At 39.0% G+C, this 72,089-nt stretch overlaps 1 protein-coding gene across 1 annotated transcript; it reads left to right on the top strand.

Moving 5' to 3' along the window:
- The first annotated feature begins 22,092 nt into the window (after positions 1–22,092).
- vipr1b (vasoactive intestinal peptide receptor 1b) lies at positions 22,093–70,682 on the top strand. Its single transcript, XM_085362918.1, has 13 exons — positions 22,093–22,291; positions 32,050–32,140; positions 34,477–34,587; positions 50,280–50,380; positions 52,676–52,773; positions 54,855–54,987; positions 57,755–57,908; positions 58,040–58,100; positions 58,252–58,324; positions 61,983–62,074; positions 62,672–62,801; positions 64,662–64,703; positions 66,567–70,682. The coding sequence occupies exons 1-13, from the start codon at positions 22,241–22,243 to the stop codon at positions 66,756–66,758; spliced, it is 1,329 nt and encodes a 442-aa protein (XP_085219044.1). The 5' UTR covers positions 22,093–22,240; the 3' UTR covers positions 66,759–70,682.
- Positions 70,683–72,089: the final 1,407 nt, after the last annotated feature.

Genomic DNA, 72,089 nt, shown 5'->3' with positions numbered 1-72,089 from the left:
ATACTTTTCCAGCCACCTTTTTACCACTTTAGAGGTTTACTCATTTTCCCTCAGTGCAATTGTCTGACCCTCCCTGTTCGGTGGGCCTTTAATGACTCATGTGCAGTGTGAGTGTGTCAGCATAAAGGCTAATTGACACTCTTAGCAGTAATTCTATGGGAGGTTTCCTCTCGTGGGACCCTCCAAGATGAGTAATATAAGAGCTTGTGTTTGCATTACTTCAGTCTGCTGTGAAGCATGGCCAGACGTAAATGCACATACTTGTGGTTCTTAGTTTGTTGGAAATCACTGGTGTAATGGATGCTGTCAGTGGATGCTCTTTAAAAAATATCAGCTGGAATAAGACAATGCAGAGCAATATATTTGGATTTTACAAACATTTCTGGTTGCCAGTCTTTGTGCAGGACTTGTGCAGGACTTAATGGTTTTTGATCTCTCACCTCTGTGGTTGATATTAACTGACTTTCCTTTTATTTGAGAGCATTTACAGAGCATCTTGAAGGCAACAACACTCCACAACAATACAGTTCAGTGTGGGCTAGACTTTCCGCCGCTTGAGAATTTAAATGTAATATTCTCTCTCATTTGTTCTGTTTTCAATCAGCTCTCATGGGAAATATCTGGCTATTTAGCTGCTAAGCGCTCTACTTTAGGGACACGTAGAGAGGACAGGTATTAAATGGGCACCGCTTCCAGATCAAAGTATTGATAAGTACCTAGACAAGCAGCGCCAAATTTAGCTGACGTTTTCAAACTGCCAGTAAGTAGCTGCATGAAAAATATGCAACACAAGCAAACTCAGGAACTTTACAAAAAACAAAAAATCCATCATGCATAATGACTGAAGCTGTGACACATCTCGGCCTCTTCAGTGCAGCTTCCTGCCTCGGATGCAAGTCAACATCACACTCAGTTATTTAACTGAGATTGATTTGTTTAAGACACACTTTTAAGACTGTTTTTGTTTGTTTGTTTGTTTTAAGAACTGCTTTAAATGTGCTGAAGTAGTGCTTAAATACAGAGGTGGAAAAACGTGGTTCCTCTTTTGGCCACTTGAGGCTGGTAATAAAAATGGAGTCAATCCCTATAGACTCCTATCTTATGTATTTAAATTTAAAATATTCACAGATGAGGTTTGGGGCTCGATGGATAGTTTACTCCTTCATAGTTCTGAAGGGTGTGAATTGTTGGGCGATCGTAGCTCAAGAGTTGGCAGTTCGTCTTGTAATCGGAAGGTTGCCGGTTTAAGCCCCGGTTTGGACAGTCTCGGTCGTTGTGTCCTTGGGCAAGACACTTCACCTACTGGTGATGGCCAGAGAGGCCGATGGCGCGATATGGCAGCCTCGCTTCTGTCAGTCTGCCCCAGGGCAGCTGTGGCTACAACTGTAGCTTGCCTCCACCAGTGTGTGAATGTGAGAGTGAATGAATAGTGGAATTGTAAAGCGCTTTGAGGGTCTTGAAAAGCGCTATATAAGATGCAATCCATTATTATTATTATAATTCAGGGGAGTGGCCTCTTGATTGACATCGTCCTGTGACCAGCTAGGGCCAGGTAGTGCCTGCTACCCTTAATCCAGTATTTCAAGTGATCAAAGTGGCCTTTTAGAGCGTTTTTAATGTTATAGTGTTAATAATATTATGGCTGGCTCTGTGGTACAGATCATCATAGATTTTCAGTTAGCGAAGTTGGTGTTAGATTTACAAAATACTAATCAGTTAGCATACATGTCTGTACTTTGTACTCCTAGGGATTTGCATTTGTATTTGAAACAAAAATATGAATACATACCACACAATGCACCACACAAATACACTGTGGACAGCTTTTTAGGTTCACCTTTCTAGTTTTGGGTTGGACCCTCTTTTGTCCTCAGATCTGCTTTAATTCTTCATGGCACAGATTCAATAAGTTGCTGGAAACATTTTTCAGAGATTTTGTTCAATTTTGGCATGATAGCATGACACAGTTGCTGCAGATACATGATGTGAATCTCCTGTCCACCACACACCAAAGATGCTTTATTTAATTGAGCTCACCATTACACCAGCAGCAGTCTGAACTGGTGGTGAACAGAAGACTGTAAAAACGTTTTTGTTTTTTGTTTAAAACACATAAATCTTCATAGCAAAAGATGAAATGAGGTGGACATCAAGTTTAATTAAGCCGTGTTAAAGATCAGATTTTCATATAGTGAATCATATAAGGCTCATATGATTTACTCATGAAAGTGGCCACTTTCTCATTACTTTCATATATTGTTTTAGTAAGTATCCAAAACATACAAGTTTCATTTAAATAATTTTTCAAGGGATCTTATATCTGTTTTCACTCTTGTATGCTTTTCAAACCAGTCTCGCACAAGACAGATACAAACTTTATAAGATTTATATATATCTTTTCCATATGGGACATCGCCCCACAAATATACGTTGGTGTTCTGCTTGGCTGTCAGTAAAGCAGCACCTCTGAATTAACTGAGCTCACAGAGGGTTTTGTTGTATTAAAATTCAGCTGAAATTGTCCTACCCTGGCATTTTTAGCCACGTTTAACACGTAATGATATGAAATTCAACATAATGAATGAGTATGACGCATGCAGGAGAAAGAAAATGAATGACCTAAAAGTAGCACACTAATTGTCCTAACGTGTGACAGAAGGACAACATTACTGTAGGGCTGTTTTCTGAGTTTTTTCAGGGCAATATTCAGCTGTGTCGTAATCAGGCTAATCAAATGGGTTGGAAGATGAACGAGCACTCTGCAGCTGCACTACACTATATGATGTCCTTCCATTAGTGAGGATATTGGTGGAGAGGCAGTGGATATCCTAATTCTTAGCTTTCTGCACAAACCTGCTCTCAAACTGTCTGGAAAGCACATAAATGTCAAAAAGTCGGTAAATTGAGCCAAGTGCTCTAATCATGTAATTGATTTTCTTTAAAAAAAAAAACATTGATTTTCTCTTTTCAAATAAGGGCAGAGGGTGCAGTTTTTGGGTCTTCTTTTGTTCCTTTTTGGTTATTCTAGAGGAGTTCAGAGGTGAGTTTGTTCACTGGATCATTCAAATCCTTGAATCCAGTCTCTGTATGTAAGTTAACACTCTGTCAAGGAATCACCGAGTCATTAACACAATAAATGACCAACATATGTGAGATGAAATCTTGACCAGTGCCAAGCATGAATGAGCTAAAAACAGCGATCCAGTTTCCCCCCCAAAAATTGAGTCTGCAGTTAAAGACTGAATTGGTGCAGTGAAGGTCGTGCACTGCATATGATGCACAGTAAACACCAAATACTGTAGCTCGCTGGCATGGACCATGGAGATGACCACAGTGCAGCTTCTGAAACACCTGCACTGCAGTTACAGAAATGTGAAGTGTTATGAGCGGATGATTATGGATTCAGACAAAAAAAATAAATGTAACATTTTAAAGAACAACACAAAATGTCATCGATGTCGGTGACAAATTTGAAACACCATATTGACTTGAGTCCTGGGAATATCTGATGAGAGAGCTTAACAAGAAATCGTTAATCATTAATATGAAGCAAAGGCCACAAAGTTCCAATAGAGATGAATTATATGCTTTCTTGCTTCATGACTCACTGAGTGATGAAACGCATACTTGTACTGCTTTTTCCTCCCCTTTAAAAGCAATCTGTCTGTGATTGTAATGTATTAATAATTGATTCATTTAGTCTGGGCAGTGGCAATGGCTGGGGACTGCATAGATTGTAGGAAGTATGTCGATCCATTTTCTTCCACTTAACTGAAGTTTGGGCACATCGACAGCAGGATAAGCCGGGTATTCCAGACATCTTTCTCCAATGCAGAGCTTTCCAGTTCCTCCTGGGGGATCCTGAGTTATTCCCTGGCTAGAGGGGATATCTAATCTCTCCAGTGGGTTCTGGGTGCATCCTAATTAGATGCACCAACCACCTCACCCGACTCCTTTTTAACAGGAATGAAAAGCAGTTCTTCTCAGAGTTCCCTCCAGGAGAAATGAACATGAACTCATTTATTCTCAGACTGTGAACTGTAACATTTTCCTCGTCAGACGAGGGAGGTTTACGTGCTCCAAACTCTATATTTTGGGAGTTTGAAGCAACACAAAACAAAAAATCAACACATGGGTCACACAGCTGTACTTCACATTTTCTCAATAGTTGTAAATCTTTTTCTAAACAATCAAGTGCCTGTGAACACCAAGCAAACACAGGCCAAGTTTATTTTTTGTTTCAGAGTATGATTGTGTGGTTGTTTGTGTCCTGGACTTTACATCCCTGCAGTCAAAACTGTTTCTCTGAACAGACAGCCTGCAATGCCCCCTGCTTCTAGCAGTGACATAATTACCTCAGACAAGTCTCAAAAGCAAGCTGTGAAATCTCTATTCATAACAAAAAACATTGGACTTCATATTTAGGGAATATCATGAGGTATGATGTAACATGTCATGCTATTCATGCTGCTCTCATGCAATCTCAGATACACAGCACTGGAGGTAGTATCTAACAGTAGATAGGCAGCAAGGCAGCAGCAAACTGAGTCACAAACATGTCCTGTGGTGCAAATTTAAGCTAACCACACACAAAAATAGAGGTTCTACTTCTGACCACCATACAGTACCTTCTGTTAGGACACCGGACTGTTATGATATCATCATTTCACGAAGAAAAACATGAGTCCGATTTGCTTCTGGAGGCTGTGCACGACCGATGAAAGGCCTATTGAGAGAAAGAGGAAAACACTTCTTTGGATATATTAGAATTCATTGCTTTTCATCACGTCTTGAAGCAAAATGTGATGCTGTATTGCTGCAGCAGGTAATTGGGTGAATCAAAGGCTGATTCTGTAGGTTATTAAAATGTAGGGGATCATCACAATAGAACAAAAGATGGGTAGGTGGATGAATTCGAAGATCCCATCTTTATCCCGCTGGGACCATAAAGACGTGCACCAAATTACATTGCAATCCATCACAGGTTCATTATATTGCCACCTCGTGATAACACTGAAGGTGATTGCCAGTCATGCATAGGAAGGGCAAGATTTGGCTTCTTTGCCCTGCTAGTGATGCAATAGGAAAATTCAGGATATTAAAGTCATAAGGATGAGACCATGAAATAAGTGGCCTGACTGAGACATCGAGAGAAACACTTTATCCAGCCTGGTGGTGGATCTTGTGGCGGTATGTATTCCAGGCAGCATGCTGAGCACACCCAATTAAGAGAGGAAAAGCTTGGGGGGGGGAACAACTTTGTGATTCTTCTGGAGTGGAGGAGGACGTGTTTTTCCATACACCCAACACAGCCGAACCAGAACACGACCAGAAAAGTTGGTGTGTAAAATATCACCACTGGATGTCAGTATCCCAGAAGGTTGATCCTTTTCATCTACATGTTGTGCAGAAAGTGGGAGGAATGTTATGTCACTCACTTTGCAAATTGTAACGCCCATCAATCAACAATGCTGTCATTTCGTTGTTTACCTCATGTGTCAACATCTGTTCACTCTGGAGGAGGCTAAAACTTTGTGACTTTGTGTGAGCTTCAACATGTTCTCCGACTTTCCTTTGGCCTCCCACTCCTACATTCATATGACTCCTGAGCAGGCTGAGTGGTTGCTGTTGTTTACCATTGTGAGACAACATTGTTTTTGCCTGAATCTCACTTGCTTTGTCTTGTTTGCCAGTTTTATTAAGTATGTTTAATTAGACGCTTTGTAGAGGTCAGATTCCTCTGATTCTGTGGCTCAATAAGAAGCTTATCATTTTTATTTTTAATTTCATGATTGATTCAGCTTTTAATTTCCAGGCAGTGTTGGGATCATTGTTTACAACTTGAAATCCATGATCCTTATCTGCTTCCTTTTCATTTTGTAAAATATTAATTGGTTCAAGTCTGTTAATTATTAGACTCCAAATAGAAGCCCCCCCCCCCCCCATCATGTTTGTTTGGAGTCATTTTGCAAAGGGCTACAGTAAACTTGTTATGATGCTCCTTGTGTGGTATGAGAGGCCAATAAAAGTAAAAAAAAAATACAGAATAGGTTCTGAGGTTTACTGCACTTTGTAGCCAGTTGTATTCAACAGCATATATGAAAATGTTACAGTAGCCATCATGGCTGTCCAAACCCTAGCCAATATGAAAATGTTACTTTAATTGGGAAAAACAAACAAACAAAAAAAAAACTTAAATTTAAGCAACCTGTTATTCAGCAGCCACACTAAAGTGCTTCAGTGGCCAAACAGGTACAAAAAGTACACAGGATATCAGATGAACGTTGATTTTTCTCTCTTCCAAAAAACAAAATAAAAAAATCTTCCTGCCCTTCCATCTCTCCAAGTTTTCATTTCTGAAGTATTAAAAAAAAAAAAAAAGAAACTCGTGGGATTTTTTTCTTTCTGAAAAACACATAACAGTTCTTTAGTGCCAGTCTACAGAGAAACTGTGTGTTTGCTGATATTTGTTGAGCTTTTCCAAATACCTCCCACTGCTCTCCTCTTCTCTAGCACTAGCAAGACACTTAAATTGCAACCCCAACTTTATTGGCATCTGCACCATTAATCCAGGACAGGGATGAGAAGGAAAAACAACCAAAAACACCACCTGGCTGCAGCACATGAAAAGTTAGCTTGATGGTAAGCTACCAGATTTAATTACTCATCAAATAAAGGTGCTGCAGTGAACTGTCCAAGCCTGCTTAAGCCATTTTCATACTTTATAAGAGGCCAATTCTTTCAATTATACCGTGGAGGCAGCGTCAAGAGAACTGGAAGGAAGAAGAAGAACACAACACACCTGGGGAATTGGACACGATGAAATATAACTCTAATGAAATATATACGTACCTCCAGTTAGTGGAGGTACGTATTCGGTTTAGTTTAAACTCCAAAACCCCACAAAATACATTATTTTATTATAATCTGCCTACCTAAAAGGAAAAGCTAAAAATCAAGCAATAATTAAAATAGATTAATAACTAAAAAATAAAAAATAAACCAAACAACACAGGATACAATACTATTTAAAATAAAGATGCTTGTGTGGTTAATACATTGAATATACAATTATGCTAAAATACAATAAGAAGGCTTAAACAAGACAGCAGCAGGGTAGTAATATAAACAGGGGGAAAAAACACTGAAGGCTTAATGGTGTGAAACTTACCATCATCATTGGACAGCCAAACAATCACCAACAGAACTAACAACCATCAGGATCAGACTGTAACAGAAAGACAGTCATTAAATGTGCTCTAACAGTTAGTATAAACGCACTAAATCCCCTTGCCACACAACTGCAACTAGAATGACAACAACAAATGTCAAGAGAAATACACTGAATGATGGGCTGCAGGTGCCCCTCATAATCAAGCCCTGATTGGAGAGCTGGAGGAGGAATCAGAGTTAATGCTGCATTTAAAATCACTACTCAGATGAGGAAAAAGTGTCACTAGGAATTCCCCACTACGTATACAGTGTGTCTGGAGGTTATAACCATTTTACTCTCTTGAAGCAATACATTTGGGATAAAAATAAGAATGCAGTGTAAGTTTATAGCTTACCGCTGATGTAATTTCCTCTCTGGGAGCTGTGATTGAGGAGCAGCTCTCTGACACACATGATCACACCTCTTCTCTGCCACAGCTTTGTAATACACAGGCAGTGTCCAGAAAGAAGACAATACTCTGTGCTTTGTGCAGTCACATTGCTCCCACTATCTAAGCACCATTTCAAACACCTTCATCCAAGTGGCAGTCACTATCCCACAACCTGCATCTTGTACTGATTACCGCTCAATTGCATACTCGCTTTCTATTGGCTCAACTGTCAACAGCTTTCTCTGCAGCATCAGCACACTGTTTATTATAACAGTGTCATAATTGCCAAGTGCATAATTGTGTGCTCTCAGAGTGCAAGCTACAGGTGAGATGCACTTTAATGGTTGTCCTTGGAAGAAATGCTGCAGTCATGCCCATTGAGGATCAGATTAGACTCTCACTGCTGATTGTTTGTGAGGTGATTGTACGACTGTGCCGGTCATGCAAAATAAAAGAAGGACGCTCTGACGAGAGTGGAAGCATTCAGATTATTCAGTATTCAAATAGTTTTATAGTTTTTAGAGTTCATTGTAGAGCAGGGCGATATGGCCAAAAATATTTATCACAATATATATTTGAAAATTTGCGATAACGATATAACTGACGATATAATGGATGCGAGACAAAATACAACTCCACAACATTACTAGCGCAAAAAGACAACCTTCCATTTATTTTCACTTAAACAAGAAGCTGGTTTTTATGTACATTAAAGCTTTATAAAAATGTAACAGTGCAAATGCAAATTCCTTGCTGAAAGTTTAACCAAAAGGCATTTCCAGTACAAATGGGCTGACATATCCTGAGCATAACCATGTATAATATCCACTGAAGTTAAAAAGAGGTGCTTTGCAACATTAAACTGCAGTGTGCAGTACGTATGTTTCGGACCATAAGGTGCACAGGATTATAAGGCACATTAAGCGAAACAAAGCAGTCAGATAAATCAAACTTTATTAAACTCATTCTTCTTGCTTCCTCCACTTCTGTATGGAACGCCAGGACTGCCATAATGAATTAATTAAATACACCATTAAATAATTAATTAAATGTGTCAATAATTAATTAAAATTGGAATTAATTAATTAAATAAATAGTTATGACACATGTAATTAATTAATTATTGACACATTTAATTAATTATTTATGTATTTCACATTTTAATTAATTATTGACACATTTAATTAATTAATTATTGACACATTTAATTAATTATTTATGTATTTCACATTTTAATTAATTATTGACACATTTAATTAATTATTGACACATTTAATTAATTATTTAATGATATATTTATTTATTTCATTTTGGCAGTCCTGACGCCTGGCTCTCGTCATGAAATAATTTTATCTGTCAGCCTCACCCATCAAACTCAGGGGGCGGGGTTAACGCTGCCCATGCAGCTTCTCTAACATTTGATTGGTTGCCGTGCAAAGTAAGTCAAAACAGGTCGATCCTAGATAATCGATTGCTTGTGTAGACTTGGGGCAGCCAGTTATCCCAGAATGCAGATCAAATCACAGGCAGCAATGGTGGTGGTGTAGTTTTAAAATACCCCGTTTTTCTGTCACCAGCTACACTTTTAACAGTGTTTTAGCCGCGAATGTCGCGCCGTATGTCTGGTCAGGTTGTCAACATAGAACATGCTTGCAAAAGTGCTCAGATGTTTTCAGAGATTTCACTAGCTCTGCTAACAGTTAGCATGCAGAGTGCACCGAGGGGGTTACGTTAACCGGTTTGTTTACATATTCCACTCTCCGTGTTCCACATGTTGCATTCGCAGATTCTCATTTTCACCGAACGATCGTCTCTTTCCGCCTGGTCTTGTGTCTCTGTGCTTCTGTAACATAAAGAACGAGCTGACATTTTTCTCACGAAACCAGCGATCAGCTCAACAGACCCTCAGTTTACCTGCATGCATCCTCCTCCTCCTCATCTGTCAGCTGTTTAACACCTGCTGCTAATTCAAGAAACACGCCTATGTTACCTGGTGATAGTCACAGTTTAACTGGGCAGCCGGTGCTCGATATAACGCAATGTCAGCGCATTTTTCTGCACAAGATAAGTAAATATAGTATTTTCCCCGAGCGCAGAGCTGCTGGAGCTTGTTTCCTTACAGAGCACTTTATAGGCGAACAGCTTTATCAGCGGCTGATGTCCAATCACCGGCACACAGCTTTCAAACCTCAGCTGAGTTTTAGCTCTCAGTGGTTAAACGCTGGACTTCATTCACTCAGGTTCTGTCTGTCGGGTCACGTTTACTTCGCTGTTTTATTTACAACTGAGCAAATCGGTTTGGCTGAGGTTAAAGTTACGTTTCATAACTGCATAGTTTCACAGACGTTTAATGGTTCACTGGCACATGTGTTAGACTGAACTATCATCTAAATATCATCTGTTTTTTAATAGTTATTCAACTGTATTCTAAGCACCAGCTGTCTGTTAGAATGTGATTTTTTTCTCTCTCTGTTGGCAGAGGTATAAAAATGCGCAGGAAAATCTGACATGCATGGCGAACTTCACCGACGATATTTAGGGAGGAATAAACACACATCAAACATAAATGAACCATTTGCCTGTCTCCATAATTGAGAGCATTTTCTCTTCTTATGTCAACTCTCTCTCTCTCTCTCTCTCTTTTTTTTTTTTTTTTTTTTGCTTTTTCGGTCATGTTATGTTTACCTGTCAAAGGCTTGTTACAAACTATGAAACACATTGTGCAGACTTCTGGATGTTAGAAGAAAACGAATACTGCTCATGAATGAGACTAAAGGCAGGAAGGTGTCCTTTAAAACTAAAAATGTTAATAGGACCTCCCTATTTATATCATAGTTTATGATATAGCACGTGTATTTCAGTAATAGCCTGCTGAGGCCACTATACGTGCTGGCCTCATATCAAATGTGAAGGCAGACTGAGTCTATGTTTGACGTTTGTTTATATCTAATCTTCCTTTTCAAACATTTAAACAGCAGCGAGTCTGCAGCTGAGGGAATACAAATTCAAATTGTCGGAACAGGTTTGCTCGTTTCTTGGATTCATTTGGTGATTTATTAAATGTATAACTGTTATTCTAATCTGCTGCTGAGTCTCTTACACTTTTCTTTATGCTGTATATTTTCACGTCTCTGGAATAGTTGGCAGTTAGATAGTCAGCTGGGAAACTTTGTGTTAACTCATGGAGCTGAGGATATCGTGGATATGCTGACCTCGCTGCGTGGTGTACAGAGCGAGGTCAGCATGATTAATATTCACAATAAAAATATTAGCCGAACATCATGAAGTCTGTATGTGTTTCATAGTGTCGAACAACCTTTGTACAGTTAAAGCCAGCAGTTACTACATGACGGAAACACCAACGTTATCTCTTTTATGTGTTTATACAGGTCACGCTGATTACTGAACAAAAACCCAAAGATCAGATGTTAAACAGATTTATTTGCTCTCTCTCCTCCTTAAACATGTTTTTAATGTTAGTTATAATTCAGAATTGGCGACTGAAACACGTAGGACACATAAGAACATCAGGAAATAAAACACCGATAAATATAACCTCAGTAAAAGAAGTCAGCGGGGGTTACTACAGCTGTGTACCGGGGCCTGCGCTTTGTCGGTGGGATTGCTTGCGAGGCGAGCGGGTCTATCCCACGCTTTGCCGTGAGACTGGGACGACATCTCCGAAATCATCGAAACACTTTTGCAAAGAGGCTGTATCTTGACAAACCGACCAGACACATGAAGATTAAACCACTACATTCTCGGCTAAAAAAATATTAAAACGGTATTTGGTAACACACAAACAGGGTTTTTCAAAGCTCAGTTCTGTTAGCTTCCACATGCCGGTTGTTGTGTGCTAGAAACAATGGCCACCAGGCCAAAGCAATGGTTTTGACTCGATCAGCGTTAACCCCGCCCCCTGAGTTTGATGGGTGAGGCTGACAGATAAAATTATTTCATGATGAGAGCCAGGCGTCAGGACTGCCAAAATGAAATAAATAAATATATCATTAAATAATTAATTAAATGTGTCAATAATTAATTAAATGTGTCAATAATTAATTAAAATGTGAAATACATAAATAATTAATTAAATATGTCAATAATTAATTAATTAAATGTGTCAATAATTAATTAAAACGTGAAATACATAAATAATTAATTAAATGTGTCAATAATTAATTAATTACATATATCATAACTATTTATTTAATTAATTAATTCCAATTTTAATTAATTATTGCCACATTTAATTAATTATTTAATGGTGTATTTAATTAATTCATTATGGCAGTCCTGGCGTTCCATACTTCTGTACCATTGATTCATTAATGTTGAATTCTCTGGCAGCTGCTCTATTCCCATGTTGTTGCAGTATATTAATGACTAACCTGGTATTGTGGATGGATTATCTCAGTTGTTCTCCTGACTGAAGTTTGGTCCGTTTACAGCATCCTGCCATGCGATTGCATTTGTCTCTAACCATGAGGAACCTTCACGTTAACTTTTATAAGTGGAAAAGTGTTAGTGTTGGTCCTCCAGCTTCACTGTTTATGTTATGCTAACATAGCTGTGTCGCTAGCGATCACGTAGCACATCATTATATACCAGCTAGCCCAACTTCAGTAACCCTACAAACGTCACTGCTGTTTAGTTTCCTGTCTTCATTTATGTTGGAAGTGATAGCAGAGCTGTACGTTTGAATTTTTTCAGAAATCTCTCAGTCAGAACATGCAATATCATGCTTAGGTAACTAGCGAAACTAGCGAGCTAACTTCCGCTAGCTTCCTGCTAACTTCTAACTCCGTTAAATGTAATAACTTTTGTTTTCATGGATGCCTGGAAGTTAAACTTTATAGTTACACCTGGTAAAGCAGCAATGCTGATCGTTTTATTAAAGATGAAAGAATTTAGACAGGTTTTAACTCTCAGTGATGCTGCAGTGTTGTTTGACCTGAAGCATACAGAGTTTAGGACCCAGATTACTCCCAGATTTAAGAGCATCTTAGTCCGACAAATATGACAATAACAACGGCTGCTTGCATGTTCTGCAAAAAAATGTGCTTTGTTGTGTATCTGACGGACAAACACCAAACCAGTTCCACACCACTGAAGTTGCACCATTTTTACAAACCAATTCTGGTTCATCTGTTTCACTCAACAATCGGCCATGTGCGTATGAAAACAAAGGCACTGCGCATGCGCGTTTTACTCCCATTCTATCGCGATATTTCATTTTCCTATCGTTGCCTAACATTATACCGGTATTACCGTGAACGGTATAATATGGCCCAGCCCTAGTTCATTGTCTTGTGCAGGTTTGTGTGGAAGCATGTAGTTGTATAGAAAATATAAAAGATAAAAATCCAAGTATATCCAGCAAAAATAATAAGCTTCCAAGGTTAAGACAGTAAAGCAACCGACTTCACATAATCTTGGAATATACAAGTTGCAGAAAGCTTCTTTAGCAGGCATTGATGTAGCCGGCCTGGTTGCGCTTGCTGACGTGAATGTGCGGCTGCAGAGGATTAAAGACGACGGCTGAGTGGCACTGCAGGTGGCAGGCTGTTCTTGCCGACCTCACCAGAGAGAGAAAATCAAGTTGGCTGTCAGTATGATTGCTGTCACTGCGATGTACCTCCATTATGATGCACCATGTGTATCACGTTTTCACCTTTCACTTTCACTGCCAGCAGCAGCATTTAGCACACCTCTGTTCTACATTTTTGAGGCATGAGAAGCCTTTAAACAACAAGAGCTCTTAAACCGTCTGACCATGGGGAACACTGGTAACTGAAGTCTGGCACAAATAGCCATAAATAGATGCTTCTGTTACTGACATGAAAAACCTTCTGCTCTAACCAAAAGGCTAGTTCAAGTGAAAGGAAATCTATCTTTGAACCTTTTAAAGTTAATCAAATTAAGCAATTGATTAATTTGTGTCACATTACAGAAAGTACAGTTTTATCACTGATCTGTTCAATATACAGTCGTGAGACTGTATGAATGCAGTCCTGTGAAAAACTAACTACACCCATTAGAATTAAGAGGGTAAGTAGCAGCCAGGTGCTGTTAACAAATGCACTTGATTAATTGATAATCTGCAAGTGTGAGCACCTCTATACTAAAACAGACATTTTGGCAGTTTGTGGGTCTAAAGCATTCAGGTGTGTTAAGACAATACCAAAGGGGAAAGATATAAACAATGATATTATAAAAAAAAAATCAATTGTGGCTGCCCATTAATCTGGGAAGGGTTATAAGGCCATTTTCATACAATCTGAAGTCCATCATTCTACAGTGTAAAAGACAGCTGCCAATGCTCCCTGGAGTCGACACACAAGTTAATTAAATCTGAGGTGAGACTGTGAAATGCTCAGAAAAACTGCAAAAATCTAAGAGCTGCATATCTGTACAGGCCTGAGTTAGCATGTTAAATGTTAATGCTCATAAGAGTACAATTAGAAAAACACTGAATAAGTATGGTTTCCTCAGAAGTTTTTTTTTTTTTACTGAAAAAAGGTCATAGCAACATAGTTTAGGTTTGCAAAGTCTGAATCTGAACAAATCGAAGACTTGTGGAACAACGACAAAGAAGCCAAAGTGGAGATATCTGCCCATAATCTATAGCACCACAGTTGGTAACAACCCACCATGCTGTGGTACTGTCAAGCATGGTGAGGGAGGGGTGATGATTTGGGCTTGTTTTGCAACTTTGTACTCGTCTGAGTATCAAAGTATTCCAGAGTCAACTGTGAGGACGTCTGTGCAACAGCCAAAGGTTGGCACAAGCTGGGGGATGCAGCATGACGAGGAGTCCAAACACAGCAGCAGATCTGCAACAGGATCACTGCAAAGGAAAAACATCAAGGTGTTGCGGTGGCTGCACCTCAACCCGACTCAATGCTGTAATTAGACCCTAAGAGAGCTGTGCATAAACAAATGGTCAGATGCCTCAATGAGATGAAACAATATTCATTGTAAAGAGGACTGAGCAGAAATGCCTCCCCAATGAGAGACTGATAAGCTCATACCAAAAGGATTTTCTTTGAATTATTGCTGCCAAAGGTGATCCTACAAACTTGAATCATGGAGTGTACTTAGTTTTTCACACACTGCTTCCACACTTTGGCTCAGTTTTTGTAAAATAAATAATGACACTGTGTCACATCACATGTGTTTTTGTTCTTCTGACATGTTGCTTATGTAATTTTAAAACCTGATGATTTTTTTTTATTATGTTCTGATAGGTAAAACCAAAGAATTAACAGAAGATGTATTTGCTTTTACCATAACTGTATAAAACCTGATAGATATAACAATTGGCCTGAAACTGTGAGCAACACTTTCCTGATGCTTGAATTGATAGCCTGTGAGCTCCACATGAATCTTTTTCCTCAATATTTTCCTTGCCTACAGGAAGCTTTTAGCTTCTCAGGAAGAGACAACGCCTGCAGTCTCTATCGGACGTCAGTCAGATGAAAAGGGATGTGACTGCAATATTTACAATTTATCACAATGCAGAGACAGCACATAATGGAACAAAAAAACCTCAATGAAAGATTCCTGAGATATAGCTCCTATCTCAAGCATGTTATTGAGAATATTTCTGATTTCCTCCCACTTTGTTTTATATCATTGAAACTCATTTGAACCCATTATACTTCAGACTCAGAATTAATTGCTGTGCACTTGATTTGAATAAACAAGGACATACTTATTATTTTTCCCGTGTCCACAATTAACAAAGAGATGTTCCAAATTGTAAAATGTCTTTGTGTTTAACAAAAAAAAAACAACCCCCCAAAGACACAGGTATACAAACTATCTTCCAATTTCCTCTTGTTCTATTCACTCATAACAGGCTCAGCTGGCTGAAGTCCTGCATGCTGTGTGCTTGAATCACAGGCTGACAATGACACTCACAGACACTAATGGTCTCACCTTCACCTTGGGTTAAGGCTCTTTTTTAGAAAATGCAGGCAGGAAAGAAATGCTTGGTGCTTTGATGAACAGCAGCTGCAGCAATGGAAGAATGAATAGGAAAAATGCTGTGTGGGATTATAATGATGGTGCTTGAATTTACCGTGTTTATTGTTTCCCATGCAAACAAATGAAATGTGGACCGACTTGGGGGCAAAACTGTACATGCATTTATTAGCGTGACTGACTTGCTAAACACTCTGCATTAATATTTAAAAACAAGCTCACTGAGCATTAATTAAAACTGAAAGAGATTATCATAAAAGCATTCTAGATATATCCCATTTATTAAGTTTTACAGTTTTAGAGAGAGAACCCCCAAAATTTGATGATTTCCGGTGATTGAGTGCTTGGCAACTGTGGGGAGAGAGAACTCCTTTTTAACAGGAAGTCTATGTAGGTCACAGGTGTCGAACTCCAGGCCTCGAGGGCCGGTGTCCTGCAGGTTTTAGATGTGTTCTTAAAGGCTAAATTACCTCCTCAACATGTCTTGAAGTTCTCTAGAGGCCTGGTAATGAACTAATCATTTGATTTAGGTGTGCTGACCCAGGGTGAGATCTAAAACCTGCAGGACACCGGCCCTTGAGGCCTGGAGTTCAACACCCCTGGCGTAGGTCCTCAATCATCCACATCATTGTGGTCTTAATCACTTTAGTTGAAAGAAACCGTTTCACCTCTCATCCAAGAGCCTTTTTCAGGTCAAAAACTGATGGATTAAAGATTTAACCCCTAGTGAGACTATCACCTTGGAGGTGGTGCCACGAGTCATTGGCCCCACCTTGTTACCATGTCAGTCAACCACAATTCATAAGACAGATGTGAGTGGGGGTTGAATTGACTGGAAGGGTTCTCCAGATTGAGTTGTAGGGGGCTGATAGTTGGTGTCGTATGTTGTAAAAGAGGGCACCACCTTTGTTTTCACTCCTCACTCAAACCATTTTGGTCAAAAAATGTGAACATTCACACTCATAAAATCGTCTTTTCTTCATTAATTGCGGATGCACAGCTTAGTCCTGTTCACTTGTGTCTTACATTTGTGGTGCATGCACTTGGCCTCTCCTATGTTCTGTATGTCCAAACTCTACTCACTGCATTGCGCAGCTTACACAACACTGTCCATCTAGTGTTCAGGTGTTTTTGTCCTCTGGGATGAACTGGGATGGAGTTTCTCTGACAAACCCGCTAAATAAAAAGTATTACTCTACCTGTTGTTCTGTTTCCTCTGGTTAATGTCTCAGATTTTTGTCATGCTTAATAAAGACCCAGTTGGGATAATAGCATGCTTTGAGCACTCTCTTAATGATTGTGCTAATTTTCTTTCCGTTCTGCCTTGCAGGGAACGTTTTCTGCCAAATGGCATAAGGTCCTGATAACCTCAAGTCTGTGTTCAAGTTAGTGGTGGGAGTCAAAGAGCAGGTGCTGGCCTGTATTTGGGTTTCTGGCAAACTTCAAAGTCCAGGCTATCGTCCTCCCCAAAGTACACAGCACAGTCCAGGAGTGATAACCTGTTTTCTTTGGTATCCTCCCTGGTGAGCACATTAACTCAGTGAACAGAAACAAGTTCTGCAGGGAGGATACCGAAGAATCATGATTAGGGAACAAGAAGTCCGCTAAGCTACTGAAACTCAGGATTTAGGTGAGGACAAAGGCAAAAGCTTTGACACTGAGCTCACAGCTTTGACAAAACCCAACCACACTCACTCTGACTTATTCTGTGTTAAATGTGACTCAGTACAATATCTGCCACAAACTTTAATAAACCTCTTTCTGAGATTCTGCAGTATGAATAGTAAATTCCTATAAATGCGAAAGGCCAGCTGCAAAATTAACTGGATAGTAAATATCGGCTGTAGGCACAAGAGGGAATTGTCTGGAACCAACTATTAGTAAATCTGGGACTTTGAATAATAACATAAAACCCATTTTATGTCGCATTCATTTTGTTTAACTTAAAATCACATTAAGTCTGAGTAACCCTTGGATGCAGGGTAAAGCACCACCTACCTATAAAGCATTTCCCTTGTTAGCTTTGTAGCTGACAGATAGTAATGGGTATTATCGGCTCTGGTAACCCTCTTGTATACTTCCTACCCCTGCTGTATACCAGTCGGCTGTAGCCTTCGCTCCCACTGACAGCTCCGTTAAAATCTCCTCTCACAATCAGTTCAACACACCCTGTTATTTTATCCGTCACTGCAACATTTTATTGACAATTCACAGATGTAGTTGCCACATCGCCGTGAATCTCTTCGCATATGCATGGCCCATCAGGCATAGAAAAACTAGAGAAGCTGCTAAAATCACAGGTAATGTAACTTACTTAAACCTGCAAATTGAACCCAACAGAATTCACCTTACTTCTTACTGAAAATGTGCTGAAGCATTTGAGATGATTAAAGGAAATGTCAAAATTAGAGTCTATCTACCTAATCCTTAATATTTTCGGAGGCTTCAAGGAGCAATTTATCCTACTTGAGCTATAATTTGGAGAATTTATTTTTTGCCATCCTTTGCCTGTTCATTGTGAAACCATCCCTACACATGGAGGTGGCCTAAGATGAATTCGGTAGCCTGAAAGACTCTTGACTTTACCCACAGAGAAGTCTGTTAATTTTCCATGGTCTGGTGGTCTAATATATCACTCTCTGGATCTAAAGGTCAGATGTGATTCAAATCCAACCAAATAAGAGAAACTATATTTTAACCTAATGACTTAAAAAATTGTCTCTTTCAGCACAAAGGCTGCTCTTTGTTACCCATTTGAAGGGAACGCAAAGAGGTTTGTGCAGTCATATATACTTTGTAACAGCATCAGCTCTTTTCAGTAACTCAAAAAATAAGTTTTATAAAACCATGCCTACTGTATATAAGAAAAAGATTTATCCACCTGACAGGGATCACAGCTTTTCAGTACAGTAGCAGCAAAATGTAAGCCCTGATTCATAAACATTTGCCTGACAGTGGTGCTAAAAATGTTTTAACTCGATGAAAACTGCATTTATATTTTATCTTTGCATACGATCCTACGTTTATTTGCATATTCATTAGTGGTTATATGGCAAATATACTGCAGTGTGCTTTAAAACTACCAAGGCAGCATGCTTAAATGAAACACAAACCAGGGAGTGATGCCATAAGATAGAAATAACCTGTGATGTCACACAAAGCAAGGATTAAGTAAAACAAGAACGCTCTATGTGTTGGTATGTGTTCTGTTGTGTTACGATGGCCTGAGCCAACCACACTATCTATCAATATTCATGGGAGAGCTCAGGCAGAGAAGTCCTTACTGTGCTGTGAGGTCTAGTCAGCTGTGAGTGGAGCCACCGTGACACAGACGGCATGTGGGTACCGCTGTGACTTAAGAAGATGGAGGGGTCGCCCGATGCTGCAGCCAGGATGGATGATGAGTGTATTTGTGTGACTGCAGGGGGACGAGACAATTTTAGAGGCTCTGCGAGAACTTATAGGCAATTTTATGTCTCTCACTTGGTGCGGCATGTTATTTTTAATCACATTGTGCTCATCTTTGTGAATTAGCAATTACAAAGGGATTGCCCACTTCAATTTGGGTAATGGACTTTTTGTCATTGAAGGAAGTAGCTGTTCAGTGCATCCCTCTTTATAGATTTCTTACCCTTGTGTCAGATCAGGCTTTTACCCCAACATTAGGGTAACGAGCTGCTGGCCACCTGCACTAGACGCGTCTCCTCCTTCCTGCCGCCACAACCACAGAGTGCATCTTCAACCTCATAACTTTTGTTTTCAGAAAACTTTCAGAAACCTTTATCTTATTATCATGCCTTCAAGGATTATTGTATTCATTTATACTGTTGTAAGAGTGGATATACAGTAATGGTTTCCAAACAAAGATGCCTTCAGGCAGCTTTTTTTTTGTATTTGCAGGTACATTAAATTACTGTGAGTGATTATTCAAGTTACCTTTGTGCTATTTTATGTGTCAGATGTCAGTAATTTTTTGCAGGAGTTTGATTCAGTCTTGCCTAAGTTCAGAGATATAAGTGCGATCCCCACGCAGGGAACAGGGAAGCTGGGTTCCCTGTTCCTAGCTCCCAGCTAAAATGTCCAGGCTTAGTGGCTTAAAGTTACATGGTCACTTTATTTGGTAGGCTGATGTTAACACAGGCTGCTAGACATTTGCTAGGTCTAACATCACCTAATTCAAGCATTTCATCTCTGTTTTTGGAGCGTTTTCAGTGCAATTACCCAGCAAACGATACGTCTTCTTGTAGTTAATTGTTAACAGAGTACATTCAAGAAGTCTGCACTGATTTTTGTGTGAGTGAAATTCCATCCATCCATTTTTTTTCATCTAAATCAGGAGGGCGGACTGGAGCCTGTCTCAACTATCATTGGCAGTTACTTGCAGGGTACACCCTGGACAGGTCCAATCCATCACAGAGCTATCACATTAAGTGTGCCCTAAGCATCCTTCGAAGGACGTGGCCTATCACGAGGAGCCGAAGTGAGCGGTTAAATGGGATGGTCTAGCCTACGATGCGCCGCTTCTGTTGCCTAGCAGCTACAGACCTTATCATTGCTCAACTTAGATATAGGAGAAAATCTTCATTTTGCCTCATTTGTTTTTACTTTTACGAGAGGAAATTAAGATGTCTGTGATCTGTCTGAGGCTGAGAGACTATAGTCACATAAAAACAAGACTGTTAGCCAAATGTAAAACGTTAGCTTGTAAACAACAGCTAGCTAATGTCATTTATGCGACTGGTGTCATTACAATATAATTTGAATAATATAAAGGGGCCTACATTGACAATGTTATATATATTTTTAATCAAAAATGACAAGTGGTGCAGTTTAACTCAGATGACTCATACTGAGCTTCAGTAAAAGTTTAAGATACATTTCCATTTCATATCATTGAATATCATCACTGCTCTATCTCAGCGATAAAAAATATTGTTAATATAGCGCAACCTACATTTGTCTGAAAGCTTTACTTATTTATATCTTCTGTCTTTCCCCAGGCTGTCGGACTACTTTACTACGCCCCCTTACTTCGATCACTACTCGATTAATGTGTTACAATAAGGCACTTACCTATACAGGCTATAATAGCTTTGCACACTGGACTGAATATAAGCATTTTGCACATCATGATCCACCTACATATTGCATTTGCTCCCTTCTTGCTCATAACATTTACATATTTTTCAAATTCTGATTTGTATCCTAATAATATCTGTAGGCAGTTGGTATATATTCCTATTGTGTGCACTTATACTAATATTTATATGGCTATGTATGTATTGCATATACTATTCTATATTTTATTTCTGTGTCACTATTTTATTACACTGTGACACCGAAACAAATTCCTCCTGGTTTACATTTAAGCGCAGTATCCCGTAATTTTAGCAAAAGTTAGAAAAAGAACTAACAAGATGTGACCATTTTATGTTTCTCATAAAGTGAAGGACAAATTGATGCTCTTAATATTTCTTTACTGAGTTATAAAATAATTTCATAACTACCATGACAGGGACAGCAAACCATTCACACCAACAGACAGTTAATAGACAAGTAAGCACATGTTATTTCTATATTTAAAAGCTAAATGCTAATTACCTTAAAAATCAAACTCACAAACTTACCCAACATGCATAGCGGTTCCAGCCCAGGACCTTATTGCTGTAAATCAACAGTGCTAGCTACACAAAGTGAAAGTCTAGCAATATTTTATTTAAAAGTTAGCAGAGTTAGCAGGTGTTGTCTGAATGCTACAGCAATACAGATGGATGGGCTCTGATAACCAAGCTAGCTTTTCTTAGCTTATAACTCAACACTTCACTGCTCCTGTCCAAACATCCAGCTGCAAAAGATGAAAGTGCTTAAACCAGGCGTCAGAACCTCTAATCTACAAACCAATGGATGTCTTCGCAGTGACTTTCTCTGTGTCGTACTGTATACAAGCATCCATCCATCCATGCTTCCTTGCAGTTAGTTTCACAGCCCCCTCTTGATATACATTTGATGGTAGTGAAATGCAAAGTAGTGACGCACTCGAAGAAGAAAACACTAAGCACGAAAACAATACGCACGACAAATATTTAGTGAGTCAGCTTGGTAAATATTTCATGTTTCTGGAAGAAACATATAAAATTGTATGTCATGTTTATTTCGGATTGTAATATTCTCAGTCTCTCCATAATCAATGTTTTGACTCTTTGAATAATGCAATCATCTATGGTTCTAACACATGCAACACAATACTTCAGAAAATCTGCAGGAAAACACCAACCCACACTTGCAGGGTTTATTCCGCAGTGTGTGTTGCCACTAGCCCCGCTGTGGAGAATCGGCGTGTTTGTCTACAAAAGCATGCATTGTGTTCACAATTAACCAGCCTGACAGACTTGTCAGCAGTCTTCAGGGACGTGACAGGCGGCGTGGAGTTGTGAATGGGAGAGGGGGCGGGTACAGGGAAGCAGACGCAGCTCTCCTGCCGGAGGAGCGCACACAGAAAAGCGCAATCCGATGGAGCGTAGGCGGTTTACCTCACACACCTAAACACGCGTAAACATACGCACTCACTTCTCCTCAAACACCTAAACCAGTCTCCAAAGGAGGTTGTTTTTTTTACCCAAAGAGAATAAAAAAAATCTAAGGACAGGATGGATTCTGCACAGCTGCTCCTTCTGGTGTTGTGCGGATACCTGCCAAAAGTAAGTCTCTGTCTCTCTTCATACTGAAACCATTAATTTATACTTTTACTACAGGCATATTAGATTAAATCCGCTGTTGGACTCTTAAAAAACATTTTCGAGTGTGTTTAATGTAATAAAACAAAAACCCTTTTACTTCTATTTTACTTTTCCTGCTCTATGATATTTCCTGTTCATCTCCTCGTAAGACATCTGGCTTTAGAAACATAAACTAGGCTGCTTTCACCCAGCAATATATGTGTGGTTGGGTAATTTCAGTAGCTGGCAACGTGAACAGTTGGCTTTAAAAAAAAAAAAAAAAAAACCGTGAGTGTAGTAAAATAAAAAGTCCTCTAAATTCTTAAAGATCGCACATGATAGTGGTTCAGATCAGAAACCTTTGTGTGTGAAATCCACCAGCCTGGCTGCTTTTTACTTTGTTCCTCCGCCTGTTTGATTTATTGTATACAAGTGGACACCTCATACAGGGCTCCCCACTATTTTCATCCATTCTCCCAGGTGGATGAGTGGAGTAATTTACCTAGGCTCTATTTTTACTACTCTAGTAAATAGTTGTAGTCTCTCTAGGTTTATATAATTACATAGAAAGCCTTTGAGCATTGCCACCTGGCAATAAGTCACCTTTTAGTGGCACTCAGTGTTTCTGCAGGGAGTTTTTCTAAGCCTGCACTGTGAGTGATGGATGCATAGGCTTTCCCGCATCTCCTTAAAATTACACTCACTGTAGACGTAAGCAGGAGTGAGGCATGAGTCTCTGCTGGTCTGCTCGGTTGTACCTTTCGGTCCTTTTGTGAGCAACAAACCGAAGCGCCGTCAGGTTTTGCCTCATTTTTCAGAAATGTTATGTCAATTTCACTTCAGTTTTATTTTTTTTACTACACAATAGCACTGGTTCACAACAGTCAATATTTGAGAATATTTGGAATGTGAAGAGGGCTCTCACTGCATTTCAGTAACTGAGGGCAGAGGTTTGCTCGTTATTCATCTAATCTCTGTCAGGAACCTGTAGTTTCAGCGAACTGAAGAGGCTTTTTGTTACAATTTTCAGACATGTGGGAGAGAAAAGAAATAGACAAATATCTACTAATAGTTATAATTTTGTGCTGATCTGAGTCATCTGTCCCTGAAGCACGGCTTCCTCAATGCTTTCCACAGAAGCTCTTATCAGGCAGACTACACTGTGAACATCTACTGTATTTGCCTGTGTGAGAATTTCTCCCCGCTCACCTCTCATGACTCTTTGATATCAGGCTCAGCCTGACGTTTTAGCTTAGCCAGATGTGTGATTAGTTGACATACTTTATTGGCTCATATGCCGTATATTTGTCTCTTTTTTCCCCCCTAAGTCCTTAGATGGCTGCTTTATAATAACACACCGTGACATGTTTCATCAATATGAATATGTCCAATAAGGAGTTGTGGTGCTGAGTGAAGTGAAGAAAGTGGTTAAAAAGGGTATGTTAGTGGCTGGATGTTGCTGTTATTGATTTAACCGAATGCAGATGGGAGAAGGAGAAGAGCAGGGACAGGGATGAGAGGTGGTGGTGGGAGGTGAGGATGGGGGCAATAATGATTTCTCTTCCTCGTCTCTCTCTGAATATGAAACCAGTCGAGAAAAACCTTAAGGAACTTTTCTTCCAAATAATCACAGAAACCCATTTACGCTGTGGGGTGGTGTGGGAGGTGCAGCACAAACGTATTTTATTTCTTCAAACAGTTTCCGTTCCGATGCGTGAAAATGACTTTTCTGTTTTGGTTCAAGTGTGTAAAAAAAAAGCAAATATATTCTCTGCCTTAATATCCTTATGTGTCTGTACCAGTGGCTGAATGTAACTAAGTACATTTACTCAGGTGCTGTTTTGAATTTTATGATAATTTAAATCTCTACTCCATCTCAGAGACAAATATTAATATTATGTATTTGTCCATAAGCTTTAGTGGCATATTAAAACTATCATATTCCTCCTCTCACGTCGAGGCAAACCGCAAATCGCCAAATTTGGAGATTTTAAAATTAAATCAGGCTGAAGGATATAGTGTTCCTTTGTTGGCTGACAATTCTTTTTAAATATTAGCAGGTTATAAATGTAAAATAAAGCTAGAAAATGCAGAAAACAGGACTTTGAGATGCATAGTTCTCACAGGGCTCTGATCCTACAAACACATGGTGCAGATTAAACCGTCCGACAGTTTATGAAGTTCAAAATAGCTCAACCTTAAATTTCTGCAGCAGTAAAATTCAGCAAACGCATTAATGAATCAGTTATATTACCCCTAAAACATCATGGAAGATAGTAAAACACTTTTACTCGTGGAGTATTTCAACAGTAGTATCATATTGCTTCTTAAAGTAAGCAAGTGAAGGCACTGAATACTTCTTCCACCACGGGCTCTTAAAGTTTAGAGATGTTTCCACTCTCTCTGCAGTCACACAGTAAGTCAGCATTTCCAAACTTTGACTGCGTAAAAATAGAAATGAAAATATCTGTAGCATTATAGGATTACTTTCAAAGGATAAGCATAAAGAATGCTTCAGAAATAACGGTGTGCAAACAAAAACAGTTGTCTAAGGAAGCAGAAGGCCACAAGAATGCAGTTCAAAGCAGGCCTATATTTCTAAACGTGCATGTAATATGATCTTTTTTAAATACTAGCACGTGCAGATATTACGGTATTGTTTGGTCTCTTCATGCTGTTGGCAAACTGTAATACTTAATCACATTGAAAAAACAGGGGTTGTAAATCTTATTTATATAAATAAGTAAAAGATAAATATGAGGCCTATTGTATAAAAATTAATCCCTGCAACACTCAAAGCCTGCTCTATTATATAAATCTGGCTGTAGTCTACTATTGTGTTGTCCATTATGTAGCCTCTTATGGCAACACAGTGGCATCATAATATGTCATGTCATAGTTTTGTGCATATAAATTAGATGTTGCTGTGCTGGATGTAAAATAAAACAATGATTTTTCGGGATGTTATAGGTGCACGGACATTAAAAGTTATTCATTTGAGCCCATTGGTAGGTGGTTGCTAGGCAACAGGATTACATCATATATGTAATATTGATAAGAACCTTCTGTGGCCGGAGAGGTACCTGTGTGTCAAGTTTGGTTGTTCAGCTCCTGATTGTGTTGGAGGAGTTTGTGGACCAACAAACAAACAAACAGACAAACAGACGTTTGGCCCATTAGGATGTACATGGAGAAAACTGCGCTGTGAAAGACTGATGTGAAATATTCCAAAATTTTAGCTTTATTTATCAAAGATTGTATTTCACAAATACCGCACAATTGATGAAAGCTCACTCTGAACCGATCATAGAGCAACAAGTTGTGTTAAAGCAGAGCTGCTTTGGGTTATTGGTTACAGATATGTGGCAGCAGCTACTCCGTCAGCTAATTTTGGCACTTGTACTGGCAACTGGAAACGGCACTGCATAATTGGAACCACATAAATCCACAGCCTGATGTTTGATCATTCAGAAACAACATGATAATCACTCAAGCTCTTTGAAGACCATGCATAAGCACATTGTTCTCAGTAACTGAGAGCAATTCAAAATACTGCTCAAGTCGTGTCAGACGTGTCCTGTGCTTTTGTTTGTTTGGCTTGCACGGTGTTCAAGCCTTTTGTCAGATTTTTAACAACAGGCAACCATTATGTAGATGCTGCTTGTTTTTGTTTTGTTCAGTGAAGTGTAGAATTGGGAAAAACATATTAGTCCACAATGTCAGACACGAGTTTCACCTTTCATTCTTCTGTCAGCTCTTCCTCCTTTTTAGAATTTGATTGTTATCTCAAACAATGCCAGACTGGGAGCCACTTTGAATAACAACAATCACTAAATACTTCCTTGCACTGCTCACGATGAGGTCTACGCAACCAAAACTTTAAATCCTGCAGGTATTTATTCAACGTTTTCCACCCTGAGACAACGTGCATACGTGTTCTGTGTGTATATGTGCTTGTAGCTAAGTCTTTGATGAGGTCCACTTATCATCTGTACAATTTTGCGTAGTTTGGCGCTGACATTTTGATTCATTCCTCAATACAGTCATCTCCATAGGTGGCTGTCTAAGTGCTTGGTATTAGTAGGTTTCCAGTATCTCAAGCGGCAAGCACTTAGTTTTTGTCTCCTCCTTTTTGAGCCCAGTTATAGATCACTGTCGCATCTCCTCCCCTCCTGTATCACTCCAGCTGTATGAATCCCTTGCTGTGAACTCTGATGACTGTTTTATCATTGGTCTACCTCTTTGTGTGCTCTGGCTCTATTCACAATATACAGGATTATGTGAACTAATAAACTACCTCCATGCAATAGAGAAAGCTTGATCCCAGCAGCCTACAGTAGAAAGCCATGCTCACATTCCACTGCTATGTCTGTTTTCTTCCCTGATGAGGGACTTTGTTTCAGTTTTTCTTCTGTTTATGCAGCATTAGTGGCTTTTGGGAAACGTCACATTCAAAATGAGTTACATTTTGCAAAAGCTGCAAGACACGAAGCAACTTTAATTATCATTGACATTTTTAAAATTGTTGGCTGTTACCCAGATCTTTTTATTATTATTATTATTGTTTTTAGAAAATGCAATTTATTCAAATAAACATAAAAAAAAGAATTTAAATGCAGATTTGTCATTGTAAAGATAATGAGAGTGTTAATGAGATTCAGGATGGCCCTGTTATACTGTGGGGAGTCAGCATGCATAATCACTAGAGTTGAAAACACAAACAGATAAAGTTTAATTATTTAAACTTATTGAGTCTCTTGCTTTAAGTCCTTTGGTTAAACCCTGCCAGTAGGGGGCAGCAGAACAAACGTGAAATACAAAATATAAGTACATTAATCTCTATAAGCAAATATTTGCATGTTAATAGAGTCTGTATGAAAGGGACACAATTTATTGTCCTGTTTTTTACATTTTATTTCGTAGTCTGATTTCTATTGACCAATCACAGTTGACAGACATCGACCCGAAGTCCTGAAACAGTGGCCATACAAAAGACACCAGACGCCAAGTAATCAGAAAACACCTGACAGTAGATTACAAGTCAAAGAAATTTAGATTTTCACACATAGTTAATTACTCGGAGGGATTTTTCTAAGACATTAGGACATAAAACTGCTTTTTGCTCTCTATTTTTGGTCCCCACGATGAAGTACCTGATAGGACAGCTGGGACTCCGGAGGTAGAGCTGGTCACTTTCTATACAGAAGGTTGGTGGCTTGATCTTCAGGTCCTCCAAAATTTCAAAGTGCCCTTGGGCAAGACACTGAATTTCACTTGACTCTTGATGGATCCATTAGACAGTGTGAGATCCATGTGACTGAAGTGCTTAAAGGCATAGAATACAGTGCTGTATGAATGGGTGAATGAATCTTTTGGTAAAAACATCTTCTGCAGACTCAGAGTAGAAAGGCACTCTATAAGTACCAGACAATTTACTATTTGTTTGGCTGCTAAATTCTGCAGTAGGTTAGCTGCTTAACACACTAAATAACCAATCACAAGGCAGCAACTCAAACCATTTAGGCTTGTAGGGATGCTCAGAATGACCTGCTGAGGTTCAAGCTGAGTATCAGAATGTGCAAGAAAGGTGATTTAAGTCACTTTGGCATGGTTGTTGGTGTCGGTCTGAGTATTGCAGAAACTGCTGATCTACTCGAATTCTCTCACACAACCATCTCTAGGGTTTACAGAGATCTGTACAACTATCAAACATCAAACACCCAGTTCTATGGGTGAAAATGCCAAGTTGAGGAGAATTTGAGCTGATAGGAAGGCAACAGTAACTTAAATTATCACATGTTAAAACTAAGGTATGCAGAAGAGCATATCTGAATGCACAACATGGTAAACCTTGAAGCAGATGGGCTCTGGGAACAGAAGACCACACCAAGGTCTACTCCTGTCAGCTACAAACTCAAAACAGTGGCTCAAACGGTTAGTTCGTGGTGCTAAAATTGCTCAAATCTGCAGCAACTGCATGACACTATCATGTCACTGTGAACCTAATCTCTGATGTTTCTGTCACATATTCAGTCAGCCATGAAGTAGCCCAACACAATACAAGTAAGGTATAACTAAAGTGGCCAGTGAGTGAATATTTGACGCTGGGTAATCAGACTGCTGTGGGGTTGTCCAACATTTGGCGACTACAGATGCAAATCAGCTTTAATCTGCATCTGCCAAAGTAAATATAATGTTTTTATCAGTACATTTAGTGCATTGGTGAACCCTATTACAGTGATATCATTACTACACCATTTTGCACACATTTAATAACACTATACTGATAGCAAACAAATATTCTCAATGGTGTAATGATTTTTTTTAAAGGAGCTTTTAGTGACTAATGTAACCGTCACTGTACTTGACATTATAATTGCAGTGGAGATGTTAAATCACTCGTGCACATAATAAAACTTTCTGTCACGGACTGGAGGAACTTGTAGTCTGCAATGTAAACTCACTATGAGGATAGCATTTTCCACTCAGAGAGGTTTCTGGACCCAGATCATCTCTAAAGTGCTTCATTTTTACATTGTCTTACAATCAACATCATTCTAATGAAAAACAGGGTTACTGAAAGGTCTGCCCAACATGAGAGTTAGCAGTTTTCTTTCTTTTCAAGCAGTGCTGCTACCATTTCCTGAGGATATGTTGGACTTTCTGCTGTAATCAGTCACAGGCAAAGACTCTCATCCCAAAGCTGTGTGGATTATGAGAGTGTCAGGATGACCTTCAAGAGAGCAAGCGAGGCAATGAGTAACACTCAGGGAAGGCAGTGCAGTGTAGACAGGCAAATTACAGCGAGATTTTACATGGTTCGTACCGTGCACTGAACTTCATCATTAAAATTGTTTATTTTGCTAACTTTTTAAAGGAAAGCCATCTTATTATACTTTACAATGTTTGAATTATCAATATCCAAGAAGGAAGGACTCAGTCTGGAACCATAGCCCTGGCAGAACAAAAAGCAATCCCAAGTAATTTTTTAAATGTCATTCTTCTGATTGCCGACCGTTAAACAGTTTGATCTTGGGGAATGACTGGAAGGGTAACTGGTGTACAAACTACCATGTCAAACAAAATCAAACCCACTGTGGTGATTCCACAGCATATGGGAGCAACCAGAAGTAGCTTCTTCTGACAGCTTTTCTTGTGTTTGATCAATCATTGTTTGCAGGTCAGTCACTGGGGGCATCTTTTAATTATCTTTATGTTAGGTTAGCAAAGCTGTGACAACAAAGGTGGGTTCCTAGATTCACAGACATCCTCATCAGTTATATATAGTTTTCATCAAAGTGTCAAAGGTGGGGCCGAAGGGAGGCCCCTGGAACAAAATGCAACAATGGGTGGAAGCTACACAGGGGATAAAGAGGTCTCGCTAGTCCTACCACTCTGTTAAAATTTAATATATTTACTGTTGAAAACAGATTATTTCTTATCCGGTTAAATCGCTGTTAGATCTTGTGCATCAGGGCACCTGCTATTAATTACTGCTCTCCTAATGTATGGAGGCAGGAGGTCTGTGCTCGTTACCATCATTGTAACTCAGCGAATGGTCAGCTGGTCAACATCTGGTAGAAACAACCCCCCACCCCCTTACTCATTGCTGGATCCCCCTGTGCCACCCGAATCTAAAAAAAAAAATCCTGTAAGTGCTCCTGTAAGCGTTATTTATGCATGAATAAAAACAGAGTTGTGAAGTAAAGCACTCCAGCCTTCCTGATCTCATTCAAGAATAATTTACTGCTCTTCATAATATTTTAATCTAAGTCTAATATAATGAGTGGGGAGTTGTTTTTGAACTAACTCTGTTGCTGCCAGAAGCATTGAGGCTGCACTAATTTGTTGTTCCCAAAGCTGGATCCCACTTGGATTCTACTATTTGAACTTTAACTAAAAGTAAAAGTAGGTGTCGCTTAAACGTTAAACTTGAATAGATTTTTACTACTAAAAAAGGCTGATGGGGTATTGTTGTTACCCTGTCGGGCAGCTGGACAACTCGATTTCATAGATATACCTGCTAAAAATCTCAGCCGAACTCGAATCTCAGTGACCTCGACCTCAAGGTCAAGGTGAGAGGTCAGGTTTTCTGAACATTTTGTGAATGCAATAACTGTAGGCGTGTCTACTAGGACACAGGGGTAGCACTGGGGGGCTCCCTGTTGATGTTATGGTCCTGAGTGCATGTGATACTGCTTGTTTTTGATACTGCTTACTGAGTAACCTCAGTTTTAAACAGGAATATAACACTGGCAACCAGTTAGGTCAAGTCTCCTATCGCAAAGAAACACGTTGCAGACAAGTTGCACTGATCACAGCAGACACACTCAGACTGATTGTAATGTCATAGAAATCTATGTTTATAAATTAGATGGCAATTGTTTGCAAAGCTTCACTAATGAAGAGTGATTGCAGTCAGTCCAAGTCAGACGATGATTGTTTGGAGACAGGTTGCTTCCCACCAGGTGTCTTGAGCAATCACCTTGACATCGAAAGTGATCATCTAGAGGTTGAGGGTATTGCATGCTTAACCTATGAGCGACCAGTTAATCACCCCATCTCCTTGTAGTTCAATTAGGTCACTGGAAAGCCGTCAATTTTCACTAATCACGCGGGTTAGTGTTCTATTTTTAATCTAGTGTGACTGTGCTTTTGTGCTTCTGTTTTTGTTTTGTGTCTCCCACCTGCCTCTGTGTTCTGCTTGTAGGTCCTCTCATCACTGTTTTATGACAGCTGATAAAGCGGGACATTAATAGCATGTGTAAATGTCACCTCATTTGGTGTTTGACCTGTGGCAGTTAAGACGAATATTGGGCTCATATCAGCGTATGATAATGTAACACTGATATATCAGTGTTCGTGCTGCGAGAGGATCCCTTGTTTAACAGATGAACCTCTGACTATCCCATGCCTCATTAAACTACTAACATGAGACGTGTCCTTTTTCATTTGTGATGGTTTGAGGTGTTTCTCTCGCCCGGGGTGCGCATTGCATCGCTGACTGCTGTTTACAGCAGCGTAATATCATTTGGGAACTCAACCCTGCACTAAGTAGGACATTTCTGGATGATTGATGAGGATCATTTGATGTTTGACAGCTCAAAGGTGGCCGGGACTCATGAAGAACCACTTATAGAGAGGATGAGTCGAACAAGCGTAAATGCATCTTTGTGCTTTAGCCCTCCTCACTGTGACCTTTGCTGCTTTGAGCGTTGCCGCTTGGTTAGCAAGGTGCACACTGAAGCTCTTCACTAGGAGTTCATGAATACGCTCTGCTTCACGCCGACTTTTCTCTCCTCATCTCCAGTGACCTTCTCAAGCTCCTCACTGCTCGTCTTACACATTTTCATTGACCCACCGGCTCTCCACTAGCAGCCGTCATCCTGCATTTTTCAGCGTGTGTTGACACAGATGAACAGTCACAGCAGATTACTCAGTGGCTCCCTTCTCCTCTCCCTAATTTATTTGCACAAGAAAATCTATTTCCCTGGAAAAAAGGCTCAGTTTGAGAACATTTCTTTCTACTTAGCGTATTATTAGTCATTAGTTCAGTCTAATAAAATATAGCATGAAAAGCTGGTGACGGTGACGAGAAAATGTTTACTAATATAACTGCAAACTCATATTTTCTGGTGTTCTTGTGTGCGCCTTGCTAAATAGAAGTTCTTTCTGTTGCAGGACAATAGAGGCATTTTTTCACTCCTGAAACTTAAATGTGCTTTCTGTTTCATCCGTAGGTGCTGTCAGTGCAGATGTGCGACGTGGTGAACGAGATCCAGCTGGAGAAAGAGCGCTGTGAAAATAGCACCTCTGGGAACGTCACTTCAGGTCATTATGGAAAACATATGTAGTCTCTCCAGCTCTTTAGGGTGTGCAAAAGGCTACTTAAAGAAAAAGGGAGGCATAGTTGGTAAATATATAGTAAGGTGAGGTCAGACAGTGTGTGAATGTATATTTCAGAAATACATTTCTTCAGGACATAACAGCCACATTCAGACACGAGAGGGAAAATAACTTTCAAAATAAAACAGGAAGAGACTGAAATAGAAACATGTAACACAATGACAGACAAACAGCAGGAGACACAAACAAGGAGGCACAGCAGTAAGCCACATGCATAACAGTAGTACACTTTTATCCTGTTAAAGTAGCTAAAACTACACCAATGCCTTTTAACTCAGACACCAATTTAGATTCAAAATGTAATGTATGCTTCTCTTTTTGGCCCACTGAGATATCTGCTTGGCCGTCCTTCCTGTGACTTTAGGAACGCAGTGAAATATTGATGTTAAACGTTGTTGGCACTATCTCCATTTCCTTTCATTTTAATAAAAAATCACTACACGTGCTGTACATACGGCATGCTGCGTTAAGGTAACAGTGGAAACAGCGTTCTTTATTGCTGTAATGGCCCTTATTTTTCTACTTTCTTATCTACTTCCTCAACCAGAACATAGTTGAAGTGGCAGTCAGGGGTCACATCCTGAGTAACTGAGTTAACATGAGTGTTTGTGGGGAACCATAAGCTTACAGACTATGGCGGTGCAACATAATACATCAAGGGATCCTTCAGCAGTTCCTTGGTTTTCTTATAATATTTTGGACATTAAAACATTTTGATCGAAAGTAGATTTTAGCTTGTAGCATTAATCAAGTATAAACATTTTATTAAAGGACAATATGGTGATTGCACAATATGTCATAATGAAGCTGTTTGTTTGCTTTGCATTGCTCACGTCATCATTTCCTGGGGTTAACTCGGGTGTTGTCAAGTAAGTCATGTATTTGAAAGGTGCAGCTGAATAACACTTTCAGACTGCTAGGTTTTCACTTTTGTTTTTCAAAATTATTATTTAGAAATATGTATTTTTTATTAGATTTTATTAGATTAATAAAAAAATAATAACTAATTATAAATAAAATAATAAAAATGAATTAAGAATTTAAAATACTTAAAATAAAAACAATTAAAAATATGTTCAAAATAATAATAGATCAAAGAAAAACAATGGTGTGCTTGGTTTCAACGTAACTTTATTCTTTCATGAGTTATTTACAAGTTTCTGACCACTTATAAAATGTGTTCAATGTGCTGCCCATTGTGTTGGATTGTCAATGCAACCCTCTTCTCTCACTCTTCACACACTGACAGCAACACCGCAGGAGAAATGCCAGCACAGGCATCCAGTATCCGTAGTTTCAGGTGCTGCACATCTCGTATCTTCACATCATAGACAATTGCCTTCAGATGACCCCAAAGATAAAAGTCTAAGGGGGTCACCATTGTTTTTCTTGTGACATTACCAATAAGTTTGGTGTGTCACATGGCCCTCTTCCTATTGAAAAAACAAAAGTTGTATCCAAGATGGCCGACTTCTAAATGGCCACCATGGTCACCACCCATCTTGAGGAGTTTGCCCCCTCACATATACTAATGTGCCACAAACAGGACTTTAATATCACCAACCATTCCCATTTTATTGCGGTGTATCCATATAAATGGCCCACCCTGTAGAGTCAGAATTTGATGTAAACAACATGAAAGCATGGGTCCATTTTACCACGTATCACCATCTCACAAAGCTCGAATCATCTTAAACTCAGTATCATTTCTTATATATGACAGTGAGTTCACTGGACTCAAACGGCATCCACAGTCACCAGATCTCAGCAAACCTGCAGCAACTGTGGATGAAAATCTCCATCTTTCCCCCCAAAATTGTTTCATCTGTAGAATAATTATTATTAAGGTAGGGGCCTAACTCCATATTAGTGTCTCTGATAAACTTTCCACTGAGACTCTCAGGCAGTCCATTATCTCAGATAAATGTCAAGCTGATTAAATATTGATTGTGACAAATCAATATGTTTAAAAATAAAAATTCATCTGTTGCTTGAAGACTGGAGGCATAGAAGATGAAACCACCATGAATGAGTTTTTCTTTAACCCATATTATGACATTTACAAAACTCTAAACCTGTAACTAAGTCCCTAAAGTGAAACTGAGTGATAACACGCAGCTGCTGCTTGCCATTAATTACTTATTCAATTTGGCTTTAGTGTTGGACATGATTTCATTTTGTCATCGTGGTGTTGGTGTTTGCACGTGTGTCTCTTACAATATGAGCGATGCCATGTTGATGTTATTATGTTCACCTGGCAGGGTGCCAAGGCATGTGGGACATCATCGCCTGCTGGCCTTCAGCTCGGGTCGGAGAGGTGGTTACAATAACCTGCCCGCCTTATTTCAGCTACTTCAGTGACCATCAGAAAGGTAAATCGATTACATTCAGTGCAAGTGCACAAAAGAAGGAATAACAGATGTTCTCTATGTGCTCTTCCGTAAAATAACAAGCTCAAGAAGAAGAAAACTAACCGTCATTTAAATGTATGTAATTTTCTTTATGAAGGAAATAACTGCTTTGTGGCCAAAAAGCCTAAAGATGCCATAGCAGGACTTCGCTCAGCAGTGCTGTCACGGGCTAACACATTTATTTATTCTTTTATAACTGTGAGTATTTTCATATTTAAAAGGTTATTTGCATACAGTTGAGCCTTTGGGTAGACACTGAAGATAAAATTTTCTCCTTGCATACAAATGGACTTTTAAAATATCAAGGACAGTCACTGGATGCCCAACAGAAAGCCTGCAGCAAACATCTCAGGGGAGATTGGATTGGATATTGATTCATGAGGCCCATAAAAAGCTTCATTTCATCATTTTTGACACGACAAATCCATAAAATATCAAAAGGTTTTGCATGTATCCATTTTATTAAAATGCAAAAAGAATTTAACCGTGTCAGCCTAAAATCAACCAAAGCACATGATTATCAACTTTAATGTTAAAACAGTCCTATTTATGTAATAGTGGAGTGGGGAACACAGACAGGATAGTGGGGAGAGAGAGAGAGAGAGAACGGGAGGACATGCAGGTTGAATCAAAGCCAGGCCTCTAGACATGCGGCATACTGTCGTCTGCTCACCCACTGAGCTAAACTGATGCCCACTAGCAGAGATTTTAAAAGTTGACTACTGTTAGTGAAGCTTACCGATTAGCTGTAGAGGTTTGGTGCTTGGAAGTGTTCAGCTGACTCAAGCTTCTGATAAGCGGAATAAAACCATAAATATCAAACATCTCAGGGGCAAGCCGATGCAAGCAATTACAAGGGTTTTAAAATGAATCCTAAGCTGTACAGGTAGCCAGTTTAACGATACCAAGGTAAGTTTAATAGGTTCATCTTTTCATTTACGAGTATCAGCATTTTGGACTAACTGCAATCGTCATAAACGTGCCTGGCACGCTCTGGCATATAAAGAACTGCAGTAATCGAGTGTGGCTGTGGTAAAATCACGGATCACATTCTGAAAGTTATTAAAAAAATAAAAGGTCTCATTTTGGCTTTCACTGAGAAAAGCTTAAAAAAATCTAATCTGCAAATCTCATTTCAGACTCTGTTCAAATTTGTCTTTTTCTACCACATTTTCCCTGATTCCTGATCACGTGCTGTGAGGGTTTTCTGAAGGAATCGATTTTGCAACTTATTAAGTTGTGCTTAATACCTCAAAGGAAGTCGTGGAGTGAAGTTTTACTGTACAGAATTTACCTGCATTCAGTTGGTTATGCAGATGTATAAATGCATAAATTCTTTTACATTTGATTGTAATTTACCACCAAGTCTATTTTATGCTGCTGGAACTGCAGGTAAAAGAGTAAAGATGAGAAAACTAAATTAAAGAATAATTAAATTTAACTTGGATGTGACCACAAATTACATTGCTTTCAACATCTCTCTCTCTCACGAGGATATGCACTCATGTATAAATATAAATATGTTGTCAGAACTATAAGGTAGCAGCTGTCAAAGAGTGACGGTTAAGAAATAAATGTCAAGCACACGAGGGTTAAAATAAATATATTACATCTCTAAATATATTACCTCTCTTGACTCATTTGCAGGATCTGTGTTGCCTTTTGCGATTATATTTTCACATCCCATTCTTTATCTGTCCCTATCACCGTTTTTTCTGATAGTGTCTTTGACAAAAATAGGCAGCCTTCAATTGGTCCATTTTGTGCAGAAGGAGAGCCAAATGACACCTTTTATGTGAGCGTGCACACAGCCTGAAGCAGAGAGAGCTGATAAGCACTGTCATAATACCCGTCATGTCTGATTGAGGTTTTAAGCTGATGTGTTGTCAACCTAATGCACAGAAAGCCTATAGCTATGCTGAGCTTGCTGCACAGTGAACTGCACTGTTAAACAACTACGTCATCGTGCTGTGTGGAAGGACATTGTTCTGATTGAAGTGTCTCCACATAATACTAGTGTTCTGTGTTGAACCTGCAATGTGTATGTATGGTGCATATAGAATTTGAAAAAGCGCTTGATGTTAACGTTAAAACTTCACTGAGGTTACTGTAGATGTAATGAATGGACAAAGCTGAGGACTAGATGTAAAGTCTGGACAGACTCGATCACAGTCTGGAAGAAAACTGCTCAGACCCCTGCTTAACCTTTATTCTGGACGACGTACAGACACAAAGTGTTATGTGACAGCTGTGTGCAGACTCCGGAGACAGAAAGTAACTCAAAACAGCTTTAATGCTGAACTCAAAAGGGTAACAAAAACTAAGAATACAAAATACACCTACACAGACTAAACACACAGCAAGATAAAGGCAGATCGCAACAATGACAAACTGAAACACAGGGCTTAAATACACAGAGGGAGCAATCAGGGAATGGACAACAGGAGGGAAACACAGCTGGGGCAAATCAGGACTAACGAGACAAAGAAGCGTAATCTGAACACACTGAGATAAGACAGAGACCTTCAAAGTAAAACAGGAAACACATAACACAGACTGAACAAAAGACACACACTCACATGCAGGCAGAGGGAACAGAGACGTGTGACCAGGGCAGACACAGACACTGACTGGACACGGGGATATAGCGGACAGGGGAGACAGCAACTAAGGATTTCACAGAGACAAACCATAAGACATGACTCTAACAAAAACCCAAAGACTAGAAATGATAAATAATATAATAAACTCAAAACCCAGGCATCCTAACACAAAGGAGAGGAAGGGGCTGCTGCTGTTTCAATGAACTAAGACAAGAAAAATAAGCAATAAAACTTTTTTAATATCATCTACAAAGTCCAAAAAGGTTATATATAAATCACACTTTTGCAATTGAGCCAAGTTTCTTTCCACCCCAGCTCCCTTCTTACAGTAAATTAACACTTTTTACTTCACCAAGAATGTTTGATCTTGTCAATGGCTCTACATAAGAAAAAAAGCTGAACAGTCATTTATCTTTTTGCAATTACATATTGCCTGTCTTGGATTTTTTTTTTTTTTTTGTTAGCTTTACTTTCTTTTTAAACTCGTGTCCTTCAGATTTACTCTCAATGCCTTTACAGCCGAAGCTTCACATCTGTGACTAAACAAAGAAATCTCTTTCTTCTTTCAGTTGAGGAAAAGAGAAAGAAGATAGATATTGTCACAGATGGTCTGCTTGAATGGACAGACTATAGTGAATCACTTCAGCGTCTGTGCTGCATTGATGTCTTTGTTTTCGAAAGAGAAACGGATGTTTTGTTTTGTGTGTTTTAGGGGTTAAAGTAGGATTTGACAGACCGGAGAAAAGAATTACGTCAAGGCCGGGTAAGGCTGTGATCAGCTGACCTGTGCTGCTCCTCACTATTCACTACTATTTTACTATTTACTGCTCTTTGTGGATTTAACTAAATTCAAAAAGATACACTCTGAAAAAAATAAATGAAATTTTCACTCTCAATATACAAAAAGCAATAATTCAGAGTAAAATGAAACAGAAATGTATAAAAGCAAAGGTTTATTTATTTGAATACCTAATCTGTAAGGAAAATGTGCTTGGTATAAACTGAACGTGTACAAATCAACATTTTACACTGTAGTTGTGTAACAAAATTAGGTGGAAATTTACATGTAACTAAACTAAATAAAGTCATCAGTTTGAGCAGAAATCTTTTCTTTTCACTCCTTATACGTTGTTGTTTTATGAGCTGTATTCTAACTCATAGACCATATAAAGCTAGTATAAAACATAAACAATGGCATAAACACCTTAAAGCTGCAATGTGTAAAATCTCAATACTAGATATAAGTAGATTGCAGATTGCAGTCGAGTGAGTTTTGTTTTGTAAGCCTCCCAGTTCAAGTGCATAATCCTAGCTAAGTTCACAGCTAAGTTCACATGAACTAAGTTCAAAGCTGTCAGTCAACGTCTGTTTACTCTGCAAGAGGCTGAAAACTTTGTGAAAGAAGTCATATATGAGTCAGTGAAGCTCTCTTCTGTTCGATAACAGCAAAACTGAAGTGAGTTGTTGAGCTGAACTTTTACTGTCAGTAAGTGCTGCTGTTAGCTGCTGTTAGCCTATGTTAGCTGCTGTTAGTTAACATTAGTGAAACTGTTTTTGAAGTGGATCTAACGTCGTTGTACTGTGGAGGACCCTATTTAAGATGTATAAAAACACAAGTTCTCTTTTCCTCCGCCTTTGAGATGCTACATATTGAGCCGGTCTTTAGCTACATACATAACTAGGTTAGGCAGAACTCAAGATAGCGGGGCAACATGGTGGCATCAAACTGGTACCTTATGCACTTTTAATGGCTTGATTAATTCAGTTCAATCCAGTTTTATATATATATAATACCAAATCACAACAGCAGTTGTCTCAAGGCAATTAATTAGAAGTTCATTTCAATGTGGCAGTTTGTTGGAAGACATAATTACACAGTGTTAATGTCCGCTACCTTGATGTACCCTAGTAACAATACCCTAGATGCAGCCAGTCTAACATAGTGCATTGCTGTAAACTTTGATGCAGTACTCCAAACTAACCCACCTTTGAATAACACTGATTCAGTTGGTTTCCCAAGATATTTCACAAAAATGTAATCCAGCAATACATCACGTAGATCCAATATCTGAGTTAAAAACTCTAAAATGATTAAGGATATTACTTGCAAATATCCTTAAATTTCCAGTTCATAACTTGCAGGGAAGTCCTTACCTTTGAAAATAATCTCTCATCTTCCTCTGTTTTCCTGTCTTTCTTACATCTTTCTCCATCTATCAATGCCGCACATTAACATTTTTCTTTCTTCTCCCTGTGAAATATAGCAGCTGTAATTTAGCTCATTTTGTAACAAGTAGCACACAAACAATTTGTGTGTTTGCTGGTATTTGTTGTGCTGTTTGAAAAGTTGCATTTGACATTTTCTGCCACTTAAAAAAAAACGTTATTCCGTTTATGCACGCTTCTCTTCAGTACCACTAGCTGTCCGCTAAAGTACCACCAGAAAATGGTGAAAGCAGCGACAACATTATTTTCTCATCACTGAGCAAACATCTCCATGCTGTCACTGGATGTAACACCAGGCACATGAAAAATCAACTCGTTTAATAGTAATATGCATTAATCTGCCTACTGGATTTAATCACTCATCAATGGAAGTGCCAGTCCACTTTAACCCCTGGTTATATGCATGCTATTGCTAGATAATTGATAAACAGAAATCAGTATTTCACGTTAACAAACGTTGGATGGATGGACTGCCTCTGACGGTTTTCATTTTTGCTACACCAAGTACATTTATGCTTTCCAGATGTTATTTCGAATAACAAAATACAAAAAATGTTTTTAATTAAAGTACCAGGAGTATATAAAATATTGTTGACAATGTTTTTATTTGTTTCCTATTTTTAAAAAAAAGGCATCTTGTATACTTTTTATTTGTATGTACTGCCAGGACTTGTGGGTAAATGTAGAGCAGTGACTTGGTAGTCAACATATCGTTAGCTTCATAGCATAATTGCCTAAGTCATTGACTTAGGCAATTATGCTATGAAGCTAACGATATGTGCAGTATTAAAAACTATCATCTCTAATTAACCTTTTCAACCAATGCATTTGTTGGCTAAAGTTATCATCAAGGGTCTGGATGTGACCCTGGTTGAGCTTTACAAGCTCAGGTGTTGTACTAATTCACTAAATATTTTCTGGGGTGCCTGTAAGCTAGAAAGAATGGGCATTACAACAGGTTGGTAATACGTTTGAAGTTTAAACTAAGAGAATTGCCTGTTAAATTGTATACCTTTATGATATTAGTAAAATGACTCATTTTAATTACCATATGACTTGTGAGGAATGAACAAATGATCTTTGAGTTTCTGGGGGCCTTAGGTGCTGAGGTTGTAGTGGTGTGTCGTTACAGTATATCTACTATGCTGTAAATGTTACTGTAATACACAAAATCTGTGTGTGTGTGTGTGTGTGTGTGTGTGTGTGTGTGTGTGTGTGTGTGTGTGTGTGTGTGAACTCATACATTGTCAGTAGTATATCAGATATAATGATGTTTTCATGTTACCTAGCAAACACCTAGCAATGAATTAAAATGACCCAATTGACCTAACTGCACGATAGTCTCAAGGCTCATTTCTTTATCATTTGTTTCCAATGGGTCAGACTTTCTTGTAATTTTATAAAGTGGTTTAAAGTGGTTTCAAAGTTTTTCTTTGGCTGATTTTTCACTCATTTTCAGTCCAGTCCAGCTTTCCTGACAGACATGAGATTGTATTTCTGCATCATCAAAGCAATTCCCAAAGAGGTATTAACGAAGGAAAATGAAGGAACTAACACACTGACAAAAGGTGAAGAGGAGGAAAAAGATGAGACTTTTAACAACACAAGAAAGGAAATCAGTTAAATCCCAAAAAAGGAAATATTCAATAAGAAACCAGAACCATGGCACAGTACTCCTTATCCTGCTGATGCTCATATTGGTTCTCTTTTATTACTAAATAATGGTTTTAATATTATTATATGAAAAAATATAAAAGGATGTAGTTTCCCAACCATCAACAGTAATGACTACAGCAGTTATGAAGTCATGAAATTAACTCAGTATTTCATGGGAGTGTAAAATAAACTGTCAGTGAACAGGAAGTAATATTTCATGAAAATGGAGAGAGAAGTTTAAAAAAGGAGGAGAGTCGTCCTCCTTTCTCTGCTCCTGGCGAGTTGGGTGTCAGTCACTCAGACGTCATATAGTCTTCAAAAGCATGCTGTGATTAACAGGTAATGCAATAAATTAATCTTGCTGTGATTGTTTTGATTCGTTTTGCAGTAATGAGTGAAATCAAGCAAAGCATTATCTCTCACTTGAGTTTAAACCATTCATTTGTCTCACGTGCTGTGAGAGTCTTCGAATGTAGAGGGAACGTGATGATTAATCAGGTGTTAGCACCAGCTTAAAGAGTAGTTATTAAGGTGATAGATGTGGATGCATGGTGCATGTAAATAAAATGATTTCTCTTGGTTTTTGTGGGTTAGGCAGAATGTGGTGGTTACACTTCATACTTAGGTGATGAGGAAAATACGATTGAACGACACTGATCATCTTCCCAAAAGATGATTAACTTGAAACTTTACTGAAGTCTTCAGTGAAAATTTTCCGTGACTCCCACCTTTCTCAGATCAACATAGATTGTAAATATTAGGCGATATTATGTTGCGCAGCCTACTGACAGGGATCGGGGACCTGCTACTGTGAATTTGCTTGCGTTAATCTTGTGCTGTTGAAGGTTAGTGTCAGCGTGTTGGACTGATGCGTTTGACTGTGACCCTGGGCTGTATTGAGACGGATCGTTAAACTCTAGTTTGTCAATTCAAGCATTATTACTGGCATTCAAGCTGTTTAGGTTGTGAAAAACCTGCAGCAGGTGACTGCATTTTTCTGTTTTCATTGCATTTGCATGTACAGTAAACAAGCTAGAAACATGAATAGAAAAGTTGGGCAGCACTTTATAATAATCTGTGTGTTAGATATAGGTATCATTATTAGGTATAAGACTAGTAAGGTAATAGCAAGCACTTCATCATTTAGATATCATTACTCCTCCTTATCATGCCATTTATAAATACAGATATGCTTATCCATCTGTTACTATTATACCATATACAGCTGTCAATGTTGCTACATCACTGCTTGTAATAATCATAGTCCTAATAACATATCTGTATTTATAAATGGCCTACTAAGGAGGAGTAATGCTGTATAAATGATATATAATACCTTACTAATACCTTAATCTTGCTCAATAGTGTGCTATTATTATAAAGTTCTGCAAAAAATTGACTTGTGAGTAGGGCTGGGCCATATTATATTGTTAGGCAACGATAGGAAAATGAAATATCGCGATAGAATGGGAGTAAAACGCGCATGCGCAGTGCCTTTGTTTTCATACACACATGGCCGATTGTTGAGTGAAACAGATGAACCAGAATTGGTTTGTAAAAATGGTGCAACTTCCGTGATGTGGAACTGGTTTGGTGTTTGTCCGTCAGATACACAACAAAGCACATTTTTTTGCAGAACATGCAAGCGGCCGTTGTTATTGTCATATTTGTCGGACTAAGATGCTCTTAAATCTGGGAGTAATCTGGGTCCTAAACTCCGTATGCTTCAGGTCAAACAACACTGCAGCATCACTTAGAGTTAAAAACTGTCTAAATTCTTTCATCTTTAATAAAACGATCAGCATTGCTGCTTTACCAGGTGTAACTATAAAGTTTAACTTCCAGGCATCCATGAAAACAAAAGTTATTACATTTAACGGAGTTAGAAGTTAGCAGGAAGCTAGCGGAAGTTAGCTCGCTAGTTTCGCTAGTTACCTAAGCATGATATTGCATGTTCTGACTGAGAGATTTCTGAAAAAAAATCACACGTACAGCTCTGCTATCACTTCCAACATAAATGAAGACAGGAAACTAAACAGCAGTGACGTTTGTAGGGTTACTGAAGTTGGGCTAGCTGGTATATAATGATGTGCTACGTGATCGCTAGCGACACAGCTATGTTAGCATAACATAAACAGTGAAGCTGGAGGACCAACACTAACACTTTTCCACTTATAAAAGTTAACGTGAAGGTTCTTCATGGTTAGAGACAAATGCAATCGCATGGCAGGATGCTGTAAACGGACCAAACTTCAGTCAGGAGAACAACTGAGATAATCCATCCACAATACGAGGTTAGTCATTAATATACTGCAACAACATGGGAATAGAGCAGCTGCCAGAGAATTCAACATTAATGAATCAATGGTACAGAAGTGGAGGAAGCAAGAAGAATGAGTTTAATAAAGTTTGATTTATCTGACTGCTTTGTTTCGCTTAATGTGCCTTATAATCCCGTGCACCTTATGGTCCGAAAAATACGTACTGCACACTGCAGTTTAATGTTGCAAAGCACCTCTTTTTAACTTCAGTGGATATTATACATGGTTATGCTCAGGATATGTCAGCCCATTTCTACTGGAAATGCCTTTTGGTTAAACTTTCAGCAAGGAATTTGCATTTGCACTGTTGCATTTTTATAAAGCTTTAATGTACATAAAAACCAGCTTCTTGTTTAAGTGAAAATAAATGGAAGGTTGTCTTTTTGCGCTAGTAATGTTGTGGAGTTGTATTTTGTCTCGCATCAATTATATCGTCGGTTATATCGTTATCGCAAATTTTCAAATATATATCGTGATAAATATTTTTGGCCATATCGCCCTGCTCTACTTGTGAGTGCTAATAAATGTTTACCCCAACAGGAAACAGGAAGCCACACGATGGCTCTACAGCCTAACGGTGACGTTTCATCACCTGGGATGTCTAGCAGAGTCCCTGCACCACGTTTGTATCTACATCTTAAATAGATATGCAACTTTTATCACTCAGAAACAAACACAATGTGCAGCTTGAACACAGTCAGTTTCATGTGCTCGCGCATGCATTTGGCACAAAACATGAAGAAGGATCTTAGAGTAGTTTCGGTAAATGAAAAGAGTTTATTTAATTTATTTATTTTAATCAACTTTATTGTAGCACTAAAGGTGTAATATAATACTGTTTTGTCAAGCTGCGGGGACACACTGGTTCACTATAAAGATAGTTTTTGCTATAATCTCGTAACACATGGATTCATATTCCCAATTGCTTCTGATTACATTTAACTGTGCCCTTAAAATCTTTAGACCCATTTTTACCATCTCATATTCAGACGTGTTCCTCCTCTGTGTAACCTCTCTGGCTTCAGTTATTGGACATGCAGCTTTTAATAGTTTGAGAAGTATATTAATTCACTGACGTTCTTTACAGTTCTTTTTTATCTGCCTCTGATGAAATGTTTGGATATTAAATTAAGCATGGCAGGTGAACAGTGAAGCACGGGATCAAATAACATTTCCTGACACAAACCTCTCAGTCGTTTCCATTCCTCGCTGAGAGCCATTTTTAAATTGGTGCTGATAGATAGCCATTACTTCTTTGCAACACCTGCAGGCTTTCTCCCTGCTCCTGGCTCTGTGACCCAGCAAGTTAATGTTACCCTGACTGATATGTGCTAATATCCAATCACTGTCAGCTCCACTGGAGCAAAGTATGGCTGATGGGGCTTTTACTGTTACAAATCCATTTACACTAACTGATGTTCCTCACAGACAGACAGACAGAGAGATAGACAGATAGATTTGATTTAACCATTAACATAACATAGAGTCATAAAATGGTATGTATAAGGATGTAGCTTCTGGGTTTGAGGCCTTAAACCTACATCATCTGGTTATAAAATAATTGGTTAATTATTAGAGACAAAAAGGATGTAAAGCAGACTTTAAACAGTTTTTTAAAATTTTGTTTTTAGGATATAAATAGCGTGACAAAATAGCTCAGGGAAGACTGTAAACATCTCAAAATGTCACCGTTGTTCTTTGAGGGCTGCTTCTGTCTTATTAAGATGTTTTTAAACTCGCCTGTGGTTTGGCTTTAGGTTAAAACCTGGCCTGTTGTTCTGATTATTTGTATAATGTACACCTGTTTTATCTACACAAATGAATCAAAATATGGTAACAAATTATTAAAAACACGGGAATTATTTTATCTTCTCCACTTTTCTTGTCAGATTTTGCACTCTGTGTAGTAAAATGTGACCTCGAAATATCTTTATGTTTCATCTACACCCACTCCTGAGCGTCACAGCTAAGCAAAGAGAGACTTGAGCTTTGTGCAGTGGTTAAAAAATGTAATTTAAAACCTCTAAAGGTGAGTAATTAAAAGGTTAAAATTCCTTTATTTAACCTGTAGCAAAAGCAAAATGGAAAAACACCAGCTTCTGTTTGTCAGGGATTTAGAGACGCTTGTTTTTTTTGACTTAGCCCAACAGCTGATTTGTCTTTTCCAGTTTTAAGGCTAAACTAAGTTGACAGGCTTTGTATTTAGCACCTAACTATTGGAAAGTGAATCAGCATCTTAAAAAAAATTTATCACTCCTTTAAATTGTGTTGAACTTGTGTGTTATTTATTTCTGGAAAACACTTCACTCCACAAACTGTGCCTTTTCTTACTTTTCTTACTCTTAAACTTTTTCACAAAGTTTCCAAACTTAGCACCTCTCTGTATATTTTCCCGGCTTGTATCCAAAAAGCAGATGTGGCTTTTTCAACGCTGCATATTTTTTGGGTGTGATGAAAGCCAATCCATCACCTTTTAAAAAGCCAGTCAAAATTCCCCTGAGCTTTTTCTGCAAGCTGATCTCTTCTTTTTTTTTCCCCCTCTGGAAGTGAAGATGCACTCATACCTGCATTAGCCCCTCAGAGAGTCAAACAGCAAATTAGAGTCCTGGGGAAATTTAACACTTCATAGATGGTAGATGGATTTTCAGCACTACATGTACAGATGCCTACGTGAAAGAGGGTGAATTCAAAGCTAAAAATCTTGGATTGGTTTAAATGGACCTGTGAGTTTAAAATCACCACAGGCAGTATTGCATGTTGGCCAAATGTTGGCAAAAGAACAACCAGTAAAAAAATTCAGTTTATTCATTTTTTACCTTAATATATATGTATTCTTTTTGTTTTGTTTTTTTTAATTTAAATAGTGTTTTCCTTAAATATGTAATATATTAGCTAGGGGTGGGCGATATATCGATAGAAACGATATAAATTTGGCCAACGATAGAGATTTTGACTATATCGCTAAAAAAACAAAAAAAAACAAAAACAAAACTATATCGCTCTATCGCGATAGCGCATGTTGATGATGTTATCAAGCTGCGCCTGTTTTGGTCGAAAGCATTGCGGCGGCTAAAACCATTATCATCTGCAAATTATGGCGGGCGACAGTCATAGCAAAGAGATGAAGCACTTTTGAAATATGGGGAAAGCCAAAAACTGCGCTTCCTCCACTTCCGTAACATTGATTCATTAATGTTGAAAGTATATATGTAACAGGCAGGGAGGTCGGTGGCTGCAGTCATTGAATATATGAATATCTGGAAACCTATTACAAAGACAAACAGCTAGAGAGAAAAAATGTGTACATGAAATAGAAAGCTTGATGGTATTACCCGCTGATAACAACGACAAAGAGTGAATGCAAATAGGCAAATAAAGAGAGAGGGAAATAGTTTGAGGTAAAGTCCTCTCGAGGGATACAAAGACCGCAACTGCATGTCTGGAATAAATCTCTTTAATCTTCAAACTCTAAGCGTATTGTAAATATTATTTACAATAGTCACATATTACATACGGTAAATATTATAGATGTTGCGCATGTCAGCATCTGGATGTGCTGCGTCATGCTGGGCATCATGATTAGCTAGCGTGACTTTAACCAAAAAAGACAACCAGGACTGAGCCGCATCATTTTCCATCTAAATATCAATCTGACGTCAAAAGCAACACCAAATGCCAAAATGCATCAATTAGTGCTGAGAAGCAGTCCGAAATATCCCAGCACTTAAATTTGTAACAATCTACTGGCTCGTCAAAAATTCGATTAGAGAAAATTGCGAGCTACTAGACTGTGGCTATTAGAGATCAAATGAGTAGGAGATTTCTTTGTGTCCCAGCGCTTATTGAGTTTGCAGTTTGACAAAGACAAATACCCAATAAAGAAAAATCAATATCAAAGAGACGAAAATAATTTAATAAATAAATCTTTGCCCTTACTTGAGTCATAATTGATTCGAGGGCATCTGTAGCCTTTGTGTGAGCTTTATTAAATACGCTCATGTAAATGTACTCTTTTTTTTTTTATGGAAATGACAGAGGACAAAAAGGAAATTAAACAAATTAGCATCAGAAATGATGATAAATTCGATATTATCCTTCATACTTGAGGGACGAGTGAGATAAGTTCATTCATAAATGGCATTTGAAGATGCTCCTCATAGAGACATGACCATTGTGGTGACTATGCTCCAGCTCTCAGAGGGCTCTCCGTTTCTCTGCAAATGGCTCAACCATGTGACCAGACAGCAGATCTCCACTTATGCAGCCTGACAGCATCCTGACAAAACATTAGTCCTGCATGAGAATTCACAGATTAAGCTGTTAGTCAGCGTAATGGGACTCTCAGAGTCCGCCGGTATCGCCTCTTATTATTATTGTGAATTGTGTCCATGCAATGAAAAAACAAACAGCAATCATGGGTGACTTTACTGGTGTGTTTCTGCTGAAACTGTTAACATGCTAAATAAAGTGAAGAGTCCTTTGAAATCAATTTTCTAGCTTTTGTTTCTGTACTTGAAGGTGGTTGAATTAAAATTTTGCTTTTTCTCCCCCTCTTTTCTTTTAGAGTGGGATTTGTTTGGATTATTGTCAATTTCTTTTACCATATTTAGCACTTTTTGTTAAACCATATTCGAAAACATCTCTTATCAAGTAGTGGGTGCTGACAGACAGCCTATTTTCCAACTCTTTTGGGACATTGGTATATAGATTTCTTTCTGTAATCTAAGCGATCCATATAAACACAACATTTGTTCAACGGCTCTATGCTTCAAAGTTTTATTTGTGAAATGGTCTCGAGTATAGGTCAGGTCACGCTGCTTCTTGGCGATTTTCTGCTTTGCCGTTCAGCAATACCCTGGAGTAAATCTTGTGGAAAGACCGAATCCCTTCCACCCAGACTATAAATGAACATGAGTCCATGTGCCTATACGATTACTTCAAGTCAGCTTTAGTCAGTGTATTCATTCAGGATTCTCTGGAGGATTTAGCTCGTGCCGTTCGCTTCAAAAATTGTCTGAAAAGTTGTGTGGTGACAGATGAGGAATGTGGAAGATGTTGATTTAATGAGCCTGATGTTGTGTGTGTGTGTTTACTTACGCATCCATGAAGGTGTGTTTGGCAAATTGGGAAATTGATTTATGGTAAAATAAGACTCGAGCATCTGAGCATGATGCGTAAATGCAGTCACAGAAGAGGTATTCAGTCACATGACCGCTCTTATGCTGTAGAAACAACCTCCTGCTGCACATTCTTTCATTAGCAGCTCACTGCCTGATATCATTTGGTTATAAGCGGCTTTGTTTATATGCACAGAGCAGCTTGTCTGTCGGTCACATTAAAATTAAGGTCTTTTAGTGGTTAAGCTGTTTACATGAACAGTTGATGCCCCATGAATGAATAAACCATGAACAAATTTCACAAATAAACCAAATGACAGAGTTTCTGCTGCAGAGTGAGAGAAATAGTAACTAAACATCCTTAAAATAACGTGGCTCAATATTTTTTGTGACCATCTAAAGAAGTCTCTATAGGAAATCCACAAAAAAGAAGAAAAAATAAACTCAATCAGAAATATTAGAAGTGAAAGTTCAGTTCCATACAAATCAATAGAAATCAGGTTATGGAAAGCAGATAATATCGGTCACAGATTTGTGTGATTCTCTTTTATTGCATACTTCATTTCAAAGTCAGGAGGTTTAAAAAACAAAAGAAAAGCTATAATGAAAAAAAAAGAAATAGAAAAGAACAGAAAACTCAAAATATCACCCTGTGACAGACTGCGACCTGGCCAGTGTGTACCCTGCTTTTCGCTCTATGGTAGCTGGGATTTCTCAAGAAATTGTGTTTTTTCTAGGAGTGATTTATACCAGTTTTGAAAGAAAGTCTCACACCATCCAGTCAACGCTCTCTGTCAATATATTATGGAATTATGTTGTAATTAAATTAATCTGGTGAGGTGCAAAATGTTGAGACGTGCAGTATGAATCACTCAGAAGGTTCCAGCAGAATCATTCATTTATTGTTTTTTGCCTACGTATATCATCTTACAATAGAGCCAACCTGATATATCAGCATGGTCAATATCGGGCAATATATCAGTACCAGCATTTACAACAGAATTAAAAACATCAAGAAGAAATAGAAACATCCTTCAACCATATTATGAGTCCTGAGTGCTGTTTCATAGTTTACCCACCAGAGGGCACTCTGCAACCTTACTGTCACCAACACCAACAACCAGCTGATTTTAGCTGACAGATGGTACACAAGTAATATATACAATTTGTAACAATTTTTTGCAAAAAGATTATTATTATTATTAAAATGTAATCTGATATTATTATAACTCATAATTAACAAATCAGGAAAATCTGAAAGAAAACATAACCCTCAATCTATATATAATATCTATAGTAGACCTATCATGATTAACATTTTTAATTATTTTTATTCATATTATCATCAGATGTTAAACAATAGGCTGTTAGAGTAAATTTTAAGCAGTATGTTGTGGGCATGGTAGTATTATCTGGTGCATGCATTCTTGCCTGGATCATTATGTGGGGTTAGATGAATGGCAAGATACGGATCAGTCAATATCTGTAACAGCAGAGTGCCTTTCTGCAGGCTCAGGTAAAGTACAAGTCAATAGCGGCTCACATTAGCAGGAAAGACTTTTTGTGGCACTTTGCAGAGTTTGGTTTTTTTGCCGTTGTTTGCTGTTTGCAGTGACCTGTTGGGTCACTGACAATGTCACAACGTGTCCAATTTGAACCTAATGGGTGGCAGGCAGAGGAAATGTAACGCTTGGGTGGCTGTGACCTCTTTGGTTCTTCTCCGTCTCCAGGTAACCTTTCGAAAACCTGCACAGAAGATGGCTGGACCGAGATGCATCCTATTGACATTGCTGTGAGCTGTGGATACAATCTCAACAGCACTAGCGATGATGTGAGTAGACTGACACAGTCTCATAGTGAATGACCAGAGCTGCACAGCGGGAAATGGTGTCCAGAGCCAGCGGTCAGGAAGAATTGAATGAGAAGCTCTTTTCTTTGCTCTGTGGGTGGGTGTTATTGGCTGTATTGGGGAAATTACTGTATTGATTGGTTGCCACTGTGTACCTCATATACGCTTTTGTTCACTCCTATGTATTGAGTTGTCTCAAGTGACTGAGTCTACAGAATATATAGAATGAAGCTGTCAAAGAATACTGTTTATATTTTCATGTACAGGCTTTTTATTATTGTTGGACTAAATGTCAATATAATATAGAAATGTACAGAAATGTCAGGAAACAGCAAGATGAGGAAATTAATGAACAGCTGTTTGTTAGACTGCATTTTAAGAAATTTTCTTATAAAGCAAAAGTTAGCAGGAACACAGCAACATGCCCAACTAACTTAACAGCTTAATGCAGTATGTTCCTTAGTATACCGGTAGCTTGTCAATATACAGAGGAAGGTGCATTAAATTCACTGATTCATAACTGTGAAGTGCTGAGTTAGAACCCGAGATACTTTGACTAGTTCAATATAAAGTGTGGAAGTAGATAACCTGCTAGTCTTTACAACGCTAAAGATAGCATTACTTAGCATTACTGCATTGCTAAAGCGTACTTATTTCTACATACTGTATTTACATAGTCGCTAACTTAAAATTGTAATCTGATGCATGCAGGTTACGCAGTTCTGCAAAAAAAGTTTTCCAGCTGCATGGGATAATTTTGGGTAAATTTGATGTTTTTTAGGTACTGAATCTAAAAATGATCTCCATTTCCCTCACAGTTTTTCTTTTTTACAAAACAGGAGGAGTTTACATTTTTTAAAAAAAAGCACAACAGCAATGAAAAAATAAATATTTTATTACAATTAACTATGCATAATTTTTCGGAGATTCCTTACCTTTTGCTATGAACAAAATAAACCTGTTGGGACATGATCATCTGAGCTCCTCACACTGCCAAACCCACCGTACACTCCCCCTCCTACTGACCCCCTCAATCCCTCGCATTTTCTATTTGTATTTCTCTTGAGTCTCGCTCTTAGAAACATTCAATTCATGTGAGAAATCATTAGTGGATACGATTTTTTGACTCAAGTATAGGATACCAGATTTCAGTTTAAAAGGGGAAATGAAACTAAAAACATGAGTTTTGCAAGAAAACCTGATGTGATGGAATCTTTAAAACGTTTTTCCCGGTTTCAGTAAAAATCCTAAGCAGTTTTTTGGTTGCAGACCTGTGCTATTTAAGAGGAATACATGTTTGTGTACAGATTCAACAAAGAGTAACAATGTGTTCTGATAAATGTATATTTTAACTGTAAAGATAACCAGAGTAGCTGTACCCTGTGCTAGTCATACATTGGGAGAAAGATGGGATTAGAAAGTAAATCTATGGTTATAAGGTAATTTGGTTTGATGCTGTAACAAAAACATTCGTATTGTAATTAAAATACGAATGTCTTTGAAACACACTTGACATAATTGACACAGACAGGTCAGTAATAACTCCCGCCTCCGTTATCAGGCATTATGAGTCATTAGAAGTTATTCAGAATCCTTCCAGGAGTAGGACCAGAATAAATAAATCAAATGCTGCTCTTATTTAGTTCAGTTTTACTGCAGCCAGAGCTAATCTTGTCCGTGTTGACGAAGGTGGAGCAGAGTGAAGAGTGGATGTGCACTGCAGGGTGGTAAAAGCTTTCTTGGTGGGCACTTTGCTCTCTGAGTCAAAGAGGCGGCCTCATTAGTATGCCACATAGGAAGTCAGGAGGGACCTGGCCCGGTGAAGTACTCTAAAAGGAATTTGATGTCCATCTTACTGCAAACATGATATGTGTGAGTGTGCCAGAGGATGCAGGAGATCTTAATTTAATTTCCATCAAGCGCACAACATACAGTGGCATGGCAGTAACATAGCGAAGCTTCTCTGAAAGGATCCAGAAATTCAGGATGCTGTTACAGTATATCGCATGACTGGACTGATCCAGTATTTGGTAAGAGAGAGACACAAATCCGTGGTTCAAGAGCTCTTCAGTTACAACACTTAAAAATGACAGGAGTGGAGCCTAAATGCTTAACAACAATAATAAAAGACATCTCTAAGCCAAAAATTGAAACAAATCAATGTTTTGAATGGTTAAATCAACTAACACAAGTGATGTCACTGTTTGAGTGTGTAAACACGCACCGGCTGTTTCCTTTTCTTTGATTTGTTCTCTGTTTTTATGTTTCTTTGTGCAGGGAAAGTTTTTTTGGCAAGTGAAGATCGGCTACACCATCGGCCACAGCGTCTCGCTCGTCTCGCTTTCTACCGCTATTGTGATCCTCTGCATCTTCAGGTATGTAGATGCACAATAGCTCAGCTGTTTTATATTAAGTACTTATGTGCTATTTAATTGCACTCACTGTGAATTTCATTCCATCTGGATTAACTTATTTTTATGTGGTCAGCTGTTTAGAAAAACGATGACCGGAACAAAAAGTGAGACTTTTGTGAAGAACATCAGTACGTGCTATTATCTACAAAGCACGCTGACAGTGGCATTATCCCTGCCGGCTGATGTGACATGAACATTGTGACAAATTGACATTTCTGTGTCACGCGTCAAACACTTTTCACTGGAATTTGATCGTCTCTGATCACTGCAGCTTCACACCCGAGTATAATAGCAGGCTTAAACCAAGATGAAAGATACAAATAGCTTCCAAATGAAATAAACTGTCACTCAAACTCTGCTATCTTTTGATGGCGCATGCAGCACTTTGAAGGTTAGACGTTTGAAGTATTGCGGGATAAAAAAAGGACCGGCATTTTTGCTTGATAAGCCAGGGAACGATTGTAACCTCCTCAAGTGCAATTACAGTTCTGAGGAAGAATAAGAAGCCAGCTTTAAATTGCAACATCTTCACCCTAAAAGATAATGAATGGACATTTCAAGAGTGACTCGCATAATACCGCACATTACTTTTTTTGGAAAAACTGCTGTATGCAATTTATCTGCCTGAGTAAGACGCAAAGTGAACTTTTCTCGCTGAATGCTGCAAAGAAATAACTTTTGTGTACAAAGACTGTATGTGTAAATGGGTGGGCCACATTCGAGCACTTCTTCTTCCTGTGTGCTACACCCCCTCCAAACACTGTAAAAACTCTATACTCTATATACTGTGCAGCTGCAAAAATTCACACCTAAGTGCATGAGCTGTGAAATGATGTGTGCTGATTTTCATTTCTTACATGGAAGCTGCTTTCTCTCAGTGTACTGCCATCCATTTCTCTTCATGGCCGCAGTGGTGGAGTAACATTTATTCTGAATTTTATTTTTGGTCACATTTTTCTTTTTGAGTCTTTTGCCGATCATGTCACCGGAAAGTGCCTTATTGAATTAGTTGCTGATAAGAGGCACTTTTCATGCTTTCTGCAAAGACAAGCAATAGGTGTCAAAGTGTGTCCACCTGAGAGTTTTGCTCACCGTCACGCACCCAAAGTCACAAGGCCGGCCATGGTCAGGGAGATAAAAGGTGTGAAGGTGTGAAATCAAAACAACCCACAGATTTGAGCCAGAAAGAGCGTTATGACCGTCGGGTATTATGAGCAGTATTAGTGCTATATGGTTCACTACACGCATTTCTAAAAGGCAACATATGGAGGAACCCCAACACATTAAAAGTAGATTGGATGAACAGTTGTTGAGCTCATACAGACATTAAAAGTCAGGTTTACAGTTTCTAGAGTCAGATGTGAGACCATCTGTCTGACACTAAAGGCTGACCGAAACTGAATAAAGAAGAACTAGAAGAAAGTAGAAGTAGAAGAAAAATAGGGATTTAAATGAAATAGCAGTTGCTGTTTGATGTGAGTATAAAATCTGGATAACATTGGTATCATGGCAATTTACTCTCCTGGGAATGAGGTACGGTTAAATGAAACTGTTATGATGTCCAAGGGAACATTAACTGACTGGGCACGTGCTGTACTCCAGGCGAATATTTACCTGCCCAGACAACAACCATTTCTGACTTAAAAAAGTGATCGAAGCTATTAGGAACCTGTTTTCCCCAATTACCTCTAAAGTATTGATAATGTAGTCAGCAGAAGAAGTGTTAAAAGAACTGATGTTTTAGGACTACTTGTTTCTACTACTGTAACTTCTTGGAAATCCACCTCTCCTGCCTATTTTCAAAGGTGTGTGAAGAACCATAAAAACCATTTATTGTGCTCTAAAACTGATCCACCCACACAGTGAAAGGGAACTAAGAAACTTAATTATGATTTAACTGTCTGTGAATTGCTGTCATTTTAAGCTATTAACTCTGAGGACATTGTGTAATTAGCATGCAGGGCCTCTTTATTGAATTCTCCGCGTGTCTTGTCGCTTTGTCTTGATCTGTTTTCTTGTATCTCTCATTCTGTGTGTCCTAGGAAACTCCACTGCACAAGGAACTACATCCACATGCATCTATTTGTTTCATTTATCCTGAAGGCCATCGCTGTCTTCATCAAAGATGTGGTTCTCTACGAGGTCGGGGAGGTGGACAACTGCTCCTCGGGCTCTGTGAGTTAATGCTGCTTGTTAATGACTGCTCTCCTAGAACTTCAGATAACTCAGCAAGACTTCAATACAGTCAGTATTACAGTACATTCAGTACAGTATTAGTACAGTATTGTAGCATCACTGATCATTATTGATAATTACTGACATTTTAAGTTCTCATATCATAGCTGATAAATAACTTAAAAGTTTTGAAAACGGCTTGTGTCAATTTTCAGTTTCAATCTCACAACAAAAGCCACATATTAGCCAAGTATGTTAATATTAAAATAGTAATAAAAACATGGACTTACAGCCCACAGTCTTTGATTGTTGTCCTTTGGCTTTCAACCATCACCCCTTCACAATGAGCCACAGTCCAAAGCCCCGTCGGGTGTGTGGCCAATAAACATGAGGTTCATGTTACAGAATTTAGCCACACAATGAGCAGAGGCTCACTCTATTTGTTAGTGAGCTTTGTGGTCGGCTGCACTACGTTAATGGACTCGCTGGGTTGACGGGAGCCAGCTGCTATCATGGCACATTTGAAAGAGACATTATAGAGACGGGTCTGGTGCTGCGGTGCTCATCGTGACCCCAACATTAGTTCCATTACAGCTGTTAGCATTGCTTCTGCTGTGTTTATCTGTATGTGTGCAGGTGTTCTGCATGCTCCATTCATTATCTCTTCTCATACAGCTGGATGTTTGCCATAGTTAAACACCCGATTAATTCAAAGCATATTTAAAAAATGCATTTTTTTAAGGTACGAGCATGGATCCGTGTCTGAGCTTCCTGTTATTCCCTGTTTTTCCAGTGGCATAATATCTCACAATTTATCCTCCTTTAGCGACTAACGGCAGGCTTTTTAAAACTCAGCTCCAGCAATCAATTTGTACTGATTTGCACATATTAAACTAAGCAGCAAGGCTTAGGCAGCCCATCTGGGTCCGTTTTCTTCCCCCTCAACATGCCAAGTGGGAATCAATTTATATGGGTTACAAAATTCCTGTCAGCCCAGTAACAGCTGCTTCAATGAGCTGTCCCAAACTTTAACTCCATGCACAAGGACTAAAACAGAACAAGACATTTCTGGATTATGTGAATATTTTCAATACAGCGCATGTTTTTGGAGAAGCTAGAAGCAAGACATTTCATACATAAAGACTTCTGTCTACTCAGACGGGTTGCTCGTTTTGTCTATATTCTGCCTGTGTAGAACATAGACTGCATACAAAAGATTGCCAAGGCCACTGAAAACAGAAAAAAAGAAATCACTCACCCATACTGGAGACTTTTTAGACAGGCTGCAACATATTTTTGGTATTAAAAGTGCTGCAAACAAAGTCAAGAGACCCAGTTCTTGGATTTAAATTAACTGAGTTGATGACTAGCAGAGAGCCACCAGCACAATGTCAGCCTCGAATGCTAGTTTCTTTAAGTCTCCTAGTCATTAAAAATCCTCACGTTCAAGCCAGATTCAGATATTATCAGATAGCCATAGATTATCATGTTTATTTAGCTTTCAAAACCTATTTCCCATCGAAAAAAATTTTTTTTAAATTCAACATCTAAACAATATCTCCATCTAAAATGTACTACAGTAGAAAGTGGCTATAACAGAAAGCATGTCGTGATTGCATTTTGCATTTTAGATTTTTAAGAGGTAGGTTCTGTCCAACTACACATCATTATTTGTTTGTTCTTCTTTCAACTCTATTGTCGTGACAAAGACCTGACAGCTTTTTCTGATTTTCTTTTCTTTATTGTGACTTTATTGTCTTCTTTACTGTCCACTTTTCTCTACCCATAATGCCCTTCAGCCCAGCCCTTCCTATTGTGTTGCTGTACTCCAGCTGCTAAAGTGCTCAATGTATTCACTCTTACGGAGTCTTTTTAAAGGAGCACAGTTTATTGATTTTTCTTATCCGTGTGATGTCTTCTGCGTAGGATCTCCGCGTTGCTCACTCTAAAGCTGCTTGTACAGGCTTGTAGATCTGACCAGCAGAGTGAATTTAGAAACACTGCAGACAAAATCAGCCTTTTTATACATGTCATTGTGTAACAATGTCAATAGCAGCCTGCCTCCCCAGCATTCAGCATCGGCAAGCTCAATTTTGAATGAACTCATCCACCCTCACGCAAACGTTGTTCAGCCAACCAGAAGAGAGCTTATTGTGTTTTCCTGTGCTATGGAAATCTTGTGAATGCAGACTCAGATGTCTTACGCAGAAACATTTTATTCAGCTATCATAATATCAAGCAGAATGAGCACGCCCAAACAGGCTGTGAAGGTGTATTGTTAATCCTGCTCACTTCCTGCATTATATTTCGGAACATTTCTGCACTTTGGCAGCTTTTCTTTCACTGAATGAGGCAGAGAGCTTATAAAGTGCAGGCTGAATAGGACACAGATTTGCACTACCTTTAAAGCCATTATTTACAAAAGTTTCATAAGTAGTAACTCGCTTTTTTAGTGCAATATGTCCATGGAATTTATTGATAATAAAAGAAGCATTTGAGTGAATCTCTGCTTCCAAGTTATTAATAAGGGCACAAGAAAAACTAATTGTCATTCTACTGCAGTCATAGGATTCATATTGATATAAAAGAACACAGATATATACCTGCTTTCACCAACAGGAAACAAACAACTCCAATTTATTCTTTCATTTTCTAAATGCAGTTTTTGGCCACAACTGGGAATAAATTTCACCGTATCATCTTCAACATAAGGTTGTCCCTGTTAACTAGATCATTGTATGATTCATGCTTTTGTGTCCATTGCCAGGTTGGCTGCAAAGCAGTGATTGTGTTTTTCCAGTACTGTATAATGGCCAGTTTCTTCTGGCTGCTGGTGGAAGGCCTTTATCTGCATGCATTGTTGGCCGTTTCCTTCTTCTCCGAGAGGAAGTACTTCTGGGCTTATATTCTGATCGGCTGGGGTGAGAAAGTCTTGTTTCTTGTTCTATTAGCGAGACCTTATAGAGTGTCAGCAGTACATGAACTACATGTCGAGAACCTTACAGCTGGAATCCACAGTAACATTTGGTTGTATACTTTTTTTTGCCCCCAGGCGGTCCAGCAATTTTCATCACAGCTTGGAGCATCGCTAAAGCCAACTATAATGATGTGGGGTGAGAGACTAGGGAACTGCTAGACCAGAATCGAGCAGAAAATACTCTTTTGTGTTGTTTTGTTTTTGTTTTGTTTTTTTTTGGGGGGGGGGGGGGGGGTTGCTTTGTTTTGCTACATCTTATACATTAAAACTCTTTCACGTCTTACCAGGTGCTGGGATATAATAGAAAACACCGATGTGTTCTGGTGGATCATTAAAACTCCTATTTTGGCATCAATTCTGGTAAGTTCATGAGCTTTAAAAACATTTTCATGGTTTATATCAGCACTAGCCAGCTTGAGCTAGCTCTTTCAAAGTAAATGGCACTAAGAGTGGAAAAGTTGTCTTCATTCGTCTATTCTGAGTGACACAAAGACTGAAAAAAGCACTAGAAAACAACAAAAACCTATCTCTAGTTAAGCTGCACGCAATCCAAGATATATACAGATGTACTGGTAAAAGTATTCTCTTGCTATCCAAATCATTGAATTCAGATGTTCCAATCACTTCCATGGCCACAAGTGTATAAAAGATCTAGTCATGCAGACTGCTTGTACAAACATTTAGGAAAGAATGGGATGCTCTCAGGAGCTTTGTGAATTCCAGCGTGGTACTGTAATAGGATGCCACCTGTGCAACAAGTCCAGTTGTGAAATCCCCTCATTACTAAATATTCCACAGTCAACTGTTAGTGGTACTATAACAAAGCCATGAAGTGGTAGGCCACGTACAAATCACAGAGCGGTGAACTGTGCACCTCAGTTCACAGAACTCGCCAACTACAGATATCCAAACTTCATGTGACCTTCCGATTATCTCAGGAACAGTGCATAAAGAGCTTGATGGAATGGGTTTCCATGACAGAGCTGCTGCATCCAAGCCTTACATCACACAGTGCAAAACAGTGTTGTATGCAGTAGTGTAAAGCACGCTGCCACTAAACTCTAGAGCAGTGGAGATGTGTTCTCTGGAGTGACAAATCAGGCTTCTCTGTTTGGGCAATCTGATAGATGAATATGGGTTTGGCAGTTGACAGGATAACGGTACTTGTCCTATACACTGTGCCAAGTGTAAAATTTGATGGAGGGGGGATTATGGTGTGGGATGTTTAATCAGGAGCTGGATCTGCCCCTTAGTTCCAATGAAAGGAACTCTTAATGTTTCAGCATACCAAGACATTTTGGACAATTTACAGCTCCCAACTTTGTGGGAACAGTATAGCAGTATGCCACTTCCTGTTCCAACATGACTGTGCTCCAGTGCCCAAAGTAAGCTCCATAAAGACACGGATGAGAGAGTTTGGTGTGGAAGATCTTGACTGGCCTGCATAGAGTCCTGATAACAACCTAGCAGAACACTTTTGTGATGAATTAGACTGGAGACTACAAGCCAGGCCTTCTCGTCCAACATCAGTGTCTGACCTCACAGATGCACTTGTGGAAGAATGGTCAAAAATTCCCATCAACACATAAAGCCTTCCAAGAAGAGTGGAAGCTGTAATAGCTGAAAAGGGTGGGATGACATCATATTAAACCCAATGAATTAAGAATGGGATGTCACTTAAGTTCATGTCCTTGTGAAGGCAGACAAGCGAATATATTTGGCAGTATAGTGTAGAAACAAGTTATAGTATTATGCGACAAAAGGACTCCAGAAGGAAATAGTGTCCAGTCAAACCAATAATTTAATCCATCATACTCAGTAAAACCACAGATATGGACTTTTACACTGTGGTTCTGTGCTCGTATTCAAGTCTTTGATGAAATTCAGACAGAAATAAGCTGTTAAAAGCAGCTGCTTGCCTCATTTTTAAGTCACAGTTTCAAAGTCAAGATAACAGGCTGCTGGAAAAAAGTTTAATATTTAGCATGCAAATTTGAAAGCAGAAAGGTAATTTAAAAAATGAGTTTTTCTCCAGTGCACGGATCAAAACCCCAAAAGATAAAAACGCTAAAGTGTGACAGCTCAGATGCAGATTGAACCGCATCTCTAGTAAGAAAAACAGACTCTAATCTCTGCGTGAGTGAGACTATTTCAGAGGAGTGCAAAGCGTTCAGTGGATCCCATTGAAATACTTCTTCCTTCCTTCTCTTAAATGTACTAATGTGCACCCTCATTGATGTTTTATTTTGCAGGTCTGTAATTTCCTAACCATTTTTTTGTTCAAATAAAAGTTTACAACAGTGCACAAGAGAGGTGAAGAAGAGAGTGCAGGCAGGGTGAAAAGACTTGTGTCAAGGGTGATTTGTGACAGAAGGATAGCAGCAACAGTGAAAGGGAAGCAGAGAGTGGGGAACAAGATGGTAGTGAGACCTGCTATGATGTATGGTTTGGAGATGTGGCAATGACAAAAAGACAGGAGGCTGAGCTGGAGGTGGCAGATCTTGAGATTTTTATTAGGAGTGACCAGGAGGGACAGGATTGGAAATGAGTACATCAGAGAGACAGCTTAGGTCTGGACATGTGCAGAGGAGGGATAGTGGATATACTGGACAAAGGATGTTGAATATGGAGCTGCCAGGCAGGAGGGAAATAGTAAGACCATAAAGAGTGTTGAGTGAAATAGAGACCGATGATCTGTGGCGATGAGCAGTTGCAGTTGCAGTAAAAATAAATGCTTAGAGACATATGCAATAGAGAAACGTTGCCAAGCTCATGTGTCCATTTGAACACAATAAAATTAAAGCTGCATGTTAGTGAACACTGGTAGCTTCACACAGTGTTAGTTAGCATTTACACAACCCAACACATGCTAGTACTCAGGTTTTTCTTTTTGCTAATACAAACTTTGTGCTTGAATTTCATTTAAATGGTTTAACTTTACTACTTGAACACTTGTTTTGGTCTATAGTATGCTAATACTCAAAAGTGGCCCACTTTTTAGAAGCCTGCCTATAGCTTTACTCGAGCATTAAGCTAATTTAACGATACCAGAAGCATTATAAAAGTTGAAAAGAAGAACAGACTCTGGCTAACAGCATGCAAAAACCAGGCCAAAGTCCAAAAATGTACATTTTTCACTTTTAAATTAAGAAAACAGATTTATTTTCTATGATTTTTTAACTTGAAGGTCGTCTAATCTTTAAGTTGTTGTTGTTTAGTAATGATGTTGTCGCCATGGTTATGAGATTTCTAGTAACTGGCATAACATATGTGTGTTGTCACATTACCTATTTGGTCACTCGTGAAGTGACCTGAAGTGAACTTAGCATCTTATCAGCTTTCTTAATGGAAGTAATCGCTATGGTAACAAACACTGGAAATATTGTCCGGTTGCTCCTGATTACGTCATTTCTTGGCCATTTTTGTGCAGCTGGGGTCCACAGCCTACGTCTTTTTGTGTTCTGCGTCACATTTATAGAAAATCTAGCGGATGCTTTTTGAACCTTTTGCAAAGAACCAGCTGTTTTCTGTGTTTAAATATTTGTGGTTAGCTAAATCATGAGTGGTACTGATCTTCTCATGGAAGGCGAAAAAAAAAAGAAGCTTTTAATATAATTTCCAGCTATTAAAAGCTTGCTCTGGACAAAGTGTCATAGCAGACGCCTACTAGTGTCCAAATGGGTCTGTTTAGTTATTTGCTAGCAGTTGTTCCCAGAGGAGGGTCAGCTTCATTATTTAACATGAGTGTCAGCGGCCTTACTGTTAGTACACTCTGTTTTTCTGTACTTAGCCAGTGACTGATAGCTGGGAGTGCATCATGATGACTGATGTGTTGCAAGTTCACACTCACAGCCCAAATCATCAGTTTAGAAATGCTCATTTTCCCACAGGCCAGCGCCACAATCCAACGCTTCTGTTTATGAGTTGAATCTCACAAACATCTCCCCATATGCATTAGATGCAGTGTGAAATGCCTCAGTGCTTTTCTCACATGACTTTTGTAATGTATTCTCCACAGATTAACTTTATTCTTTTCATCTGCATCATTCGGATACTTCGCCAGAAGATAAACTGCCCCGATATTGGAAGAAACGACTCCAACCAGTACTCGTGAGTGTAATTAAATTTCTTTTTCATGCTGGAAGTTTGTTTTGTGTATCAGCTAATAAAGGATGAAATGTCACTGATACGAACGAGGGTGTTTGGAAAGAGCTCCGCCACTTCTGTCTCGGTGGACATTCTGTGAACATTAGCTGCTTTTGTAAGGATAAACAAAGATTCGTTTGAATAAACTTGCAGAGCAGCAGAGTAGCACGCACTCCTGAGTATTCTTCCTGTAACTATTGCTGCAAATGTAACTTTTTTTACGCTCAGAGCGATGCAGGGATAACTAGTCCTTTTGGATTTCAGAAAAGAAAATCTTAGCATGCACAGCACACTGTGGTTTTCCACCATCCAGCAGCTGCTTTACACAGAGATGTAGTGCTATATGTATTTAAGTGGTTTTTCATAATGCATGAGCTATTTTCCAACTGACACTTTTCATGGTGTTTTTTCCCCCCCCCTCCGTCTCTGGTCTGCTGAGCTGAAATTTAAAATGAAAAGTACTCCTGAGCTGCATTTCATTATTGGGGTATACAGAGACAGATTGGATGCTGGTTTGACTGGAGGGAGGGATTTGAATTTGTTTTTGCCTTATCATTTCAGGCGACTGGCAAAGTCAACGCTGCTTTTGATTCCGCTGTTTGGGATCAATTATATAGTGTTTGCATTTATCCCCGAGCAAGTGAAGACTGAGCTGCGGCTGGTTTTTGACTTGATTCTGGGATCATTTCAGGTATGAGATCAAATGTTTTTGAGGAAAAAGTGATTGTTAAAAAAATACCTGTAGATTCCTAAAATCCAGTGCCTTAAAATAAATGTAGTCTTCTAGAAGTGTGGTCACTTAAACTTTTAAAAAGTCCAAAAATAGTGATTTGGCATGCTTTCAGCCCTGAACTAGCGAGTGCTACTATTAAAGAAAACTGCATCAGGTCTCCAAGCACTTTGCTGGCTGTCTCAGTGGCACTGTCACTGTTTAAAGCTCTGATGTTATTTCAGTTCATCATTTAATGAGGAATGATGGAGAATGCAGCCTGACAGCACAGCTGCATTACAACAGCTTGGAAGATATGGAAACCTTTCCAACACAATCCTCTCCTTACTCCTTTTATTCCCCCTTCTTATTACAACTCGACTCCCATTTGTTTTGTCTGTGTAATACATTTATGACTGTCATGACTGCCACATGTTATTTTTTACAGCTTTTCCTCTGTTGCTTTGGCTTAATTAAGACAGTTAAAGCTGTAAGAAGGTATTTGGAAAACAAACACAAGTGTCTACAATCTTTATAACCAAGAGAGATTAAGTCTTCTTCATGAGTTAAATAGTTGTGCTCACCAACTACTTTGTTAGGTACTCGTTGCTAATACTGGACTGATCCCCCTTTTGCATTCGGAACTGACTTGATTCTCCGTGGCACAGAGTTCCTCAGAGATTTTGGGCAATATTGACATGACAGCATCAAACAGTTGCTGCAGATTTGTTGGCTGCACATCCATGATGTGAATCTCCAGTTCCACTACAACCCAAATTGAGATGGGGTGACTGTGGCGGCCATTTGGGTACAGTGAATTTGGCTAATAAAATATCCCCAAACACCATTACACCACCATCACCAGCAGTCTGGTCTCTCGATACAAGGTAATCCAGATTCATGCTTTCATTTTGGTAACACCAGCCTACCACGTTTTTCCAATCTTCTGTTGTCCAATTTCCCTGAGCCCGTGAGAATTGTTGCCTCCTTGTCTTAGCTGACACGAGTGGCACATAATGTGGTCTTGTGCTGTTGAAGCCCAGCTGTTACAAGGTTCAGTGTGTTGTACCTTTAAGCCCCTTTTCCATTAGTACCTACTACTAGTAGTCAGATCATCAAACCCATTTCCCATTAGGTCATAGTACCTGGTACAGGTACTTTCTTAGTACCTGCTTGCCCGGGTTTCCAAGCGATCCGAGCATGTGCTAAAATGTGACATTGTCAGACTGCATGCACATCACAAAGGAGTGTGGAATTTCTCGGGACTTGGATCAGCTAATGTCACATACTGTCCAGTTAGCTAACAGCTGAGGGCCATTAGTAGGAGTGTTGTAAAACACATTTACTGAGCTTTAGCGCACCAACGTGTCACCAGTTTGAAAACAAGGAAGAGCCCACTCAGATACACCGAGGAATCGGACTGGACATTGAAGAGAGAAAGGAGTAAGGAGGTGGGAGGGAAAGATGACGTAAAAAAAAAAGTGTAGTGAAAGTTTGTGGATTATACAGGGGTTTCTCGCTTCTTACACTGCAAGGGAGAGCATTAACCGTGAGGTGCATGAGAATAGGGAGAGCGAGGGAAGTCCAGTGAATCATACAAGTTAAAATCATGTCTTGTTGAATCTCTCAGATAATAATAACAGTTCCACAGAGTAGGTATTCAGATTTGCTAAAAACACGGGGAAACCATCCTTAGTGCTAAGATCTTAAAAAGGATGCCTCTGGAACTGAGAAAAACTGTAAAAATAACAAATAATTGATAAGACGAGATGATCAAAGAAGAAATTTAACCATTACATCCTCTGCTCCTGCTTTCTTATCAGTGTTTTTCTTTCCTTTTAGGGCTTTGTGGTCGCAGTCCTTTACTGCTTCCTGAACGGAGAGGTAGGTGATGTAAACACTGCTGATATAAACACACCACAGTACTTCCACACAGAGATAGCCTGCAGTCGTGCTCTCATTCTCAGAAAATGTAGTTTATCTGTAGTTTCTCCGTCGCTCCCTGTGCGCACCATTTACATTCACACACAGTCCTGACAGGTAGATGGAGCGGCGGGTATGAGTCACCGGCGCTTGTCGTTCCAGCTCCTCTCTTGGACCTCCCCACAGCATATTTTCTGCACTTTGCCTGCAGGGTGGGAGGGCTGTAAAAAGCACACAGTCTTTTTGGCAGGGAGCTATTCAGTGATGTCTGCACAGGCTCTCTGTGGGCAGATTATTTATGTTCTCAGTGCTGGGCCAGATTGAATCTGGGCTAGATGGCGAGGCTTCACACTAAGCTGCCTGAATTTTAATCTCATGCAACTTCCAGGTGTCCTTTACTAAGTGTGGAAGATTTGTGCACTGCTGGTAAGATATGTTAGGTTTAGTTGTTGAATTCTCGGTGCTTAAGGAATGGCAGACATGTTGATAGCAAGAAAACAAATATTGACAAGGTAGAAGTGGAAGAAAATGACTGAAGAAAAAGCTATATTGATTTTCTTTTTGCCTAAATAATGCAAAACAGTTTTTAAAGTGTCATACTCTCGTAAAATTCATGCAAAAGAAAAAACTGCTGGACTCGATTGCGAGGCAGGACTGTCTTTAAAAAAGAAGATACGTGGGTCCAAATGAGGGGTTGAGGATTTTCTGGAGAAGCCGGTGGAGAGTGTGCAGCCAGGTTTACTTAACAAGGAGTTGGCCGAACAAAGAGACGCAAGCTGGTAGAGCACAAGGAAGGACCTAGACTCTAGGTCCTAGAGAAATAAATGTGAAGCCTAAGTGTTCTTATTGCTGCTGCCGATGAAAGCACATGATGGCGAGTGTGTGTGTGGATGACTGTGTGTGGGAGGGGCGGGTTGATTAGTCGATGAGTGTCAGGTGTGCCAGCCAGAGTCCAGTGGGAGCTGGAGCAGTGCCGCATAAACAGGGAAACATATGCACACGCACATACTCAGAGAGTGAAGGGAGACCTTGGAGATGCACGCACTATTTGGGGGAAAAAATGAATGTAGTCTAATCCAGTAATAGAAGTGTACAGTGTGCAGAATAACACAAACACCTGGCACAGCCCCTTAACCTGTAATACATGACACAAAAAAGCAACAAATTTCCAAAACCTGCAACTGACTGTAGATAATGTTCCAACATAAGCAAATATCTGCAAAAAAACAACAAAAAAGGCACATTTAAAAATATTCAATCCTCCAGCAGAAGGTTTGGTTCACTTTCCTCCCTCTGACATGGTCTAAATGAAAACTAATGTCAGTGTCGGGTACTGCTTTTAATGGCGCGCCACCTCAGCGCTGGCGGCGTTTAATTCTGTGGATTTTCTCTGGGTGCTTTTCATTTTTTCCCCTCCGTCCTTGAGCTTCGTCTGCTGCTGAAAATCACGCCAACCAATTTGTTTTTCTGTTTAATTAAAATGCAGGTCACCCGCTTTTAAGAGAGCTGCAGTTTTTATAGTCGATTATTCAAAATCCTCTAAATTGTCCAAATTTGTTGTATGAAATAAATTCAAGTAAAACACTTGGAGAATGACAGAGGTGTGTAGGGAGTAACAGCAGGGCCTGTCCACATGTACACGGGTATTTTGGAAAGCATTTGGCAGCATTTTGTCCTTTTGTTAACATATAAACTCTGTTTTTGGTCAGAGGTGTCAAAAACATTATCAGTGAATTCCCAGTAATGTTTTATGTTGGTAAAGAACATGTAGCTCTACTTACTGAATAAACATGTAATTGTCCCTTTTGCTCTAATCGGTTTCAGGTCCAAGGAGAGATCAAGAGGAAGTGGAGGAGGTGGCACCTGCAGAGATACATGGGCTCAGACACCAAATACCAGCACCCGTCTATTGGCAGCAGCAACAACTTCAACACCCAGATCACCATGTTGACACGGTGCAGCCCGAAAACTCGCCGGGCTTCATTATCCTGTCACGATGACTTGTCTAGCATCTGAGTCACAGTGACACAGACACACAAAATGCTGTACAAAATGCTCTCATGCCAAACATTAGGCAGAACATCGCAGCATATATAAGCTTTACCATAAGTACTCTTGGGTCATGTGTGTGGTGCAGAAGATGGAAAGTGATGAAAGGATTGGAAAAAGAGATATAAGGACACGATGTGACCATAATCAGCTTTGAAGCAGTTTGTAACTGTTCCAAAAAATACATTTAAATGAGAAGGTAAGTTGCACATTGCTTAACAAACAAAGTGTTTGCGGAGAGAGTCATTTTTGCGCAGGTCACCTGTACAGGTGAATTCAAGTCATATCACTACAGCTCTTATTTTTTAAATATCCTGTGTGCTTAGGTGAGTGGGCTGGTGTAACTCTGAGCCTTGTGCACTCCTGCAGCTCCAAATAGTCAAGTTTTGTGCTAAAGCTTTGGAAGAAATTGAGGTGATGTATTTTTCTAACAGCAGCATCACAGGCTAACAAAGGTACTATACCAGAACTGGACTGTGAGGGTGTGTTTGAGTGCTGAATGTAAATAGTGCTGGAAAATTTGCTTTAAAACATACTTTAGAGTATCCAAAATAAGCATAATACTACACTTCCCCCCCTTTGCTGTGTAGGAAGACAGAAAAAAAGACAGGCTTACAGAGCAGGAAACTTTATTTCCATAAATGCCAAACAGATTAGGCTTCAGACCAAGTGATGCTGATTCACAATGATGGGTTTGGAGCACAAATGCCCTTCTCTGCACTATCATGCTCATGAGAGACCGGTTGCCCTTTGCCTTCTTTTATCAACACAGCCTTCCCTCTTGGCATGTGCGATTCTGAGCCTATGATTAGGTAGATATTTTTCATTATTTAGGGCACTGTGGCGGTTTTGTGTCGATCACTGACGAGTGCCTGGGTTTGGTGTGTTGAACCGACTTCTGCGGTCTAGTCTTTGCTGGCTGTTGGGCAGTACAGCAGCTCTGAAGAGGAGATGTCCATATGCAGCTCATTCCTTGAATGTTTACATTTACTTGGGAAGAGTTATAAAAAATGATGCACAGTCAAGTGTGCAGTGTAAATAAACTTGGAATGCTTGTGCCATACACATCACATTGTGGTTATAATAATAGTAATGAATCACTAAGTGTCGTTTTTTCAAATTAAAGCATGACAGGATTCAGAATCTTCTGAATCTCCATTATGCATAATATTTTTTGAATTCTTCAGGTTCAGACTTACTTCTCCATCGGAGGAGTCTGAACTTGACAAGTCAGCAGAGAATGTTAGATCCTGTATGCAAAGCAAAGTGACAAGGATGACTGGCCCTGTCACAACGATGCTGTCTTTGTGCTTTTGACCTCGCGTAGGTTTGAAAGTAAGGCTTGTTCATACTAGAGGGAACAACGGGGGGATCCAGCTTTACACGGGAGGAAGGAAATCATCTCAACCCACCAGTGATTTAAAGGTTTAGATCATCATTAAGTTTAAGAATAATAAAAAAATTCTAATGTGGTAATATGTGTCAAGGAAATATTGAATATCAATATATCGCCTTCAGATTGCTGAAAGTAATAATTATACATTTAGAGAAAAGGAAAAAGATTGGAACCACTTTCATATTGTGGTCAGAAGTTTACATACACTCATCATGCAGGTGAATGACATGCTAATTTTGCAGCGACTTCTTTCTTGATCAGCACTTCACTGTGGACAGTGACACTTAATCCTTGGCGGTTCCTGCCTTGTTCCTGAACATCTAACCAATTTGCTCTCATCTAAGGGTGACATTTTCAGTCTTCTTCTAGACCAGGGGTGGGCAATCTCAGTCCATGAGGGCCGGTGTCTCTGCAGGTTTTAGATGTGTCCTCGAACCAACACAGCTGATTTAAATGGCTAAATTAGCTCCTCAACATGTCCTGAAGTTCTCCAGAGGCCTGGTAACAAACTAATCATGTGATTCAGGTGTGTTGACCCAAGGTGAGATCTAAAACCTGCAGGGACACCGGCCCTCGTGGACTGAGATTGCCCACCCCTGTGCTAGACCTTGGCAAAGTGGTAACAGAACTATTACTTATGTACAATTGTTTGAACGATTTTCCTGGAATCTGCAGTATCTGCAGTAGAAATGGCTCCAAGAGATCCAACTAGAACCTACCATGTGTAGTCAATCATGATCAGTAACAAGAAGAATAATGGGCCTTGACCTTGTCAAATTAAAAGACATCGTGAAACTTCAGCACTGTATTTATACTGTTGACCCTCTTGGGGTTTCCTACAATTGATGGTAAATTCAAAGTTGTGCACCCAATTCAGTTTTTAAATGTGTACTTTTAAAAATGGATGCTGTACAATCTTTCCATCCAACATTTCAAAAATTGCAATCACACTCATATCAAAAGAACCAGTAAGTTACTGTACACAGAAAACATTCATTACTTCATTAATTCTTGGTCTACTCACCTTCCAAGGGACAATTTCAAACAACCAGCCCAATTAAACTAGTAACACGTACGTTTGGACTTTTCATTCTAATGGGAAGTAATCATTGCAGGTTGGAATAGGTAGGTCAGTTCTCGACCATTATTCTCTACAAGTGCATTCATTAGTATTTCTGGGATGTTGTGGCATGTCCATGTTCTGATTATGCCACAGCAGTTCAGCTGGGTTAAGGTCAGGACTTTAGCAAAACATGAATTTATTGCTGATTTACTTTCTGTGCTTTGGGTCATGGTCTTGGTGCATTAATCATTCACTTTAAGCTTCATGTCATGTGCTCTGCTACCCAGACATGATCCAAATTTAAACTAATAATTTCCTCAATGATTGTTGGGAGTCAGATTTTGTTTCACACATCTAGAGGAGATTGTCTCTGTTTAGAATAATGTTTTCCTCCATATTGTCCTTCTATTAACCCCATTCTTGTTCAGTGTTCTTAGTGGACAAGGTCTTAACAAGTTACAGGTGTTTTGTTCTCTCTCTTTCACCTCCTTTAAGATTGAATAAAATGTTCAGGACACCCACAGAGAATATCAGCAGTTCTTTAGTTTGTAAAAAATTTGTCTTATTGTGCATTTCTGAACACCAAGGTTGTTTGAAATGCTTTAGTAGTGATTTTCTGCTTCAGGCATCTCTATAACGATTCTTGTCTTTGTGGTCTCCTGAAGATGTTTGCGATCAAAGCACGGATCACACCAGCCAACCTCTTTTGAGAAAAGTCAGGCTATTTTTCACTGCACTTATAGCCTCCTTGATTGAAACACCTGACTCCAGATAGAGTTTTGGTAGCGTTATTATCACAGTGTGTGTTTGTGTTCAATCAAGGACATACAAAGAGTTACATAAAGTACTGCTGATTTTGTATTATTACACCACTCAGAAAATTTAAGGGAACACTTGATCAACACAGTGTAACACAAAGACAGTTAAACTATTATGACACATTCTGTCCATTCAGGTTTCACAGGAAGTCCAGCTCCTCCAGGGTGGCACGTCCTAACAAACTGTCAGAGCTGGACTCTGTGAGGGTGGCTAACCTTAGTAATAATAATAATAATAAACTTTATTTATAGACGCGTTTAAAGACCCTCAAGGTCACCTTACATTAGTACAAAAAAATAAAAACATAAGGTAAATGAAAAATAAAAAACACGTATAAAAGTATAAAAGCAAGTATAAAAGCTAAACAAGGACAAAATAGACTAAGATGGAATCATGATGAAGGATATGCAATTTTGAATAGATGGGTTTTAAGACGGGATTTAAAAGTGGAGAGAGAGTTTGTCGTCCGGAGATCTGGTGGAAGTGTATTCCAAAGTCTCGCTGCAGAACAACTAAAGGCTCTGAGTCCCATAGTCAACCTTACAACAGCATGTATGGATGTGCCACCCCAGGTGAGCTGGAATGGGGTGCAGGTGATAACTCTTGTAATGAGCAGGGGTATTTGGGAGGGTGGGGGTTGTCCCGTTCTTGTCTTTCACCTGTTGTACCTGTTGTAACTGTGCAAATTCACAGTGGTTTATATTTCCTAACTGGATAGATTAGTGTCCCTGAAGTTTAACTTTTTTATTTTTTATTTATTTTTTTTAACAGTGTAATTTAGTTAGACTGCGTTTTTAGTTCTGAGTTACATGATGACCAGATCACATAATGCATGAACCCTAGGAATTCCAAATAGTTCACAAACATTACTGACTCTAGCTTCATATTTAGTGTGCACACATGAGTCAATTTAAGTCGCAGGATTAAGGCAAATAGACACATTTGCCAAAAAGCACCAAATCACAACAACAGTCACCTCAAGTTGCCTGATATTGCAACTTATAGACCATGCAGAGAAATCCCCAACAATCAAGCGACTGCCTACGAGTGACCATTTGGCGACAGTGGGAAGAAAAAAACCCTTTTAACAGGAAGAAACCTCCGACAGAACCACACTTGGGGAGGGCCAGCTAGGACAAAAGGCACATTGCGGAAGAGAATCAGAGATTAAAATGTCATTTTTCACGTTGCTTATAAGTGTGTGCTTAAATACTCCTACATTTTTTGTGTCTGTCTTTTGTCGTCAGTAACTTTAGTGTAATTTTGTGAATTTTCCAGTATACCTCTTAAAATGGTGAATGTAAATAGATGTGTACAAAGTGGGAAAGCAATTATATTAGACAGTGTTTCTCAAATTCAGTCACATATGTCTCTTGGGTTGATTGTTTTGGTTACCAAACATTAAAAAGGGATAATATATATATATAAGAGTGCACTTAGAGTAACTATGTGCAATGTAAATCTGATTTTTTGTTAACTGGATAATGTGTTGTGCATATCTGGGTTTAAGATCATTTGTTTGGTTTGCTGTTGTGCGGTTTGTGTAAGACTGGTGTAAAGCATTACATTGTAAATCTGCAGTTGTACAATTTGGTCACATCTGTGTACACATAAAGCCATGCTTTCCTTTTAAAAACTGCTCAATGTGCTAATTAATTTTGCCATTTTAATGTGTAACTTTAAAGGTGTTATATTAGCAAAAAACTTACTTTACCAAAAAACCTTTCTCCTCGTGTATTGTATGAAATAAATTATTCAGAAACACACGAGAAAGTGGAAGTCTAGTATCCCTTTGTAAAGTTCCTCTGTGCTTCAGTATTGTTTTAAATTCCTATACCTTTAACGTAAAATGAGCTTTTTTTGTGAAAGATATCCTATACCATGCTTTTGTTACCAAAGTAAGGCTTATTTTCACAAGGGCTTTTGGCTACTCAACAAAGGCTCGGCTTTAACCTCCTAGGACCTGGCGTCCACATATGTGGACATCACATTTTGGGTTATTTAGACTAAAATACTCAAT

Source organism: Diplotaxodon limnothrissa, linkage group LG9, assembly GCF_057381915.1.
Source record: "Diplotaxodon limnothrissa isolate DT_005_m linkage group LG9, D_limnothrissa_male_GT1.1, whole genome shotgun sequence".
NCBI lineage: Eukaryota > Metazoa > Chordata > Actinopteri > Cichliformes > Cichlidae > Diplotaxodon > Diplotaxodon limnothrissa.
Note: the sequence above shows the minus strand (reverse complement) of the source record. Positions and strands in the feature narration are given on the sequence as shown.

Coding starts and splice junctions, on each gene's coding strand:
- vipr1b (XM_085362918.1), top strand. CDS start 22,241: ATGGATTCTGCACAGCTGCTCCTTCTGGTGTTGTGCGGATACCTGCCA. Junction 52,774..54,854: donor GTGATCCTCTGCATCTTCAG/GTATGTAGATGC, acceptor TGTGTGTCCTAG/GAAACTCCACTGCACAAGGA. Junction 58,101..58,251: donor GCCAACTATAATGATGTGGG/GTGAGAGACTAG, acceptor ACGTCTTACCAG/GTGCTGGGATATAATAGAAA.